Source organism: Scyliorhinus torazame, unplaced genomic scaffold (genome assembly GCF_047496885.1).
Source record: "Scyliorhinus torazame isolate Kashiwa2021f unplaced genomic scaffold, sScyTor2.1 scaffold_1265, whole genome shotgun sequence".
NCBI lineage: Eukaryota > Metazoa > Chordata > Chondrichthyes > Carcharhiniformes > Scyliorhinidae > Scyliorhinus > Scyliorhinus torazame.
The window spans coordinates 1-57,805 of record NW_027308992.1 but is presented as its reverse complement, the minus strand read 5'-3'; the positions used below and the strand labels follow the sequence as shown (position 1 = coordinate 57,805).

General features: G+C 60.4%; 1 protein-coding gene across 1 annotated transcript; it reads left to right on the top strand.

The window, feature by feature from the left end:
* Positions 1-6,688: 6,688 nt before the first annotated feature.
* On the top strand, positions 6,689-56,098 carry LOC140407168 (protein C1orf43 homolog; the record flags this gene model as incomplete). The annotated part of the gene is made up of 5 exons (XM_072494850.1): positions 6,689-6,874; positions 7,986-8,087; positions 15,676-15,793; positions 22,813-22,866; positions 55,932-56,098. Coding segments are annotated over exons 1-5 (498 nt in total), but the record flags the coding sequence as incomplete, so codon positions are not given.
* Between the last annotated feature and the right edge of the window lie 1,707 nt (positions 56,099-57,805).

The following is a 57,805-nucleotide window of genomic DNA, read 5'->3' as shown; positions in this document are numbered from 1 at the left end:
TCTCCCCTCCTCCCCCTCACAAATCTCTCTCCTCTCCTCACCCTCACAAAACACTCTCCCCTCCTCCCCCTCACACAAAACACACTCCCCTCCTCAACCCTCACAAATCACTCCTCCCCACCTCACCCTCACAAATCACTCTCCCCTCCTCACCCTCACAAAACACTCTCCCCTCCTCACCCTCCCTCAAAACACTCCCCCTCCTCACCCTCACAAAACACTCTCCCCCTCCTCCCCCTCACACAAAACACACTCCCCTCCTCCACCCTCACAAAACACTCACCCCCTCCCTCCCCTTCCACAAACACTCTCCCCTCCTCACCCACCCCTCAACAACACTCCCCTCCTCACCCTCACAAAACACTCCCCTCCTCACCCTCACAAAACACTCTCCCCTCCTCCCCTTCACAAAACACTCTCCCCTCCTCACCCTCACAAAACACACTCCCCTCCTCACCCTCACAAAACACACTCCCCTCACCCTCACAAAACACACTCCCCCTCCTCACCCTCACAAAACACACTCCCCTCCTCACCCTCACAAAACACTCTCCCCTCCTCACCCTCACAAAACACTCTCCCCTCCTCACCCTCCCTCAAAACACTCCCCTCCTCACCCCTCACAAAACACTCTCCCTCCTCCCCCTCACACAAAACACACTCCCCTCCTCCCCTTCACAAAACACTCTCCCCTCCTCACCCTCCCTCAAAACACGTCCCCTCCTCACCCTCACAAAACACTCCCCTCCTCACCCTCACAAAACACTCTCCCCTCCTCCCCTTCACAAAACACTCTCCCCTCCTCCCCTTCACAAAACACTCTCCCCTGCTCACCCTCCCTCAAAACACTCCCCTCCTCACCCTCACAAAACACTCTCCCCTCCTCACCCTCACAAATCACTCTCCCCTCCTCCACCTCACAAAACACTCCCCTCCTCCCCTTCACAAAACACTCTCCCCTCCTCCCCCTCACAAAACACTCTCCCCTCCTCCCCCTCACACAAAACACACTCCCCTCCTCCCCTTCACAAAACACTCTCCCCTCCTCCCCTTCACAAAACACTCTCCCCACCTCACCCTCCCTCAAAACACTCCCCTCCTCACCCTCACAAAACACTCTCCCCTCCTCACCCTCACAAAACACTCTCCCCCTCCTCCCACTCACAAACCACTCTCCCCTCCTCCCACTCACAAAACACTCTCCCCTCCTCCCACTCACAAAACACTCTCCCCCCTCCCACTCACAATCACTCTCCCCTCCTCACCCTCACAAAACACTCCCCTCCTCACCCTCACAAAACACTCTCCCCTCCTCACCCTCACAAAACACTCTCCCCTCCTCCCCCCTCACAAATCACTCTCCCCTCCTCACCCTCACAAAACACTCTCCCCTCCTCCCCCCTCACACAAAACACACTCCCCTCCTCACCCTCACAAATCACTCTCCCCCTCCTCACCCTCACAAATCACTCTCCCCCTCCACCAACTGAGCTCCAGGCTCTGGAGCCTGGCAGCTAGGCCGCAGACTGCCCTCCCACATACTGTCCCCCCCCCCATCCCCTCCTAGCCATTGAGTGGGGGGTGAGGGAGAGCTCTGTGTCTATGGGGGAGGGAGCTCTGTGTCTATGGGGGGGGGGGGTGAAGTATTTACCTGGGGGGGGGGGGGGTGAGGGAGAGCTCTGTGTCTATGAGGGTGGGGGAGCTCTGTGTCTATGGGGGTGGGGGGAGCTCTGTGTCTATGGGGGTGGGGGAGCTCTGTGTCTATGGGGGTGGGGGAGCTCTGTGTCTATGGGGGTGGGGGAGCTCTGTGTCTATGGGGGGTGGGGGAGCTCTGTGTCTATGGGGGGTGGGGGAGCTCTGTGTCTATGGGGGTGGGGGAGCTCTGTGTCTATGGGGGTGGGGGGAGCTCTGTGTCTATGGGGGTGGGGGAGCTCTGTGTCTATGGGGGTGGGGGAGCTCTGTGTCTATGGGGGTGGGGGAGCTCTGTGTCTATGGGGGTGGGGGAGCTCTGTGTCTATGGGGGGTGGGGGAGCTCTGTGTCTATGGGGGTGGGGGAGCTCTGTGTCTATGGGGGTGGGGGAGCTCTGTGTCTATGGGGGGTGGGGGGAGCTCTGTGTCTATGGGGGTGGGGGAGCTCTGTGTCTATGGGGGGTGGGGGAGCTCTGTGTCTATGGGGGTGGGGGGAGCTCTGTGTCTATGGGGGTGGGGGAGCTCTGTGTCTATGGGGGTGGGGGAGCTCTGTGTCTATGGGGGTGGGGGGAGCTCTGTGTCTATGGGGGTGGGGGAGCTCTGTGTCTATGGGGGTGGGGGAGCTCTGTGTCTATGGGGGTGGGGGAGCTCTGTCTATATGGGGGTGGGGAGCTCTGTGTCTATGGGGGTGGGGGAGCTCTGTGTCTATATGGGGGGTGGGGAGCTCTGTGTCTATGGGGGTGGGGGGAGCTCTGTGTCTATGGGGGTGGGGGAGCTCTGTGTCTATGGGGGTGGGGGAGCTCTGTGTCTATGGGGGTGGGGGGAGCTCTGTGTCTATGGGGGTGGGGGGGAGCTCTGTGTCTATGGGGGGGGAGCTGTGTCTATGGGGGGGGAGCTCTGTGTCTATGGGGGGGTGAAGTATTTACCTGGGGGGGGGGTGAGGGAGAGCTCTGTGTCTATGGGGGGGGGGAGCTCTGTGTCTATGGGGGGGGGGGGAGCTCTGTGTCTATGGGGGGGGGGGAGCTCTGTGTCTATGGGGGGGGGGGAGCTCTGTGTCTATGGGGGGGGGGAGCTCTGTGTCTATGGGGGGGGGAGCTCTGTGTCTATGGGGGGGGGAGCTCTGTGTCTATGGGGGGGAGCTCTGTGTCTATGGGGGGGGGGTGAAGTATTTACCTGGGGGGGGGGGGTGAGGGAGAGCTCTGTGTCAATGGGGGGGGGGAGCTCTGTGTCAATGGGGGGGGAGCTCTGTGTCTATGGGGGGGGGGAGCTCTGTGTCTATGGAGGGGGGAGCTCTGTGTCTATGGAGGGGGGGGAGCTCTGTGTCTATGGAGGGGGAGCTCTGTGTCTATGGAGGGGGGAGCTCTGTGTCTATGGGGGGGGGTGGGGGGAGCTCTGTGTCTATTGGGGGTGGGAGCTCTGTGTCTATGGGGGGGGGAGCTCTGTGTCTATGGGGGGTGTGAAGTATTTACCTGGGGGGGGGGTGAGGGAGAGCTCTGTGTCTATGGGGGGTGGGGAGCTCTGTGTCTATGGGGGGGGGGGGAGCTCTGTGTCTATGGGGGGGGGGGGAGCTCTGTGTCTATGAGGGGGGGGGGAGCTCTGTGTCTATGGGGGGGGGGGGGAGCTCTGTGTCTATTGGGGGGGGGGGGGGGGGGGGAGTATTTACCCTGGGGGGGGGGGGGGGGGGAGAAGAGACACTTTACTCTCTCCCCCCCCCCCACCAACTTTGACCTCCCCAACTTTGACCCCCAAACAAAGCCAATAGCCCCCTCCCCTGCATCAGAATACAACAACAACCCGGCCCGGCCCCAGGGTTGTTGTTTGTATTTTCTGTGTGTGTTGGGGGGGGGGGGGGTGAATAAGTGATAATAACCCACTCTGATTGGGGGGGGGGGGGGTTAGTGAATCCCCGCCCCCCCCCCCCCCCGGGCCCTGCTCCCCCCCTCCCACTCCCACCCCCCACCCCGGGTTTACCTCTCGGGCCGCTCTCTCCACACCGCGGGCGCCTCAAACACGCAACACAAACACTCCCCCTCCCCCCCCTTTTTTTTCGTCCACCGGCACGTGACCGGCACTTCCGCCCCGCACCCAGCCTCACTTCCCCCCTCCACGCAACCCCAAGCTCCGCGCCTCGCAACGCCCACTTCCGCCCCGCGCCTCTCCTCACTTCCGCCCGACTTCTCCCAGCGCCTCACTCGCGCGACACCGGGCCGCCGCGTCAACTTCCGCCCCGCACCCAGCCTCACTTCCCCCTTCCACGCAACCCCAAGCTCCGCGCCTCGCCACGCCTACTTCCGCCCCGCGCCCCTCCTCACTTCCGCCCGACGCAACCGCCGACCCCAGCGCCTCACCCCCGCGACACCGGCCGCCGCGTCACCTTGCCTCACTTCCGCTACACCCACCTCCGCTCCTCGCACAGCAAACTTCCATCTCCTTCCTCCCTCTCTCGCGTGCCGCACCGTCAACTTCCGCCCCTCGCAACGCCAACATCCGCCGCACCGTCAGCTTCCGCCCCGCACAGCAACCTCGTTCGGGAAAGGATAATAAAAATATTTTCCAGCCCCCCGAGCTCAATACTCACCCCTCCCTCTTTACCTCAGGGCGCCCCTCGTTATTATTATTATCGCTTCCATCTGCCACTCTGATTGGGACCCGTCACGTGACCCCGACCGTTACCGCTTAAAAAAAACATTCTTCCCGTCCACTCTTTTTTTTCTCTCTCTCTTCTTCTCCGCCACTTTTTTATTTTATTTTTCACTTCCCTTCATCCGCTTTTTCTTTTTAAAACTAAAAAGGATTTTTTAAAAGAACAACTCCTGACTGGAGCACGTGACGACTCCTTCCTGGGCCCCGCCCCCCTTCCTGGGCCCCGCCCCCTTCCAGGACCAGTCTACCTTTACCTTCTATCAGGTGTATCTCCATAGAACATACAGTGCAGAAGATGGCCATTTGGCCCATCGAGTCTGCACCGACCCACTTAAGCCCTCACTGCCACCCTATCCCAGTAACCCCATCTAACCTTTTTTGGACACTAAGGGCAATTTAGCACGGCCAATCCACCTAACCTGCACGTCTTTGGACTGTGGGGAGGAAACCCACGTGGACATGGGGAGAACGTGCAGACTCTGCACAGACAGTGACCCAGCGGGGAATCTAACCTGGGAACCTGGCACTGTGATGATGCTCGGTGTGTAAACTAAGCAAAAAGAACGCAAAGTAACTGATGGATAAAACAAAAGGGGGGAGGGGGGGGGTGGCTCCAAAAACAACGAGCGCAGCTCAGCCCAAAAAGAACGAGAAGGGAAACAAAAGCTTAACCAAACCCGTCAAATCAAAGTGCGGGAATCGGGGTCTATAAGGCAAACCAACCCCCCTGCGGCGCCCACCGAGACACGGAAGGTCTCGAGTGTGCCTGTGGACACCGCATGCTCCCGCTCCAGGGACACCCGGCCGCGGATGAGGCCCTGGAAGATTGGCAGACAGTCGGGCCGGACGACCCCCTCGGTCGCCTGCTGCCAATAAATGGCAAGTTTGGCCAGGCCCAGGAGCAGGTTCACGAGGAGGTCCTCCACCTTCTCCGCCCCCCCCCTCCGCACCGGGTGTCTGTAGATCAGGAGCGTGGGGCTGAAGTGCAACGAAAACCTCAACAACAACGTTGTCAAGAAACCCAAAAAGGGAGGCAGCCGCAGCGCGAGGACAAACAACATCAATGTGCTCCATGGTCTCCACCAGGCTGCAAAAGTGGCAGGTCTCTGGCCAGGCCGTGATGCAATCTACGGTTAGAAGGCTGTTATGTGCAGCACCCTCCAACCAGGTTCCCAAGTTTTATGGGGAGCACACCTCCGTAGAGAGGCTGTTTAGCAACAGGGCTGAATCGCTGGCTTTGAAAGCAGACCAAGGCAGGCCAGCAGCACGGTTCGATTCCCGTACCAGCCTCCCCGAACAGGCGCCGGAATGTGGCGACTAGGGCTTTTCACAGTAACTTCATTTTGAAGCCTACTTGTGACAATAAGCGAGTTTCATTCATTTTCAGCGAGTACCTCCGCCGCCGGACGGCTACGAGGTACGCCAAGGCGGGTCCGGGCGGCGGGCGAGTGCAAGGAGGTGGAAGATGTGCAATAGTGCAATAGCATACCGGCCGACGTTTATCCCTTTATTTATTTTTTTAACTGCAAGTTTTCCTGTGGGGCGCAATATTTAATTTCTCTGGAGCCTGATTTCAATGTATTATTCTTATTGTTTTGTTAAATCTGTTTGCTCCCTTGCCAACCGCCGCTTCCGGTCTCTCAGTCCCGCCTCTTCCGGCCGCCATTTTGCCTCAATGTCCCGGGGGGGGGGCGGACACGAATCGCCTCCCTCGACTCTGTTTTCATTCCCGCTCCGTTTTGTTTTCGGAGACGATATTCCTCCTCTATCCCCTTCCCCTATCACCAGATTTGTTTTGTTTTTCAAAATAGCCTCCTTTTTTTTGTTGTTGCTTTGACGTCTTGTCACGTGACTCCCAGGGTTTCAGACGCTCGGCTTGGGGGCGACGCCGAGCTCTGGGCCGGGAATAGCCGAGTGCTGACGTAGGGACGCCGAGCTCTGGGCCGGGAATAGCCGAGTGCTGACGTAGCGACGCCGAGCTCTGGGTCGGGAATAGCCGAGTGTGACGTATCGACGCCGAGCTCTGGGCCGGGAATAGCTGAATGCTGACGTAACGACGCCGAGCTCTGGGCCGGGAATAGCCGAGTGGTGACGTAGCGACGCCGAAGTCTGGGCCGGGAATAGCCGAGTGGTGACGTAGCGACGCCGAGCTCTGGGCCGGGAATAGCCGAGTGGTGAGGTAGCGACGCCGAGCTCTGACGCAGCCACGCCGATCGCTGGGCCGGGAGTAGCCGAGTGGTGACGTACGCGCGCCGTGCAGGGCCGGAAGTGGCCGAGTGGTGACGGAGCCAGGCCGCTCTGTGCCGGAAATAGCCGAGCGGTGTCGCGGGGGACGGCCGGAAATGCCCGAGCGATGCCGGGAACGCCCGAGTCCCGCAGCCGACCGGAAGTGGCCGAGGCCCAGTTCGGGTCCAAGGATGTAAATTGTGTTTAAAGCGGGTCCGGGGCTGGGGACAGCCGCGAGTGGACGGGCCGAAGGGCCGTCATGGCCAAGAGTCTGTCTGGGGTCAATGTGGTGCTGGTCATGGCCTATGGCAGCCTGGTGAGTGTCCAATACCTCCCTGCTAGTTAGCACTAGTTATCTCTGGTCACTAGGTTAACAGTGGTCAGGGGGGCTCGCATTACTATTAACCCAGCTAGTTAGGTCAGTATGGAAGCTCCAGGTCATCCCTTTGGCCCTTAAAACATTCTGCTGGTTATCACTAGTTAACCACTAGTTAATCTCTGGTCACTAGGTTAACAGCGGTGCAACATCCAAAGCGGGGCCCATTTATCTTAATCTCAGCTAGTTATGATGGTGTGGCAGGTCCAGGTCTTCATTTTGGCCCTTAAAACATTCTGCTAGTTAATCACTAGTTAATCTCTAGTTATTAGGTCAGCAGAGGTGGGACAGCCAAGGGGGGCTCACTTTATCTTAAACTCAGCTAGTTAGGGCAGCATGGATGGTCCAGCTCTTCCTTTTGGCCCTTAAAACATTCTGCTGGTTAATCGCTAGTTAACCTCTAGTTACTAGGTCAGCAGAGGTGGGACAGCCAAAGGGGGAGCTCGCTTTACCTTAAACTCAGCTAGTTAGGGCAGCGTGGCAGGTCCAGCTCTTCCTTTTGGCCCTTAAAACAATTCTGCTAGTTAATGTCTGGTCACTGGGTTAACCCAGGCGGGACGGCCAAAGGGAACTTGTTCGTTTTCAACTCTGAAAATCGCGCAGTGGGGGGGGGCGTGACGTTTTTTTTTGACGAACCGGGAGATGAGATTGTCCGGCTGGTAATCTCCGGTTAATTCCTGGTCACCGGGTTGAAACGAGCGCGGGGCGTCCGAAGGGAGCGCTCTGCTTGGCTCGAAAATAACTTGGGTGGGGGGCCTGGGGTCTTTGCATTCCCAGACGGGTTTGTTCTGCTAGTTAACCCTAGTTGATCAGTGAGGCGGCACGGTGAGTTAGTGCCCGCTGCCTCCGAGATGTGGGGGGAGTGAGAATTTCGGCCGATGCGTTGCCACAAACTAACATGGCTGCGCGCGAGTTAACTTCCAACGGTGGGGGTGGGGGTGGCGACAGCAGTGCGACAAATTGGGGCTCCCGAGCGAGCGAGCGCCGGGCGCTGCCAGGAGAAACGGGGGTGCCTGATTTTTATTCTTGCTTTCTCCCTCCCTCCCTCCAGATCTTTGTGCTCCTCTTCATTTTTGTCAAGCGGCAAATCATGAGGTTCGCCATGAAATCGAGGCGGGGGCCGCACGTCCCCATTGGCCACAACGCGCCCAAGGTTTGTATCTGCGCCTGCCGCTTCCCTGGGACTCTAGCCCCTCCCGACCCATGCTGGCCCTCTGTCAAGCGACGCAGTCATCATCCCTTGACCCCCAACTCCACCCCCACATCCCTGTACATAGAACATAGAAAATACAGCACAGAACAGGCCCTTCGGCCCACGATGCTGTGCCGAACCTTTGTCCTAGATTAATCATAGATTATCATTGAATTCACAGTGCAGAAGGAGGCCATTCGGCCCTTTGACTCTGCACCGGTTCCTGGAAAGAGCACCATACCCAAACTCAACACCTCCACCTAACACCAAGGGCAATTTATCATTGGCCAATCCACCTAACCTGCACATCTTTGGACTGTGGGAGGAAACCGGAGCACCCGGAGGAAACCCACGCAGACACGGGGAGGACGTGCAGACTCCGCACAGACAGTGACCCAAGCCGGAATCGAACCTGGGACCCTGGAGCTGTGAAGCAATTGTGCTATCCACAATGCTACCATGCTGCCCTTAAGAACAAATAAATCTACACTATATCATTTTACCGTAATCCATGTACCTATCCAACAGCTGCTTGAAGGTCCCTAATGTTTCCGACTCAACTACTTCCACAGGCAGTGCATTCCATGCCCCCACTACTCTCTGGGTAAAGAACCTACCTCTGATATCCCTCATATCTTCCACCTTTCACCTTAAATTTATGTCCCCTTGTAATGGTTTGTTCCACCCGTGGAAAAAGTCTCTGACTGTCTACTCTATCTATTCCCCTGATCATCTTATAAACCTCTATCAAGTCGCCCCTCATCCTTCTCCGCTCTAATGAGAAAAGGCCTAGCACCCTCAACCTTTCCTCGTAAGACCTACTCTCCGTTCCAGGTAACATCCTGGTAAATCTTCTTTGCACCTTTTCCAAAGCTTCCACATCCTTCCTAAAATGAGGCGACCAGAACTGTACACAGTACTCCAAATGTGGCCTGACCAAAGTTTTTTGTTCTGTAGCTTCAACCCCCCCCCCCCCCCCCCTTGAATGCACATCCGATTTCCTACTGCGGTTTTAAGCATGCAGGTAATAATAGGAATCGTTAGTGTCGCAAGTTGGCTTCCATTGACGCTGCAATGGAGTTCCTGTGAAAAGCCCCTAGTCGCCACACTCCGGCGCCTGTTCGGGTACACAGAGGGAGAATTCAGAATGTCCGATTCACCTAACGGCACGTCTTGCGGGACTCGTGGGAGGAAACCGGAGCCCCCGGAGGAAACCCACGCAGGCACGGGGAGACCGTGCAGACTCCACACGCAGACAGTCACCCCGAGGCGGGAATCGGACCCGGGTCCCTGGTGCTGTGGAGCAACTGTGCTAACCACTGTGCTGCCGTGCCACCCAAGCAACAGGCAGTAAAGAAGGCAAACGTTAAGCCGGCCTTCATAGCAAGAATATTCGAGTGCAGGAGCAAGGCTGTGTTGCTGCAGTTATGCAGGGCCTTGGTGAGACCACACCTAGAATATTGTGTGCAGTGCTACGAGGAAGGATGTTCCTGCTCCAGAGGGGGTGCAGCGAAGATTTACCAGACTGATTACTGGGATGGGAAGGATTGACGTACGAGGAGGGATTGACTAGGTTAGGTTTGTATTCGCTGGGGGCAGCACGGTGGCGCAGTGGTTAGCACTGCTGCCTCAAGGCGCCGAGGTCCCAGGTTCGATCCCGGCTCTGGGTCACTGTCCGTGTGGAGTTTGCACATTCTCCCCGTGTCTGCGTGGGTTTCGCCCCCACAACCCAAAGATGTGCAGGCTATATCATAGATATCATAGAATCTACAGTGCAGAAGGAGGCCATTCGGCCCATCGAGTCTGCACCGGCTCTTGGAAAGAGCACCCTACCCAAGGTCAACACCTCCACCCTATCCCTATAACCCAGTAACCCCACCCTAAGGGCAATTGTGGACACTTAAGGGCAATTTATCATGGCCAATCCACCTAACCTGCACATCTTTGGACTGTGGGAGGAAACCGGAGCACCCGGAGGAAACCCACGCAGACACGGGGAGGATGTGCAGACTCCGCACAGACAGTGACCCAAGCCGGGAACCGAACCTGGGACCCTGGAGCTGTGAAGCAATTGTGCTATCCACAATGCTACCGTGCTGCCCCCTAGGTGGATTGGCCACGCTAAATTGTCCCTTAATTGGAAAAAATGAATTGGGTACGCTAAATTTATTTTTTAAAAAGGTTATAGAGACACTGGGGAGGGTGCGGAGATCGACAGAGATGACACTGGGGAGGGTGCGGAGATCGACAGAGATGACACTGGAGAGGGTGCGGAGATCGACAGAGATGACACTGGAGAGGGTGCGGGGATCTACAGAGATTCCGCACCCTCTGGTGCGGTACGGAGGGCGCTAGCTATGAAGAGAGGTTGAGTAGATTAGGATTATTTTCATTAGAAAGAAGGAGGTTGAAGGGGGGACCTCATTGAGGTCTACAAAATCATGAGAGGTATGGACAGGGTAGATAGCAGGAAGCTTATTCCCAGAGTGGGGGACTCAATTACTAGGGGTCACGAGTTCAAGGTGAGAGGGGAAAGGTTTACGGGAGATGTGCGTGGAAAGTTCTTTACGCAGAGGGTGGTGGGTGTCTGGAACGCTTTGCCAGCGGGGGTGGGAGAGGCGGGCACAATAGCGTCATTGAAGATGCATCTAGACAGATATGTGAACAGGCGGGGAACAGAGGGATACAGATCCTTAGAAAATAGGCGACAGTTTTAGAGAGAGGATCTGGACCGGCGCAGGCTGGGAGGGCCGAAGGGCCTGTTCCTGTCCCGTAATCTTTGTTCTCTTCGCTCTATGACACTGGGGAGGGTGCGGAGCTCGACAGAGATGACACCAGAAATGTGTGGGGCTCCCCTTCGGGAGAGAACCTGGAGAGGGTGAGCTGATCCAAGGTCTTAATGGACGGTTTTGGTCGAGTGGGCGCAGAGAGACCGTCGCCTCTCGTGGGAGGGACCAGAACATTTAGTCGCCGTGGATTTCAGGAAGGCTTTTGAGAAGGTGCCACACGGGAGACTGACCGAGAAGTTATGAGCCCGTGGGGTCCAGGGAAACTTGGCCAGTCGGATCCAAGATTGACGATGTGGCAGAGGATGATGGTGGAAGGTGGTTTTAGTGACCGGAAGCTTGAGTCTCGTGGTGTACCGCAGGGAGCGATGCTGGGTCCCTTGTGTACGTTAATGATCGGGACGTGAATGTGGGGTGGGAGATGATGAGTGGGTTTGCAATTTAGGTGAAAATTGTGTGGTAAATAGCGAGGATGACAGGACGCTAGAGACGGGCTGGTCAAGTGGGCAGAACAGTGGCAAATTTAAGCCGGTAAACTGCGATGCGGTGCATTCTGGGAGGACTGACAAGCCACGGGAATACACGATGGAGGGTAGGACGCTAGGAAGGGCAGAGGGACCTTGGGGTGCCGGTCCATCGATCCCTGAGGACAGGCGGATAAGGTGGTTACGGAGGCCTAGGGGACGCTTGCCTTTATTAGCCGAGGCTGGGAATCTAAGCGCTGGTTAGGCCGCAGCTAGAGGACCGTGTGCCGTCCTCGTCGCCACTCGATAGGAAGGATGTGACTGCGCTGGAGCGGGTGCGGGGGGAGATTCACCAGGATGCTGCCTGGGCCGGAGCGTTTCAGCTGTGGAGAGGGGCTGGTTAGGCCGGGGATTGTTTTCCTTGGAGCAGAGAAGACTGAGGGGGCGGGGGGGACCTGATCGAGGGGGACAGAATGATGAGGGACACAGATAGGGAGGAACCTTTCCCCTCAGCGGAGAGGCCAATAACCAGGGGGCACAGATTTACGGTCGGGGGCGGGAGATTGAGAGGGAATACAAAAAGCAGAGAAAAGTACAGCACAGGAACAGTCCCTTCGGCCCTCCAAGCCCGTGCCGACCATGCTGCCCGACTAAACTACAATCTTCTACACTCCCTGGGTCCGTATCCCTCTATTCCCATCCTATTCATGTATTTGTCAAGATTCCCCTTAAATGTCCCTATCGTCCCTGCTTCCACCACCCTCCGGCAGCGAGTTCCAGGCACCCACTACCCTCGGTGTAAAAATACTTGCCTCGTACATCTACTCGAAACCTTGCCCCTTGCACCTTAAACCTATGCCCCCTAGTAATTGACCCCTCTACCCTGGGGAAAAGCCTCTGACTATCCACTCTGTCTATGCCCCTCATAATTTTGTAGACCTCTATCGGGTCGCCCCTCAACCTCCGTCGTTCCAGTGAGAACAAACCGAGTTTATTCAACCTCTCCTCATAGCTTATGCCCTCCATACCAGGCAACATCCTGGTAAATCTCTCCTGCACCCTCTCTAAAGCCTCCACATCCTTCTGGTAGTGTGGCGACCAGAATTGAACACTATACTCCAAGTGTGGCCTAACTACGGTTCTATACAGCTGCAACATGACTTGCCAATTCTTATACTCAATGACCCGGCCAATAAAGGCAAGCATGACGTATGCCTTCTTGACTACCTTCTCCACCTGTGTTGCCCCTTTGACCTGTGGACCTGTACACCTAGATCTCTCTGACTGTCAATACTCTTGAGGGTTCTACCATTCACTGTATATTCCCTACCTGCATTAGACCTTCCAAAATGCATTACCTCACATTTGTCCGGATTAAACTCCATCTGCCATCTCTCCGCCCAAGTCCCCAAACAATCTAAATCCTGCTGTATCCTCTGACAGTCCTCATCGCTATCCGCAATTCCACCAACCTTTGTGTCGTCCGCAAACTTAGTAATCAGACCAGTTACATTTTCCTCCAAATCATTTATATATACTACAAACAGCAAAGGTCCCAGCACTGAATTTGAGGAGATGAGGAGAATGTGGGGCTCGCTCCCACGGGGAGTGGGGGAGAATGTGGGACTCACTCCCACAGGGAGTGGGGGAGAATGTGGGACTCGCTCCCACGGTGAGTGAGGGAGAATGTGGGACTCGCTTCCCGGGGAGTGGGGGAGAATGTGGGACTCGCTCCCCGGGGAGTGGGGGAGAATGTGGGACTCGCTCCCCGGCGAGTGGGGGAGAATGTGGGACTCGCTCCCACGGGGAGTGGGGGAGAATGTGGGACTCGCTCCCCGGGGAGTGGGGTGAATGTGGGACTCGCTCCCACGGGGAGTGGGGGAGAATGTGGGACTCGCTCCCCGGGGAGTGGGGAGAATGTGGGACTCGCTCCCACGGCGAGTGAGGGAGAATGTGGGACTCGCTCCCACGGCGAGTGAGGGAGAATGTGGGACTCGCTCCCCGGGGAGTGGGGGAGAATGTGGGACTCGCTCCCAGGGGAGTGGGGGAGAATGTGGGACTCGCTCCCACGGGGAGTGGGGGAGAATGTGGGACTCGATCCCACAGGGGAGTGGGGGAGAATGTGGGACTCGCTCCCACGGGGAGTGGGGAGAATGTGGGACTCGCTCCCCGGGGAGTGGGGAGAATGTGGGACTCGCTCCCACGGGGAGTGGGGGAGAATGTGGGATTCGCTCCCCGTGGAGTGGGGGAGAATGTGGGACTCGCTCCCCGGGGAGTGGGGAGAATGTGGGACTCACTCCCCGGAGAGTGGGGAGAATGTGGGACTCGCTCCCACGGGGAGTGGGGGAGAATGTGGGACTCGCTCCCCGGGGAGTGGGGGAGAATGTGGGACTCGCTCCCCGGGGAGTGGGGGAGAATGTGGGACTCGCTCCCCGGGGAGTGGGGGAGAATGTGGGACTCCCTCCCCGGGGAGTGCTCGAGGTGAATGCCAGAGATTCATTGATGGGGGTCGAGAAGTTAGATAAACAGATAAAGGAGCGAGGAGTAGACGGATATTGCGATGGGTGTAAGTTGAAGGGGGTGTGGTGGAGACCTGTGTGGAGCACCAGCATGGGATAGAGGGGCTCAATGGCCTGTTTCTGCTCTGCAATCCCCAGGTTGTCCTTTGAGGGTTCCTCTTACCTGCGTAATGGACTGAGTTCCACCATGGATAGAGGATTGGCTGACTGGCAGAAGGCAGAGAGCGGGGATAAAGGGGTCTTTTTCTGAATGGCAGCCGGTGACTAGTGGTGTGCCTCAGGGGTCGGTGCTGGGACCACAACTTTTCACAATGTACATTAATGATCTGGAAGGAGGAACTGAAGACACTGTTGCTAAGTTTGCAGATGATACAAAGATCTGTAGAGGGACAGGTAGTATTGAGGAAGCAAGGGGGCTGCAGAAGGACTGGGACAGGCCAGGAGAGTGGGCAATGAAGGGGCAGATGGAATACAATGTGGAAAAGTGTGAGGTTGTGCACTTTGGAAGGAGGAATTTAGGCATAGACAATTTTCTAAATGGGGAGATGCTTCGGAAATCAGAAGCACAAAGGGACTTGGGAGTCCTTGTTCTCGATTCTCTTCAGGTTAACGTGCAGGTTCAGTCGGCAGTTAGGAAGGCAAATGCAATGTTAGAGTTCATGTCGAGAGGGCTAGAATACAAGACCAGGGATGTACTTCTGAGGCTGTATAAGGCTCTGGTCAGACCCCATTTGGAGTATTGTGAGCAGTTTTGGGCCCCGTGTCTAAGGAAGGATGTGCTGGCCTTGGAAAGGGTCCAGAGGAGGTTTTATCATAGAACTTACAGTGCAGAAGGAGGCCATTCGGCCCATCGAGTCTGCACCGGCTCTTGGAAGGAGCACCCTACCCAAGCCCACACCTCCACCCTATCCCCATAACCCAGTAACCCCACCCAACACTAAGGACAATTTTGGACACTAAGGGCAATTTATCACGGCCAATCCACCTAACCCGCACATCTTTGGACTGTGGGAGGAAACCGGAGCACCCGGAGGAAACCCACGCACACACTGGGAGGATGTGCAGACTCCGCACAGACAGTGACCCAAGCCGGGAATCGAACCTGGGACCCTGGAGCTGTGAAGCAATTGTGCTATCCACAATGCTACCGTGCTGCCCCAAGGTTCACAAGAATGATCCCGGGAATGAGGAGCTTGTCGGATGAGGAACAGTACGAAGTATGAGGAACTTTTGAGGACTCTGTGTCTGTCCTCGTTGGAGTTTAGAAGGATGAGGGGGGATCTTATTGAAACTTACAGGATACTGCGAGGCCTGGATAGAGTGGACGTGGAGAGGATGTTTCCACTTGTAGGAGAGACTAGAAGCAGAGGGGACACCATCTCAGACTGAAGGGACGATCCATTAAAACAGAGATGAGGAGGAATTTCTCCAGCCGGAGGGAGGTGAACCTGTGGAAGTCTTTGCCGCAGAAGGCTGTGGAGGCCAAATCACTGAGTGTCTTCAAGACAGAGATAGATAGGTTCCTGATTAATAAGGGGATCAGGGGTTATGGGGAGAAGGCAGGAGAATGGGGATGAGAAAATATCAGCCATGATTGAATGGCGGAGCAGACTCGATGGGCCGAATGGCCTAATTCTGCTCCAAACATTTCATGGTCTCGAGACTGGCCTCGTTGAGTCGACTTTTATCTGTGAGATGTCTCCTGTGCTCGTCAGCTTAACTCTTGCCCTCATTTTTTTTCTTTTTTCTCGGGGGGGGGGGTGGGCCTGTGCCTGACCAGGATCTGAGGGAGGAGATCGACAAGAGCCTCCTAAAAGTCCAGGATATTGACTACGAGCCGCAACTTCTGGGTGAGGGAGACGTGCGCTTGTTGCAGCTGCAGGAATCCGGAAACCAAGGTAAATCGAACCGTTGCCGCCATTCGAGTCGACGCCTTAACTTGTACAATGTTTAAACCCCCGCCCCCGAGGCTCGTCACAGGGAACAGAATGCCAGTCAGAGAAAGAGATATTGGGTGCGCCCGCCTCCCCCACCCGGCTGTGAGCCAGTTCGCCCCCCCCCCCCACCAAGCCAGCGCGCAGTCAATTCCAGCCCCACTGACCCCGGAGCCCCGACGCGGTTGGAACTCACTTTTTTGTTTAAAAATACCCGAGGTGTCCGGCAACCCAATAGCTACAATCACCAGGTTTGTAACCTTAAACACAATTAACTTCATTATCAGTAGCTATCATTAAATAGGCATAAATACAGCTGGTTAACTATTATCTAATCCCTAACCCCCCCCCCTTAACTTGTCCCACCCTTTATATATTGTTATGTCCAGGGTTTAGAGAACCCCAAATTATGTTCAGTTTTGGTCTCCTTACCTGAGAAAGGACACATTGGCACTGGAGGGAGTGCAGAGGAGATTCACTAGGTTGATCCCAGAGTTGAGGGGATTAGATTATGACGAGAGGTTGAGTAGACTGGGACTGTACTCATTGGAGTTTAGAAGGATGCGGGGGGATCTTATTGAGACATATAAAATTATTAAGGGAATAGATAGGATAGATGCGGGCAGGTTGTTTCCACTGGTCGGGGAAAGCAGAACTAGGGGGCATAGTCTCAAAATAAGGGGAGGTAGATTTAGGACGGAGTGTAGGAGGAACTTCTTCACCCAAAGGGTTGTGAATCTCTGGAATTCCTTGCCCAGTGAAACAGTTGAGGCTCCTTCTTTAAACGTTTTTAAGAAAAAGATAGATGCCTTTCTAAAGAATAAAGGGATTCGGGGATATGGTGTACGGGCCGGAAAGTGGAGCTGAGTCCACAAAAGATCAGCCATGATCTCATTAAATGGCGGAGCAGGCTCGAGGGGCCAGATGGCCTACTCCTGCTCCTAGTTCTTATGTTCTTATGTATCATGGAGGTCACCTGACCCACAACTTTTACTAGATTGTGGTATGGGGAGCACACGGCCCACTCTCCAGGCGTGGGACAGCAGAAATGGACAAGTATTTTTTAAAGCAAAACGATGTTTATTCCATGAACTCAAGTTAACCTTTTTAAAACATACAGCGAACATCTTAGCATCCATTAATTCAAATACAACCCCCAAAGAATACAGCACTTTAAGCTTTCCTTTTAACATCCATACGACTTAAAAGAAAACCTTTTATCAGAAGCACATCAGGTTAAAGTCACTACTGAAAACATTTCTAACTCTGAATTCACCAAATGATCAAGAGATAGTCTTTTGATGGCAGAGAGAACAGCAGTACAGCTGCTCTGTCTGGCTTCAGCTCCAACACTGAAAACGAAACTAAAACACCCCCTGCAGCCTGCTCAAAAACGAAAGTAAAAAGCTGACAGACAGCCCAGCTCCGCCCACTCTCTGACATCACTGCCGTAATCAACACCCATTTCTTAAAGGTACTCTCACGACAGATATTTATGTACACACCCATTTACAAACGCCCATTTCGTAAAGGTACACTCACATGACAATATTACACAGGCAGACAAACACAAGAGGAAAAAGAGGGGTGTAAATTAATGATGGAAGTAATAATATTTCTTTCAGATCGACACATTCCAGTTAGATTCTTTTGTCAGGCTAGATTCAGCTGGACGTTATCCCACTTTTCAGCTTGCCATGGTGTTCACTCAGAAATATCAGGCAGCAGTGTTTTAGAGAGGGAGAGAGCAGGAGAGAGACGGGAGAGAGAAGACAGTAGAGAGCAGAGAGAGAGAAAGAGAAACTGCTTCTTTCAGGGTCTAGAAGCTTCCGCCTTCGGTCAGTACCTGTGGTTGTCCCCTTCTCGAACCCTTTGGATGCTGTCGGGGGGAATAGCCTATCAGGGGAAAACAGCAGCAGCCAGAGCAGTGGCACCACGGCTGGCTCTGATGTTCAGAAGGGAGGGTCAAAGCGCAGAAGAGCAATAGTCATAGGGGACTCTATAGTCAGGGGCACAGATAGGCGCTTCTGTGGACGTGAAAGAGACGCCAGGGTGGTATGTTGCCTCCCTGGTGCCAGGGTCCAGGATGTCTCCGAACGGGTAGCGGGCATCCTGAAGGGGGAGGGCAAACGGGCAGAGGTCGTGGTAGATTTTGGTACGAAGGACATAGGCAGGAAGGGGGATGAGGTCCTGCAGCAGGAGTTCAGGGAGCTGGGCAGAAAGTTAAAAGACAGGACCTCGAGGGTTGTAATCTCGGGATTACTCCCTGTGCCACGTGCCAGTGAGGCTAGAAATAGGACAACCGTGCAACCTCAAACAAACCATTGTTTGCAGCAAACTACCCAGCCTTCAGAACAGTGACCACGACACCACACAACCCTGTCATGGCAATCTCTGCAAGACGTGCCAGATCATCGACATGGGTACCACCATTACACGTACGTGGTACATACTCGTGCGACTCGGCCAACGTTGTCTACCTCATACGCTGCAGGAAAGGATGTCCCGAAGCGTGGTACATTGGCGAGACCATGCAGACGCTGCGACAACAGATGAACGGACAACGCGCGACAATCACCAGGCAGGAATGTTCCTTTCCAGTCGGGGAACACTTCAGCAGTCAAGGGCATTCAACCTCTGATTTCCGGCTAAGCATTCTCCAAGGCGGCCTTCAGGACGCGCGACAACGTAGAATCGCCGAGCAGAAACTTATAGCCAAGTTCCGCACACATGAGTGCGGCCTCAACCGGGACCTGGGATTCATGTCGCATTACATTCATCCCCCACCATCTGGCCTGCGAAATCCTACCAACTGTCCTGGTTTGAGACAATTCATACCTCTTTAACCTGGGGTTACCCCATCTCTGGATCTGTAAAGATTTAATCACCTGCTAATGGTCGCATTCAAAGTATTGTCTGGCATCTTTGAATCTGTCTATATATATATGTTTCTGGAACCTACCTCTTCATTCACCTGAGGAAGGAGCAGCGCTCCGAAAGCTAGTGATTCGAAACAAACCTGTTGGACTTTAACCTCGTGTTGTAAGACTTCGTACTGTGCTCACCCCAGTCCAACGCCGGCATCATAGAAACAGGAAGATAGAGCAGCTAAACACGTGGCTAAACAGCTGGTGTAGGAGGGAGGGTTTCATTATCTGGACCACTGGGAGCTCTTCCGGGGCAGGTGTGACCTGTATGAGAAGGACGGATTGCATCTAAACTGGAGAGGCATAAATATCCTGGCCGCGTGGTTTGCTAATGTCACACGGGAGGGTTTAAACTAGTATGGCAGGGGGGTGGGCACGGGAGCAATAGGTCAGAAGGTGAAAGCACTGCGGGAGAACTAGGGAATAGGGACAGTGTGGCTCTGAGGCAGAGCAGACAGGGAGAAGTTGCTGAACACAGCGGGTCTGGTGGCCTGAAGTGCATATGTTTTAATGCAACAAGTATAACAGGTAAGGCAGATGAACTTAGAGCTTGGATTAGTACTTGGAACTATGATGTTGTTGCCATTACAGAAACCTGGTTGAGGGAAGGACGGGATTGGCAGCTAAACATTCCAGGATGTAGAAGTTTCAGGTGGGATAGAGGGGGATGTAAAAGGGGTGGTGGAGTTGCGCTACTGGTTAGGGAGAATATTACAGCTGTACTACGGGAGGACACCTCAGAGGGCAGCGAGGCTATATGGGTAGAGATCAGGAATAAGAAGGGTGCAGTCACAATGTTGAGGGTTTACTACAGGCCTCCCAACAGCCAGCGGGAGATAGAGGAGCAGATAGTTAGACAGATTTTTGAAAGGAGTAAAAGCAACAGGGTTGATGTGATGGGAGACTTTAACTTCCCCAATATTGACTGGGACTCAGAGTTTGTAAGGAGCATCCAGGAGGGCTTCTTAAAACAATATGTAGACAGTCCAACTAGGGAAGGGGCTGTACTGGACCTGGTATTTGGGAATGAGCCCGGCCAGGTAGTAGAAGTTTCAGTAGGGGAGCATTTCGGGAACAGTGACCACAATTCAGTAAGCTTTGAAGTGCTGGTGGACAAGGATAAGAGTGGGGTGAATGTGCTAAATTGGGGGAAGGCTAATTATAACAATATTGGGCGGTAACTGAAGCACCTAGATTGGGGGCGGATGTTTGAGGGTAAATCAACATCTGACATGTGGGAGGCTTTCAAGTGTCAGTTGAAAGGAATACAGGACAGGCATGTTCCTGTGAGGAAGAAGGATAAATACGGCAAATTTCTGGATCCTTGGATAACGAGAGATATTGTAGGCCTCGTCAAAAAGAAAAAGAAGGCATTTGTCAGGGCTAAAAGGCTGGGAACAGACGAAGCCTGCGTGGAATATAAGGAAAGTAGGAAGGAACTTAAGCAAGGAGTCAGGAGGGCTAAAAGGGGTCACAAAATGTCATTGGCAAATAGGGTTAAGGAAAATCCCAAGGCTTTTTGCACGTACCTAAAAAGCAAGAGGGTAGCCAGGGAAAGGGTTGGCCCACTGAAGGATAGGCAAGGGAATCTATGTGTGGAGCCAGAGGAAATGGGCGAGGTACTAAATGAATACTTTGCCTCAGTATTCACCAAAGAGAAGGAATTGGTAGATGTTGAGTTTGGAGAAGGGTGTGTAGATAGCCTGGGTCACATTGAGATCCAAAAAGACGAGGTGTTGGGCGTCTTGAAAAATATTAAGGTAGATAAGTCCCCAGGGCCTGATGGGATCCACCCCAGAATACTGAAGGAGGCAAGAGAGGAAATTGCTGAGGCCTTGACAGAAATCTTTGGATCCTCACTGTCTTCAGGTGATGTCCCGGAGGACTGGAGAATAGCCAATGTTATTCCTCTGTTTAAGAAGGGTAGCAAGGATAATCCAGGGAACTACAGGCCGGTGAGCCTTACATCAGTGGTAGGGAAATTACTGGAGAAAATTCTTCCAGACAGGATCTACTCCCATTTGGAAGCAAATGGACATATTAGTGAGGCAGCATGGTTTTGTGAAGGGGAGGTCGTGTCTCACTAACTTGATAGAGTTTTTTGAGGAGGTCACTAAGATGATTGATGCAGGTAGGGCAGTGGATGTTGTCTATATGGACTTCAGTAAGGCCTTTGACAAGGTCCCTCATGGTAGACTAGTACAAAAGGTGAAGTCACACGGGATCAGGGGTGAGCTGGCAAGGTGGATACAGAACTGGCTAGGTCATAGAAGGCAGAGAGTAGCAATGGAAGGATGCTTTTCTAATTGGAGGCCTGTGACCAGTGGTGTTCCGCAGGGATCAGTGCTGGGACCTTTGCTGTTTGTAGTATATATAAATGATTTGGAGGAAAATGTAACTGGTCTGATTAGTAAGTTTGCAGACGACACAATGGTTGGTGGAATTGCGGATAGCGATGAGGACTGTCAGAGGATACAGCAGGATTTAGATTGTTTGGAGACTTGGGCGGAGAGATGGCAGATGGAGTTTAATCCGGACAAATGTGAGGTAATGCATTTTGGAAGGTCTAATACAGGTAGGGAATATACAGTGAATGGTAGAACCCTCGAGTATTGACAGTCAGAGAGATCTTGGTGTACAGGTCCACAGGTCACTGAAAGGGGCAACACAGGTGGAGAAGGTAGTCAAGAAGGCATACGGCATGCTTGCCTTCATTGGCCGGGGCATTGAGTATAAGAATTGGCAAGTCATGTTGCAGCTGTGTAGAACCTTAGTTAGGCCACACTTGGAGTCTAGTGTTCAATTCTGGACGCCACACTACCAGAAGGATGTGGAGGCTTTAGAGAGGGTGCAGAAGAGATTTACCAGGATGTTGCCTGGTATGGAGGGCATTAGCTATGAGGAGCGGTTGAATAAATTCGGTTTGTTCTCACTGGAACGACGGAGGTTGAGGGGCGACCTGATAGAGGTTTACACAATTGAGGGGCATAGACAGAGTGGATAGTCAGAGGCTTTTCCCCGGGGTAGAGGGGTCAATTACTAGGGGGCATAGGTTTAAGGTGAGAGGGGCAAGGTTTAGAGTAGATGTACGAGGCAAGTACTTTACACCGAGGGTAGTGGGTGCCTGGAACTCGCTACCGGAGGAGGTGGTGGAAGCAGGGACGATAGGGACATTTAAGGGGCATCTTGACAAATACATGAATAGGATGGGAATAGAGGGATACGGACCCAGGAAGTGTAGAAAATTGTAGTTTAGTCGGGCAGCATGGTCGGCACGGGCTTGGAGGGCCGAAGGGCCTGTTCCTTTGCTGTGCTTTGCTTTGTTCTTTGTTCTTTGAAAGTCCTTTCACAATGAGCGGAGATCCCGGGATCAGCAAACTCTTTGGGCGGGATTCTCCGAAACGGCGGCTAAGTGTTCAATTCGATCGCTCCTTGAGCCAGCGAGCGATTAACTTCCCTGAAGGGGGCCGGGCAGGGCGGCGGAGTGCTCTGCGTAACTCCAGGCTGCCGATGTGGGGCCCTTCACTTCGGGCCGGGGGGGGGGGGGCGGCGCGCACGGCGGCCCCCCGCAGCACGGCGGACCCACACCGCGGGCTGGACCCGACGATATCGGCCCCGACCCGGACCGCGCGCCCGCCTGATCGGCGGCCCCCGTTCGCGAGCCTGGCTGTCCTGGGAGGCCCACCGTGCGAAGGACCCCTCGCCGCCCCCCCCCCAAACCATGGCCGGCCGCGAACCCCGCCCGCAGCCGCCAGTCCCGAGTACCCGCCGGGTACGACCACGGCGGCGGCCAGTTGCCGGCAGAGAATCACCGCGGGGGCCTCTTTCAATGGCCCCTGACCTGCGCCGCGTCGACCGCACGCGCGACAGGAGGCCGGAGAACCACGGGAGCGGCGTCGCGCTGGACTTGGCCGTCTCCGCCCCCACGCCGATCGCGACCTCCGCGCGGAGAATCCCGCCCTTTATTTCTAGAAGAGGGCGCAAATGTTTTGAGGTTTATTGCGTTGATCCCACTGACGGGAGAGAGTGACCTTTCTCCCATGTTAATCTCCGCAGGTCGATACAACTACCTGTACCGGATGAAGGCTCTGGATACCATCCACAACGTGGGTGAGTGACTGCCTGTGACCGGGGGGGGGGCGGCGGGGGGGGGGGGGGTGCGCCTTCAGGGTTATGTTACAATGAGGTGCGTGTGGCACAGCAAGATCCCGCGCACACCGCCACGGTATTTCCCGTTGACGTGGGGTTATGGTACACCGGTTAATATTCGTGAAACCAGACAAGCGCCCCAACATTGCGGACCCACACCAGGAGCGGTTCCGTGAAGCGTCCCAACATTGCGGACCCACACCAGGAGCGATCCCGTGAAGCGCCCCAACATTGCGGACCCCCACCAGGAGCGATTCGCGATCCCGTGAAGCGCCCCAACATTGCGGACCCACACCAGGAGCGATTCGCGATCCCGTGAAGCGCCCCAACATTGCGGACCCACACCAGGAGCGGTCCTGTGAAGCGCCCCAACATTGCGGACCCACACCAGGAGCGATTCGCGGTCCCGGGAAGCGCCCCAAAATTGCGGACCCACACCAGGAGCGGTCCTGTGAAGCGCCCCAACATTGCGGACCCACACCAGGAGCGATTCGCGATCCTGTGAAGCGCCCCAACATTGCGGACCCACACCAGGAGCGATTCGCGATCCCATGAAGCGCCCCAACATTGCGGACCCCCACCAGGAGCGATTCGTGATCCCGGGAAGGGGCCCAACATTGCGGACCCACACCAGGAGCGATTCGCGATCCCGTGAAGCGCCCCAACATTGCGGACCCACACCAGGAGCGATTTGCGATCCCGTGAAGCGCCCCCACATTGCGGACCCTCACCAGGAGCGGTTCCGTGAAGCGCCCCAACATTGCGGATCCACACCAGGAGCGATTCGCGATCCCGTGAAGCACCCCAACATTGCGGACCCACACCAGGGGCGATTCGCGATCCCGTGAAGCGCCCCAACATTGCGGACCCACACCAGGAGCGATTCGCGATCCCGTGAAGCGCTCCAACAGGGCGGACTCACACCAGGAGCGATCCCGTGAAGCGCCCCAACATTGCGGACCCACACCAGGAGCGATTCGCGATCCCGTGAAGCGCCCCGACATTGCAGACCCACACCAGGAGCGATTCGCGATTCCGTGAAGCGCCCCAACATGGCGGACCCACACCAGGAGCGATCCCGTGAAGCGCCCCAACATTGCGGATCCTCACCAGGAGCGATTTGCGATCCCGTGAAGCGTCCCAACATTGCGGAGCCACACCAGGAGCGATCCCGTGAAGCGCCCCGACATGGCGGACCCACACCAGGAGCGATTCGCGATCCCGTGAAGCACCCAAACATTGCGGACCCACACCAGGAGCGATCCCGTGAAGCGCCCCAACATGGCGGACCCACACCAGGAGCGATTCGCGATCCCGTGAAGCACCCCAACATTGCGGACCCACACCAGGAGCGGTTCGCGATCCCGGGAAGCGCCCCAACATTGCGGACCCACACCAGGAGCGATCCCGTGAAGCGCCCCAACATTGCGGATCCTCACCAGGAGCGATTCGCGATCCCGTGAAACGCCCCAACATTGCGGACCCACACCAGGAGCGATTTGCGATCCCGTGAAGCGCCCCAACATTGCGGACCCACACCAGGAGCGGTTCCGTGAAGCGTCCCAACATTGCGGACCCACACCAGGAGCGGTTCCGTGAAGCGTCCCAACATTGCGGACCCACACCAGGAGCGATCCCGTGAAGCGCCCCAACATTGCGGACCCACACCAGGAGCGGTTCGCGATCCCGTGAAGCGCCCCAACATTGCGGACCCACACCAGAAGCGGTTCCGGGAAGCGCCCCAACATTGCGGACCCACACCAGGAGCGATTCGCGGTCCCGGGAAGCGCCCCAACATTGCGGACCCACACCAGGAGCGGTCCTGTGAAGCGCCCCAACATTGCGGACCCACACCAGGAGCGATTCGCGATCCCGTGAAGCGCCCCAACATTGCGGACCCACACCAGGAGCGATTTGCGATCCCGTGAAGCGCCCCCACATTGCGGACCCTCACCAGGAGCGGTTCCGTGAAGCGCCCCAACATTGCGGATCCACACCAGGAGCGATTCGCGATCCCGTGAAGCACCCCAACATTGCGGACCCACACCAGGGGCGATTCGCGATCCCGTGAAGCGCCCCAACATTGCGGACCCACACCAGGAGCGATTCGCGATCCCGTGAAGCGCTCCAACAGGGCGGACTCACACCAGGAGCGATCCCGTGAAGCGCCCCAACATTGCGGACCCACACCAGGAGCGATTCGCGATCCCGTGAAGCGCCCCGACATGGCGGACCCACACCAGGAGCGATTCGCGATCCCGTGAAGCACCCAAACATTGCGGACCCACACCAGGAGCGATCCCGTGAAGCGCCCCAACATGGCGGACCCACACCAGGAGCGATTCGCGATCCCGTGAAGCACCCCAACATTGCGGACCCACACCAGGAGCGGTTCGCGATCCCGGGAAGCGCCCCAACATTGCGGACCCACACCAGGAGCGATCCCGTGAAGCGCCCCAACATTGCGGATCCTCACCAGGAGCGATTCGCGATCCCGTGAAGCGCCCCGACATTGCGGACCCACACCAGGAGCGATTCGCGATCCCGTGAAACGCCCCAACATTGCGGACCCACACCAGGAGCGATTTGCGATCCCGTGAAGCGCCCCAACATTGCGGACCCACACCAGGAGCGGTTCCGTGAAGCGTCCCAACATTGCGGACCCACACCAGGAGCGGTTCCGTGAAGCGTCCCAACATTGCGGACCCACACCAGGAGCGATCCCGTGAAGCGCCCCAACATTGCGGACCCACACCAGGAGCGGTTCGCGATCCCGTGAAGCGCCCCAACATTGCGGACCCACACCAGGAGCGGTTCCGGGAAGCGCCCCAACATTGCGGACCCACACCAGGAGCGATTCGCGGTCCCGGGAAGCGCCCCAACATTGCGGACCCACACCAGGAGCGGTCCTGTGAAGCGCCCCAACATTGCGGACCCACACCAGGAGCGATTCGCGATCCTGTGAAGCGCCCCAACATTGCGGACCCACACCAGGAGCGATTCGCGATCCCATGAAGCGCCCCAACATTGCGGACCCACACCAGGAGCGATTCGCGATCCCGGGAAGCGCCCCAACATTGCGGACCCCCACCAGGAGCGATTCGTGATCCCGGGAAGCGCCCCAACATTGCGGACCCACACCAGGAGCGATTCGCGATCCAGTGAAGCGCCCCAACATTGCGGACCCACACCAGGAGCGGTTCCGTGAAGCGCCCCAACATTGCGGACCCACACCAGGAGCGATTTGCGATCCCGTGAAGCGCCCCCACATTTTGGACCCTCACCAGGAGCGGTTCCGTGAAGCGCCCCAACATTGCGGATCCACACCAGGAGCGATTCGCGATCCCGTGAAGCACCCCAACAATGCGGACCCACACCAGGGGCGATTCGCGATCCCGTGAAGCGTCCCAACATTGCGGACCCACACCAGGAACGGTTCGCGATACCGTGAAGCGCCCCAACAGGGCGGACTCACACCAGGAGCGATCCCGTGAAGCGCCCCAACATTGCGGACCCACACCAGGAGCGATTCGCGATCCCGTGAAGCGCCCCGACATTGCAGACCCACACCAGGAGCGATTCGCGATTCCGTGAAGCGCAACAACATGGCGGACCCACACCAGGAGCGATCCCGTGAAGCGCCCCAACATTGCGGATCCTCACCAGGAGCGATTTGCGATCCCGTGAAGCGTCCCAACATTGCGGACCAACACCAGGAGCGATCCCGTGAAGCGCCCCAACATGGCGGACCCACACCAGGAGCGATTCGCGATCCCGTGAAGCACCCCAACATTGCGGACCCACACCAGGAGCGATCCCGTGAAGCGCCCCAACATTGCGGACCCACACCAGGAGCGATCCCGTGAAGCGCCCCAACATGGCGGACCCACACCAGGAGCGATTCGCGATCCCGTGAAGCACCCCAACATTGCGGACCCACAACAGGAGCGATTCGCGATTCCGTGACGCGCCCCAACATTGCGGATCCACACCAGGAGCGGTTCGCGATCCCGGGAAGCGCCCCAACATTGCGGACCCACACCAGGAGCGATCCCGTGAAGCGCCCCAACATTGCGGATCCTCACCAGGAGCGATTCGCGATCCCGTGAAACGCCCCAACATTGCGGACCCACACCAGGAGCGATTCGCGATCCCGTGAAGCGCCCCAACATTGCGGATCCACACCAGGAGCGGTTCCGTGAAGCGTCCCAACATTGCGGACCCACACCAGGAGCGGTTCCGTGAAGCGTCCCAACATTGCTGACCCACACCAGGAGCGATCCCGTGAAGCGCCCCAACATTGCGGACCCACACCAGGAGCGGTTCGCGATCCCGTGAAGCGCCCCAACATTGCGGACCCACACCAGGAGCGGTTCCGGGAAGCGCCCCGACATTGCGGACCCACACCAGGAGCCGTTCCGTGAAGCGCCCCAACATTGCGGACCCACACCAGGAGCCGTTCCGTGAAGCGCCCCAACATTGCGGACCCACACCAGGAGCGGATCCGTGAAGCGCCCCAACATTGCGGACCCACACCAGGAGCGATTCCGTGAAGCGCCCCAACATTGCGGACCCACACCAGGAGCGGTTCCGTGAAGCGCCCCAACATTGCGGACCCACACCAGGAGCGATTCGCGATCCCATGAAGCGCCCCAACATTGCGGACCCACACCAGGAGCGATTCGCGATCCCGGGAAGCGCCCCAACATTGCGGACCCCCACCAGGAGCGATTCGTGATCCCGGGAAGCGCCCCAACATTGCGGACCCACACCAGGAGCGATTCGCGATCCAGTGAAGCGCCCCAACATTGCGGACCCACACCAGGAGCGGTTCCGTGAAGCGCCCCAACATTGCGGACCCACACCAGGAGCGATTTGCGATCCCGTGAATCGCCCCCACATTTTGGACCCTCACCAGGAGCGGTTCCGTGAAGCGCCCCAACATTGCGGACCCACACCAGGAGCGATTCGCGATCCCGTGAAGCACCCCAACAATGCGGACCCACACCAGGGGCGATTCGCGATCCCGTGAAGCGTCCCAACATTGCGGACCCACACCAGGAACGGTTCGCGATACCGTGAAGCGCCCCAACAGGGCGGACTCACACCAGGAGCGATCCCGTGAAGCGCCCCAACATTGCGGACCCACACCAGGAGCGATTCGCGATCCCGTGAAGCGCCCCGACATTGCAGACCCACACCAGGAGCGATTCGCGATTCCGTGAAGCGCAACAACATGGCGGACCCACACCAGGAGCGATCCCGTGAAGCGCCCCAACATTGCGGATCCTCACCAGGAGCGATTTGCGATCCCGTGAAGCGTCCCAACATTGCGGACCAACACCAGGAGCGATCCCGTGAAGCGCCCCAACATGGCGGACCCACACCAGGAGCGATTCGCGATCCCGTGAAGCACCCCAACATTGCGGACCCACACCAGGAGCGATCCCGTGAAGCGCCCCAACATTGCGGACCCACACCAGGAGCGATCCCGTGAAGCGCCCCAACATGGCGGACCCACACCAGGAGCGATTCGCGATCCCGTGAAGCACCCCAACATTGCGGACCCACAACAGGAGCGATTCGCGATTCCGTGACGCGCCCCAACATTGCGGATCCACACCAGGAGCGGTTCGCGATCCCGGGAAGCGCCCCAACATTGCGGACCCACACCAGGAGCGATCCCGTGAAGCGCCCCAACATTGCGGATCCTCACCAGGAGCGATTCGCGATCCCGTGAAACGCCCCAACATTGCGGACCCACACCAGGAGCGATTCGCGATCCCGTGAAGCGCCCCAACATTGCGGATCCACACCAGGAGCGGTTCCGTGAAGCGTCCCAACATTGCGGACCCACACCAGGAGCGGTTCCGTGAAGCGTCCCAACATTGCTGACCCACACCAGGAGCGATCCCGTGAAGCGCCCCAACATTGCGGACCCACACCAGGAGCGGTTCGCGATCCCGTGAAGCGCCCCAACATTGCGGACCCACACCAGGAGCGGTTCCGTGAAGCGTCCCAACATTGCGGACCCACACCAGGAGCGGTTCCGTGAAGCGTCCCAACATTGCGGACCCACACCAGGAGCGATCCCGTGAAGCGCCCCAACATTGCGGACCCACACCAGGAGCGGTTCGCGATCCCGTGAAGCGCCCCAACATTGCGGACCCACACCAGGAGCGGTTCCGGGAAGCGCCCCAACATTGCGGACCCACACCAGGAGCGATTCGCGGTCCCGGGAAGCGCCCCAACATTGCGGACCCACACCAGGAGCGGTCCTGTGAAGCGCCCCAACATTGCGGACCCACACCAGGAGCGATTCGCGATCCTGTGAAGCGCCCCAACATTGCGGACCCACACCAGGAGCGATTCGCGATCCCATGAAGCGCCCCAACATTGCGGACCCACACCAGGAGCGATTCGCGATCCCGGGAAGCGCCCCAACATTGCGGACCCCCACCAGGAGCGATTCGTGATCCCGGGAAGCGCCCCAACATTGCGGACCCACACCAGGAGCGATTCGCGATCCAGTGAAGCGCCCCAACATTGCGGACCCACACCAGGAGCGGTTCCGTGAAGCGCCCCAACATTGCGGACCCACACCAGGAGCGATTTGCGATCCCGTGAAGCGCCCCCACATTTTGGACCCTCACCAGGAGCGGTTCCGTGAAGCGCCCCAACATTGCGGATCCACACCAGGAGCGATTCGCGATCCCGTGAAGCACCCCAACAATGCGGACCCACACCAGGGGCGATTCGCGATCCCGTGAAGCGTCCCAACATTGCGGACCCACACCAGGAACGGTTCGCGATACCGTGAAGCGCCCCAACAGGGCGGACTCACACCAGGAGCGATCCCGTAAAGCGCCCCAACATTGCGGACCCACACCAGGAGCGATTCGCGATCCCGTGAAGCGCCCCGACATTGCAGACCCACACCAGGAGCGATTCGCGATTCCGTGAAGCGCAACAACATGGCGGACCCACACCAGGAGCGATCCCGTGAAGCGCCCCAACATTGCGGATCCTCACCAGGAGCGATTTGCGATCCCGTGAAGCGTCCCAACATTGCGGACCAACACCAGGAGCGATCCCGTGAAGCGCCCCAACATGGCGGACCCACACCAGGAGCGATTCGCGATCCCGTGAAGCACCCCAACATTGCGGACCCACACCAGGAGCGATCCCGTGAAGCGCCCCAACATTGCGGACCCACACCAGGAGCGATCCCGTGAAGCGCCCCAACATGGCGGACCCACACCAGGAGCGATTCGCGATCCCGTGAAGCACCCCAACATTGCGGACCCACAACAGGAGCGATTCGCGATTCCGTGACGCGCCCCAACATTGCGGATCCACACCAGGAGCGGTTCGCGATCCCGGGAAGCGCCCCAACATTGCGGACCCACACCAGGAGCGATCCCGTGAAGCGCCCCAACATTGCGGATCCTCACCAGGAGCGATTCGCGATCCCGTGAAACGCCCCAACATTGCGGACCCACACCAGGAGCGATTCGCGATCCCGTGAAGCGCCCCAACATTGCGGATCCACACCAGGAGCGGTTCCGTGAAGCGTCCCAACATTGCGGACCCACACCAGGAGCGGTTCCGTGAAGCGTCCCAACATTGCTGACCCACACCAGGAGCGATCCCGTGAAGCGCCCCAACATTGCGGACCCACACCAGGAGCGGTTCGCGATCCCGTGAAGCGCCCCAACATTGCGGACCCACACCAGGAGCGGTTCCGGGAAGCGCCCCGACATTGCGGACCCACACCAGGAGCCGTTCCGTGAAGCGCCCCAACATTGCGGACCCACACCAGGAGCCGTTCCGTGAAGCGCCCCAACATTGCGGACCCACACCAGGAGCGGATCCGTGAAGCGCCCCAACATTGCGGACCCACACCAGGAGCGATTCCGTGAAGCGCCCCAACATTGCGGACCCACACCAGGAGCGGTTCCGTGAAGCGCCCCAACATTGCGGACCCACACCAGGAGCGGTTCGCGATCCCGTGAAGCGCCCCGACATTGCGGACCCACACCAGGAGCGATTCGCGATCCCGTGAAACGCCCCAACATTGCGGACCCACACCAGGAGCGATTTGCGATCCCGTGAAGCGCCCCAACATTGCGGACCCACACCAGGAGCGGTTCCGTGAAGCGCCCCAACATTGCGGACCCACACCAGGAGCGGTTCGCGATCCCGTGAAGCGCCCCGACATTGCGGACCCACACCAGGAGCGATTCGCGATCCCGTGAAGCGCCCCAACATTGCGGACCCACACCAGGAGCGATTCGCGATCCCGTGAAACGCCCCAACATTGCGGACCCACACCAGGAGCGATTTGCGATCCCGTGAAGCGCCCCAACATTGCGGACCCACACCAGGAGCGATCCCGTGAAGCGCCCCAACATTGCGGACCCACACCAGGAGCAATCCCGTGAAACGCCCCAACATTGCGGACCCAGACCAGGAGCGGTTCGCGATCCCGTGAAGCGCCCCAACATTGCGGACCCACACCAGGAGCGGTTCCGGGAAGCGCCCCGACATTGCGGACCCACACCAGGAGCCGTTCCGTGAAGCGCCCCAACATTGCGGACCCACACCAGGAGCCGTTCCGTGAAGCGCCCCGACATTGCGGACCCACACCAGGAGCGGTTCCGTGAAGCGCCCCAACATTGCGGACCCACACCAGGAGCGATTCGTGATCCCGGGAAGCACCCCAACATTGCGGACCCACACCAGGAGCGATCCCGTGAAGCGCCCCAACATTGCGGACCCACACCAGGAGCGATTCCGTGAAGCGCCCCAACATTGCGGACCCACACCAGGAGCGATCCCGTGAAGCGCCCCAACATTGCGGACCCACACCAGGAGCGGTTCCGTGAAGCGCCCCAACATTGCGGACCCACACCAGGAGCGAATCGCGATCCCGGGAAGCGCCCCAACATTGCGGACCCTCACCAGGAGCGAATCGCGATCCTGGGAAGCGCCCCAACATTGCGGACCCACACCAGGAGCGAATCGCGATCCTGGGAAGCGCCCCAACATTGCGGACCCACACCAGGAGCGATCCCGTGAAGCGCCCCAACATTGCGGACCCACACCAGGAGCGATCCCGTGAAGCGCCCCAACATTGCGGACCCACACCAGGAGCGGTTCGCGATCCCGTGAAGCGCCCCAACATTGCGGACCCACACCAGGAGCCGTTCCGTGAAGCGCCCCGACATTGCGGACCCACACCAGGAGCGGTTCCGTGAAGCGCCCCAACATTGCGGACCCACACCAGGAGCGATTCGTGATCCCGGGAAGCACCCCAACATTGCGGACCCACACCAGGAGCGATCCCGTGAAGCGCCCCAACATTGCGGACCCACACCAGGAGCGATTCCGTGAAGCGCCCCAACATTGCGGACCCACACCAGGAGCGATTCGCGATCCCGTGAAACGCCCCGACATTGCGGACCCACACCAGGAGCGGTTCCGTGAAGCGCCCCAACATTGCGGACCCATACCAGGAGCGGTTCCGTGAAGCGCCCCAACATTGCGGACCCACACCAGGAGCGAATCGCGATCCCGGGAAGCGCCCCAACATTGCGGACCCTCACCAGGAGCGATTCGCGGTCCCGGGAAGCGCCCCAACATTGCGGACCCACACCCGGAGCGATTCGCGATCCCGGGAAGCGCCCCAACATTGCGGACCCACACCAGGAGCGATTAGCGGTCCCGGGAAGCGCCCCAACATTGCGGACCCACACCAGGAGCGATTCGCGATCCCGTGAAGCGCCCCAACATTGCGGACCCACACCAGGAGCGGTTCGCGATCCCGTGAAGCGCCCCAACATTGCGGACCCACACCAGGAGCGATTCGCGATCCCGTGAAGCGCCCCGACATTGCAGACCCACACCAGGAGCGATTCGCGATTCCGTGAAGCGCAACAACATGGCGGACCCACACCAGGAGCGATCCCGTGAAGCGCCCCAACATTGCGGATCCTCACCAGGAGCGATTTGCGATCCCGTGAAGCGTCCCAACATTGCGGACCAACACCAGGAGCGATCCCGTGAAGCGCCCCAACATGGCGGACCCACACCAGGAGCGATTCGTGATCCCAGGAAGCACCCCAACATTGCGGACCCACACCAGGAGCGATCCCGTGAAGCGCCCCAACATGGCGGACCCACACCAGGAGCGATTCGCGATCCCGTGAAGCACCCCAACATTGCGGACCCACAACAGGAGCGATTCCGTGACGCGCCCCAACATTGCGGATCCACACCAGGAGCGGTTCGCGATCCCGGGAAGCGCCCCAACATTGCGGACCCACACCAGGAGCGATCCCGTGAAGCGCCCCAACATTGCGGATCCTCACCAGGAGCGATTCGCGATCCCGTGAAACGCCCCAACATTGCGGACCCACACCAGGAGCGATTCGCGATCCCGTGAAGCGCCCCAACATTGCGGATCCACACCAGGAGCGGTTCCGTGAAGCGTCCCAACATTGCGGATCCACACCAGGAGCGGTTCCGTGAAGCGTCCCAACATTGCTGACCCACACCAGGAGCGATCCCGTGAAGCGCCCCAACATTGCGGACCCACACCAGGAGCGGTTCGCGATCCCGTGAAGCGCCCCAACATTGCGGACCCACACCAGGAGCGGTTCCGGGAAGCGCCCCAACATTGCGGACCCACACCAGGAGCGGATCCGTGAAGCGCCCCAACATTGCGGACCCACACCAGGAGCGATTCCGTGAAGCGCCCCAACATTGCGGACCCACACCAGGAGCGGTTCCGTGAAGCGCCCCAACATTGCGGACCCACACCAGGAGCGGTTCGCGATCCCGTGAAGCGCCCCGACATTGCGGACCCACACCAGGAGCGATTCGCGATCCCGTGAAACGCCCCAACATTGCGTACCCACACCAGGAGCGATTTGCGATCCCGTGAAGCGCCCCAACATTGCGGACCCACACCAGGAGCGGTTCCGTGAAGCGCCCCAACATTGCGGACCCACACCAGGAGCGGTTCGCGATCCCGTGAAGCGCCCCGACATTGCGGACCCACACCAGGAGCGATTCGCGATCCCGTGAAGCGCCCCAACATTGCGGACCCACACCAGGAGCGATTCGCGATCCCGTGAAACGCCCCAACATTGCGGACCCACACCAGGAGCGATTTGCGATCCCGTGAAGCGCCCCAACATTGCGGACCCACACCAGGAGCGATCCCGTGAAGCGCCCCAACATTGCGGACCCACACCAGGAGCAATCCCGTGAAACGCCCCAACATTGCGGACCCAGACCAGGAGCGGTTCGCGATCCCGTGAAGCGCCCCAACATTGCGGACCCACACCAGGAGCGGTTCCGGGAAGCGCCCCGACATTGCGGACCCACACCAGGAGCCGTTCCGTGAAGCGCCCCAACATTGCGGACCCACACCAGGAGCCGTTCCGTGAAGCGCCCCGACATTGCGGACCCACACCAGGAGCGGTTCCGTGAAGCGCCCCAACATTGCGGACCCACACCAGGAGCGATTCGTGATCCCGGGAAGCACCCCAACATTGCGGACCCACACCAGGAGCGATCCCGTGAAGCGCCCCAACATTGCGGACCCCCACCAGGAGCGATTCGCGATCCCGTGAAGCGCCCCAACATTGCGGACCCACACCAGGAGCGATTCGCGATCCCGTGAAGCGCCCCAACATTGCGGACCCACACCAGGAGCGATTCGCGATCCCGTGAAGCGCCCCAACATTGCGGACCCACACCAGGAGCGATTCGCGATCCCGTGAAGCGCCCCAACATTGCGGACCCACACCAGGAGCGATTCGCGATCCCGTGAAGCGTCCCAACATTGCGGACCCACACCAGGAGCGATTCGCGATCCCGTGAAGCGCCCCAACATTGCGGACCCACACCAGGAGCGATTCGCGATCCCGTGAAGCGTCCCAACATTGCGGACCTACACCAGGAGCGATTCGCGATCCCGTGAAGCGCCCCAACATTGCGGGCCCACACCAGGAGCGATTCGCAATCCCGTGAAGCGCCCCAACATTGCGGACCCACACCAGGAGCGATTCGCGATCCCGTGAAGCGCCCCAACATTGCGGACCCACACCAGGAGCGATTCGAGATCCCGTGAAGCGCCCCAACATTGCGGACCCACACCTGGAGCGGTCCCGTGAAGCGCCCCGACATTGCCGACCCACACCAGGAGCGGTTCCGTGAAGCGCCCCAACATTGCGGACCCACACCAGGAGCGATTCGCGATCCCGTGAAGCGTCCCAACATTGCGGACCCACACCAGGAGCGATTCGCGATCCCGTGAAGCGCCCCAACATTGCGGACCCACACCAGGAGCGGTCCTGTGAAGCGCCCCAACATTGCGGACCCACACCAGGAGCGATTCGCGGTCCCGGGAAGCGCCCCAAAATTGCGGACCCACACCAGGAGCGGTCCTGTGAAGCGCCCCAACATTGCGGACCCACACCAGGAGCGATTCGCGATCCTGTGAAGCGCCCCAACATTGCGGACCCACACCAGGAGCGATTCGCGATCCCATGAAGCGCCCCAACATTGCGGACCCCCACCAGGAGCGATTCGTGATCCCGGGAAGGGGCCCAACATTGCGGACCCACACCAGGAGCGATTCGCGATCCCGTGAAGCGCCCCAACATTGCGGACCCACACCAGGAGCGATTTGCGATCCCGTGAAGCGCCCCCACATTGCGGACCCTCACCAGGAGCGGTTCCGTGAAGCGCCCCAACATTGCGGATCCACACCAGGAGCGATTCGCGATCCCGTGAAGCACCCCAACATTGCGGACCCACACCAGGGGCGATTCGCGATCCCGTGAAGCGCCCCAACATTGCGGACCCACACCAGGAGCGATTCGCGATCCCGTGAAGCGCTCCAACAGGGCGGACTCACACCAGGAGCGATCCCGTGAAGCGCCCCAACATTGCGGACCCACACCAGGAGCGATTCGCGATCCCGTGAAGCGCCCCGACATTGCAGACCCACACCAGGAGCGATTCGCGATTCCGTGAAGCGCCCCAACATGGCGGACCCACACCAGGAGCGATCCCGTGAAGCGCCCCAACATTGCGGATCCTCACCAGGAGCGATTTGCGATCCCGTGAAGCGTCCCAACATTGCGGAGCCACACCAGGAGCGATCCCGTGAAGCGCCCCGACATGGCGGACCCACACCAGGAGCGATTCGCGATCCCGTGAAGCACCCAAACATTGCGGACCCACACCAGGAGCGATCCCGTGAAGCGCCCCAACATGGCGGACCCACACCAGGAGCGATTCGCGATCCCGTGAAGCACCCCAACATTGCGGACCCACACCAGGAGCGGTTCGCGATCCCGGGAAGCGCCCCAACATTGCGGACCCACACCAGGAGCGATCCCGTGAAGCGCCCCAACATTGCGGATCCTCACCAGGAGCGATTCGCGATCCCGTGAAACGCCCCAACATTGCGGACCCACACCAGGAGCGATTTGCGATCCCGTGAAGCGCCCCAACATTGCGGACCCACACCAGGAGCGGTTCCGTGAAGCGTCCCAACATTGCGGACCCACACCAGGAGCGGTTCCGTGAAGCGTCCCAACATTGCGGACCCACACCAGGAGCGATCCCGTGAAGCGCCCCAACATTGCGGACCCACACCAGGAGCGGTTCGCGATCCCGTGAAGCGCCCCAACATTGCGGACCCACACCAGAAGCGGTTCCGGGAAGCGCCCCAACATTGCGGACCCACACCAGGAGCGATTCGCGGTCCCGGGAAGCGCCCCAACATTGCGGACCCACACCAGGAGCGGTCCTGTGAAGCGCCCCAACATTGCGGACCCACACCAGGAGCGATTCGCGATCCCGTGAAGCGCCCCAACATTGCGGACCCACACCAGGAGCGATTTGCGATCCCGTGAAGCGCCCCCACATTGCGGACCCTCACCAGGAGCGGTTCCGTGAAGCGCCCCAACATTGCGGATCCACACCAGGAGCGATTCGCGATCCCGTGAAGCACCCCAACATTGCGGACCCACACCAGGGGCGATTCGCGATCCCGTGAAGCGCCCCAACATTGCGGACCCACACCAGGAGCGATTCGCGATCCCGTGAAGCGCTCCAACAGGGCGGACTCACACCAGGAGCGATCCCGTGAAGCGCCCCAACATTGCGGACCCACACCAGGAGCGATTCGCGATCCCGTGAAGCGCCCCGACATGGCGGACCCACACCAGGAGCGATTCGCGATCCCGTGAAGCACCCAAACATTGCGGACCCACACCAGGAGCGATCCCGTGAAGCGCCCCAACATGGCGGACCCACACCAGGAGCGATTCGCGATCCCGTGAAGCACCCCAACATTGCGGACCCACACCAGGAGCGGTTCGCGATCCCGGGAAGCGCCCCAACATTGCGGACCCACACCAGGAGCGATCCCGTGAAGCGCCCCAACATTGCGGATCCTCACCAGGAGCGATTCGCGATCCCGTGAAGCGCCCCGACATTGCGGACCCACACCAGGAGCGATTCGCGATCCCGTGAAACGCCCCAACATTGCGGACCCACACCAGGAGCGATTTGCGATCCCGTGAAGCGCCCCAACATTGCGGACCCACACCAGGAGCGGTTCCGTGAAGCGTCCCAACATTGCGGACCCACACCAGGAGCGGTTCCGTGAAGCGTCCCAACATTGCGGACCCACACCAGGAGCGATCCCGTGAAGCGCCCCAACATTGCGGACCCACACCAGGAGCGGTTCGCGATCCCGTGAAGCGCCCCAACATTGCGGACCCACACCAGGAGCGGTTCCGGGAAGCGCCCCAACATTGCGGACCCACACCAGGAGCGATTCGCGGTCCCGGGAAGCGCCCCAACATTGCGGACCCACACCAGGAGCGGTCCTGTGAAGCGCCCCAACATTGCGGACCCACACCAGGAGCGATTCGCGATCCTGTGAAGCGCCCCAACATTGCGGACCCACACCAGGAGCGATTCGCGATCCCATGAAGCGCCCCAACATTGCGGACCCACACCAGGAGCGATTCGCGATCCCGGGAAGCGCCCCAACATTGCGGACCCCCACCAGGAGCGATTCGTGATCCCGGGAAGCGCCCCAACATTGCGGACCCACACCAGGAGCGATTCGCGATCCAGTGAAGCGCCCCAACATTGCGGACCCACACCAGGAGCGGTTCCGTGAAGCGCCCCAACATTGCGGACCCACACCAGGAGCGATTTGCGATCCCGTGAAGCGCCCCCACATTTTGGACCCTCACCAGGAGCGGTTCCGTGAAGCGCCCCAACATTGCGGATCCACACCAGGAGCGATTCGCGATCCCGTGAAGCACCCCAACAATGCGGACCCACACCAGGGGCGATTCGCGATCCCGTGAAGCGTCCCAACATTGCGGACCCACACCAGGAACGGTTCGCGATACCGTGAAGCGCCCCAACAGGGCGGACTCACACCAGGAGCGATCCCGTGAAGCGCCCCAACATTGCGGACCCACACCAGGAGCGATTCGCGATCCCGTGAAGCGCCCCGACATTGCAGACCCACACCAGGAGCGATTCGCGATTCCGTGAAGCGCAACAACATGGCGGACCCACACCAGGAGCGATCCCGTGAAGCGCCCCAACATTGCGGATCCTCACCAGGAGCGATTTGCGATCCCGTGAAGCGTCCCAACATTGCGGACCAACACCAGGAGCGATCCCGTGAAGCGCCCCAACATGGCGGACCCACACCAGGAGCGATTCGCGATCCCGTGAAGCACCCCAACATTGCGGACCCACACCAGGAGCGATCCCGTGAAGCGCCCCAACATTGCGGACCCACACCAGGAGCGATCCCGTGAAGCGCCCCAACATGGCGGACCCACACCAGGAGCGATTCGCGATCCCGTGAAGCACCCCAACATTGCGGACCCACAACAGGAGCGATTCGCGATTCCGTGACGCGCCCCAACATTGCGGATCCACACCAGGAGCGGTTCGCGATCCCGGGAAGCGCCCCAACATTGCGGACCCACACCAGGAGCGATCCCGTGAAGCGCCCCAACATTGCGGATCCTCACCAGGAGCGATTCGCGATCCCGTGAAACGCCCCAACATTGCGGACCCACACCAGGAGCGATTCGCGATCCCGTGAAGCGCCCCAACATTGCGGATCCACACCAGGAGCGGTTCCGTGAAGCGTCCCAACATTGCGGACCCACACCAGGAGCGGTTCCGTGAAGCGTCCCAACATTGCTGACCCACACCAGGAGCGATCCCGTGAAGCGCCCCAACATTGCGGACCCACACCAGGAGCGGTTCGCGATCCCGTGAAGCGCCCCAACATTGCGGACCCACACCAGGAGCGGTTCCGGGAAGCGCCCCGACATTGCGGACCCACACCAGGAGCCGTTCCGTGAAGCGCCCCAACATTGCGGACCCACACCAGGAGCCGTTCCGTGAAGCGCCCCAACATTGCGGACCCACACCAGGAGCGGATCCGTGAAGCGCCCCAACATTGCGGACCCACACCAGGAGCGATTCCGTGAAGCGCCCCAACATTGCGGACCCACACCAGGAGCGGTTCCGTGAAGCGCCCCAACATTGCGGACCCACACCAGGAGCGATTCGCGATCCCATGAAGCGCCCCAACATTGCGGACCCACACCAGGAGCGATTCGCGATCCCGGGAAGCGCCCCAACATTGCGGACCCCCACCAGGAGCGATTCGTGATCCCGGGAAGCGCCCCAACATTGCGGACCCACACCAGGAGCGATTCGCGATCCAGTGAAGCGCCCCAACATTGCGGACCCACACCAGGAGCGGTTCCGTGAAGCGCCCCAACATTGCGGACCCACACCAGGAGCGATTTGCGATCCCGTGAATCGCCCCCACATTTTGGACCCTCACCAGGAGCGGTTCCGTGAAGCGCCCCAACATTGCGGATCCACACCAGGAGCGATTCGCGATCCCGTGAAGCACCCCAACAATGCGGACCCACACCAGGGGCGATTCGCGATCCCGTGAAGCGTCCCAACATTGCGGACCCACACCAGGAACGGTTCGCGATACCGTGAAGCGCCCCAACAGGGCGGACTCACACCAGGAGCGATCCCGTGAAGCGCCCCAACATTGCGGACCCACACCAGGAGCGATTCGCGATCCCGTGAAGCGCCCCGACATTGCAGACCCACACCAGGAGCGATTCGCGATTCCGTGAAGCGCAACAACATGGCGGACCCACACCAGGAGCGATCCCGTGAAGCGCCCCAACATTGCGGATCCTCACCAGGAGCGATTTGCGATCCCGTGAAGCGTCCCAACATTGCGGACCAACACCAGGAGCGATCCCGTGAAGCGCCCCAACATGGCGGACCCACACCAGGAGCGATTCGCGATCCCGTGAAGCACCCCAACATTGCGGACCCACACCAGGAGCGATCCCGTGAAGCGCCCCAACATTGCGGACCCACACCAGGAGCGATCCCGTGAAGCGCCCCAACATGGCGGACCCACACCAGGAGCGATTCGCGATCCCGTGAAGCACCCCAACATTGCGGACCCACAACAGGAGCGATTCGCGATTCCGTGACGCGCCCCAACATTGCGGATCCACACCAGGAGCGGTTCGCGATCCCGGGAAGCGCCCCAACATTGCGGACCCACACCAGGAGCGATCCCGTGAAGCGCCCCAACATTGCGGATCCTCACCAGGAGCGATTCGCGATCCCGTGAAACGCCCCAACATTGCGGACCCACACCAGGAGCGATTCGCGATCCCGTGAAGCGCCCCAACATTGCGGATCCACACCAGGAGCGGTTCCGTGAAGCGTCCCAACATTGCGGACCCACACCAGGAGCGGTTCCGTGAAGCGTCCCAACATTGCTGACCCACACCAGGAGCGATCCCGTGAAGCGCCCCAACATTGCGGACCCACACCAGGAGCGGTTCGCGATCCCGTGAAGCGCCCCAACATTGCGGACCCACACCAGGAGCGGTTCCGTGAAGCGTCCCAACATTGCGGACCCACACCAGGAGCGGTTCCGTGAAGCGTCCCAACATTGCGGACCCACACCAGGAGCGATCCCGTGAAGCGCCCCAACATTGCGGACCCACACCAGGAGCGGTTCGCGATCCCGTGAAGCGCCCCAACATTGCGGACCCACACCAGGAGCGGTTCCGGGAAGCGCCCCAACATTGCGGACCCACACCAGGAGCGATTCGCGGTCCCGGGAAGCGCCCCAACATTGCGGACCCACACCAGGAGCGGTCCTGTGAAGCGCCCCAACATTGCGGACCCACACCAGGAGCGATTCGCGATCCTGTGAAGCGCCCCAACATTGCGGACCCACACCAGGAGCGATTCGCGATCCCATGAAGCGCCCCAACATTGCGGACCCACACCAGGAGCGATTCGCGATCCCGGGAAGCGCCCCAACATTGCGGACCCCCACCAGGAGCGATTCGTGATCCCGGGAAGCGCCCCAACATTGCGGACCCACACCAGGAGCGATTCGCGATCCAGTGAAGCGCCCCAACATTGCGGACCCACACCAGGAGCGGTTCCGTGAAGCGCCCCAACATTGCGGACCCACACCAGGAGCGATTTGCGATCCCGTGAAGCGCCCCCACATTTTGGACCCTCACCAGGAGCGGTTCCGTGAAGCGCCCCAACATTGCGGATCCACACCAGGAGCGATTCGCGATCCCGTGAAGCACCCCAACAATGCGGACCCACACCAGGGGCGATTCGCGATCCCGTGAAGCGTCCCAACATTGCGGACCCACACCAGGAACGGTTCGCGATACCGTGAAGCGCCCCAACAGGGCGGACTCACACCAGGAGCGATCCCGTGAAGCGCCCCAACATTGCGGACCCACACCAGGAGCGATTCGCGATCCCGTGAAGCGCCCCGACATTGCAGACCCACACCAGGAGCGATTCGCGATTCCGTGAAGCGCAACAACATGGCGGACCCACACCAGGAGCGATCCCGTGAAGCGCCCCAACATTGCGGATCCTCACCAGGAGCGATTTGCGATCCCGTGAAGCGTCCCAACATTGCGGACCAACACCAGGAGCGATCCCGTGAAGCGCCCCAACATGGCGGACCCACACCAGGAGCGATTCGCGATCCCGTGAAGCACCCCAACATTGCGGACCCACACCAGGAGCGATCCCGTGAAGCGCCCCAACATTGCGGACCCACACCAGGAGCGATCCCGTGAAGCGCCCCAACATGGCGGACCCACACCAGGAGCGATTCGCGATCCCGTGAAGCACCCCAACATTGCGGACCCACAACAGGAGCGATTCGCGATTCCGTGACGCGCCCCAACATTGCGGATCCACACCAGGAGCGGTTCGCGATCCCGGGAAGCGCCCCAACATTGCGGACCCACACCAGGAGCGATCCCGTGAAGCGCCCCAACATTGCGGATCCTCACCAGGAGCGATTCGCGATCCCGTGAAACGCCCCAACATTGCGGACCCACACCAGGAGCGATTCGCGATCCCGTGAAGCGCCCCAACATTGCGGATCCACACCAGGAGCGGTTCCGTGAAGCGTCCCAACATTGCGGACCCACACCAGGAGCGGTTCCGTGAAGCGTCCCAACATTGCTGACCCACACCAGGAGCGATCCCGTGAAGCGCCCCAACATTGCGGACCCACACCAGGAGCGGTTCGCGATCCCGTGAAGCGCCCCAACATTGCGGACCCACACCAGGAGCGGTTCCGGGAAGCGCCCCGACATTGCGGACCCACACCAGGAGCCGTTCCGTGAAGCGCCCCAACATTGCGGACCCACACCAGGAGCCGTTCCGTGAAGCGCCCCAACATTGCGGACCCACACCAGGAGCGGATCCGTGAAGCGCCCCAACATTGCGGACCCACACCAGGAGCGATTCCGTGAAGCGCCCCAACATTGCGGACCCACACCAGGAGCGGTTCCGTGAAGCGCCCCAACATTGCGGACCCACACCAGGAGCGGTTCGCGATCCCGTGAAGCGCCCCGACATTGCGGACCCACACCAGGAGCGATTCGCGATCCCGTGAAACGCCCCAACATTGCGGACCCACACCAGGAGCGATTTGCGATCCCGTGAAGCGCCCCAACATTGCGGACCCACACCAGGAGCGGTTCCGTGAAGCGCCCCAACATTGCGGACCCACACCAGGAGCGGTTCGCGATCCCGTGAAGCGCCCCGACATTGCGGACCCACACCAGGAGCGATTCGCGATCCCGTGAAGCGCCCCAACATTGCGGACCCACACCAGGAGCGATTCGCGATCCCGTGAAACGCCCCAACATTGCGGACCCACACCAGGAGCGATTTGCGATCCCGTGAAGCGCCCCAACATTGCGGACCCACACCAGGAGCGATCCCGTGAAGCGCCCCAACATTGCGGACCCACACCAGGAGCAATCCCGTGAAACGCCCCAACATTGCGGACCCAGACCAGGAGCGGTTCGCGATCCCGTGAAGCGCCCCAACATTGCGGACCCACACCAGGAGCGGTTCCGGGAAGCGCCCCGACATTGCGGACCCACACCAGGAGCCGTTCCGTGAAGCGCCCCAACATTGCGGACCCACACCAGGAGCCGTTCCGTGAAGCGCCCCGACATTGCGGACCCACACCAGGAGCGGTTCCGTGAAGCGCCCCAACATTGCGGACCCACACCAGGAGCGATTCGTGATCCCGGGAAGCACCCCAACATTGCGGACCCACACCAGGAGCGATCCCGTGAAGCGCCCCAACATTGCGGACCCACACCAGGAGCGATTCCGTGAAGCGCCCCAACATTGCGGACCCACACCAGGAGCGATCCCGTGAAGCGCCCCAACATTGCGGACCCACACCAGGAGCGGTTCCGTGAAGCGCCCCAACATTGCGGACCCACACCAGGAGCGAATCGCGATCCCGGGAAGCGCCCCAACATTGCGGACCCTCACCAGGAGCGAATCGCGATCCTGGGAAGCGCCCCAACATTGCGGACCCACACCAGGAGCGAATCGCGATCCTGGGAAGCGCCCCAACATTGCGGACCCACACCAGGAGCGATCCCGTGAAGCGCCCCAACATTGCGGACCCACACCAGGAGCGATCCCGTGAAGCGCCCCAACATTGCGGACCCACACCAGGAGCGGTTCGCGATCCCGTGAAGCGCCCCAACATTGCGGACCCACACCAGGAGCCGTTCCGTGAAGCGCCCCGACATTGCGGACCCACACCAGGAGCGGTTCCGTGAAGCGCCCCAACATTGCGGACCCACACCAGGAGCGATTCGTGATCCCGGGAAGCACCCCAACATTGCGGACCCACACCAGGAGCGATCCCGTGAAGCGCCCCAACATTGCGGACCCACACCAGGAGCGATTCCGTGAAGCGCCCCAACATTGCGGACCCACACCAGGAGCGATTCGCGATCCCGTGAAACGCCCCGACATTGCGGACCCACACCAGGAGCGGTTCCGTGAAGCGCCCCAACATTGCGGACCCATACCAGGAGCGGTTCCGTGAAGCGCCCCAACATTGCGGACCCACACCAGGAGCGAATCGCGATCCCGGGAAGCGCCCCAACATTGCGGACCCTCACCAGGAGCGATTCGCGGTCCCGGGAAGCGCCCCAACATTGCGGACCCACACCCGGAGCGATTCGCGATCCCGGGAAGCGCCCCAACATTGCGGACCCACACCAGGAGCGATTAGCGGTCCCGGGAAGCGCCCCAACATTGCGGACCCACACCAGGAGCGATTCGCGATCCCGTGAAGCGCCCCAACATTGCGGACCCACACCAGGAGCGGTTCGCGATCCCGTGAAGCGCCCCAACATTGCGGACCCACACCAGGAGCGATTCGCGATCCCGTGAAGCGCCCCGACATTGCAGACCCACACCAGGAGCGATTCGCGATTCCGTGAAGCGCAACAACATGGCGGACCCACACCAGGAGCGATCCCGTGAAGCGCCCCAACATTGCGGATCCTCACCAGGAGCGATTTGCGATCCCGTGAAGCGTCCCAACATTGCGGACCAACACCAGGAGCGATCCCGTGAAGCGCCCCAACATGGCGGACCCACACCAGGAGCGATTCGTGATCCCAGGAAGCACCCCAACATTGCGGACCCACACCAGGAGCGATCCCGTGAAGCGCCCCAACATGGCGGACCCACACCAGGAGCGATTCGCGATCCCGTGAAGCACCCCAACATTGCGGACCCACAACAGGAGCGATTCCGTGACGCGCCCCAACATTGCGGATCCACACCAGGAGCGGTTCGCGATCCCGGGAAGCGCCCCAACATTGCGGACCCACACCAGGAGCGATCCCGTGAAGCGCCCCAACATTGCGGATCCTCACCAGGAGCGATTCGCGATCCCGTGAAACGCCCCAACATTGCGGACCCACACCAGGAGCGATTCGCGATCCCGTGAAGCGCCCCAACATTGCGGATCCACACCAGGAGCGGTTCCGTGAAGCGTCCCAACATTGCGGATCCACACCAGGAGCGGTTCCGTGAAGCGTCCCAACATTGCTGACCCACACCAGGAGCGATCCCGTGAAGCGCCCCAACATTGCGGACCCACACCAGGAGCGGTTCGCGATCCCGTGAAGCGCCCCAACATTGCGGACCCACACCAGGAGCGGTTCCGGGAAGCGCCCCAACATTGCGGACCCACACCAGGAGCGGATCCGTGAAGCGCCCCAACATTGCGGACCCACACCAGGAGCGATTCCGTGAAGCGCCCCAACATTGCGGACCCACACCAGGAGCGGTTCCGTGAAGCGCCCCAACATTGCGGACCCACACCAGGAGCGGTTCGCGATCCCGTGAAGCGCCCCGACATTGCGGACCCACACCAGGAGCGATTCGCGATCCCGTGAAACGCCCCAACATTGCGTACCCACACCAGGAGCGATTTGCGATCCCGTGAAGCGCCCCAACATTGCGGACCCACACCAGGAGCGGTTCCGTGAAGCGCCCCAACATTGCGGACCCACACCAGGAGCGGTTCGCGATCCCGTGAAGCGCCCCGACATTGCGGACCCACACCAGGAGCGATTCGCGATCCCGTGAAGCGCCCCAACATTGCGGACCCACACCAGGAGCGATTCGCGATCCCGTGAAACGCCCCAACATTGCGGACCCACACCAGGAGCGATTTGCGATCCCGTGAAGCGCCCCAACATTGCGGACCCACACCAGGAGCGATCCCGTGAAGCGCCCCAACATTGCGGACCCACACCAGGAGCAATCCCGTGAAACGCCCCAACATTGCGGACCCAGACCAGGAGCGGTTCGCGATCCCGTGAAGCGCCCCAACATTGCGGACCCACACCAGGAGCGGTTCCGGGAAGCGCCCCGACATTGCGGACCCACACCAGGAGCCGTTCCGTGAAGCGCCCCAACATTGCGGACCCACACCAGGAGCCGTTCCGTGAAGCGCCCCGACATTGCGGACCCACACCAGGAGCGGTTCCGTGAAGCGCCCCAACATTGCGGACCCACACCAGGAGCGATTCGTGATCCCGGGAAGCACCCCAACATTGCGGACCCACACCAGGAGCGATCCCGTGAAGCGCCCCAACATTGCGGACCCACACCAGGAGCGATTCCGTGAAGCGCCCCAACATTGCGGACCCACACCAGGAGCGATCCCGTGAAGCGCCCCAACATTGCGGACCCACACCAGGAGCGGTTCCGTGAAGCGCCCCAACATTGCGGACCCACACCAGGAGCGAATCGCGAATCCGGGAAGCGCCCCAACATTGCGGACCCTCACCAGGAGCGAATCGCGATCCTGGGAAGCGCCCCAACATTGCGGACCCACACCAGGAGCGAATCGCGATCCTGGGAAGCGCCCCAACATTGCGGACCCACACCAGGAGCGATCCCGTGAAGCGCCCCAACATTGCGGACCCACACCAGGAGCGATCCCGTGAAGCGCCCCAACATTGCGGACCCACACCAGGAGCGGTTCGCGATCCCGTGAAGCGCCCCAACATTGCGGACCCACACCAGGAGCCGTTCCGTGAAGCGCCCCGACATTGCGGACCCACACCAGGAGCGGTTCCGTGAAGCGCCCCAACATTGCGGACCCACACCAGGAGCGATTCGTGATCCCGGGAAGCACCCCAACATTGCGGACCCACACCAGGAGCGATCCCGTGAAGCGCCCCAACATTGCGGACCCACACCAGGAGCGATTCCGTGAAGCGCCCCAACATTGCGGACCCACACCAGGAGCGATTCGCGATCCCGTGAAACGCCCCGACATTGCGGACCCACACCAGGAGCGGTTCCGTGAAGCGCCCCAACATTGCGGACCCATACCAGGAGCGGTTCCGTGAAGCGCCCCAACATTGCGGACCCACACCAGGAGCGAATCGCGATCCCGGGAAGCGCCCCAACATTGCGGACCCTCACCAGGAGCGATTCGCGGTCCCGGGAAGCGCCCCAACATTGCGGACCCACACCCGGAGCGATTCGCGATCCCGGGAAGCGCCCCAACATTGCGGACCCACACCAGGAGCGATTAGCGGTCCCGGGAAGCGCCCCAACATTGCGGACCCACACCAGGAGCGATTCGCGATCCCGTGAAGCGCCCCAACATTGCGGACCCACACCAGGAGCGGTTTGCGATCCCGTGAAGCGCCCCAACATTGCGGACCCACACCAGGAGCGGTTCCGGGAAGCGCCCCGACATTGCGGACCCACACCAGGAGCGATTCGTGATCCCAGGAAGCACCCCAACATTGCGGACCCACACCAGGAGCGATCCCGTGAAGCGCCCCAACATTGCGGACCCACACCAGGAGCGGTTCCGTGAAGCGTCCCAACATTGCGGACCCACACCAGGAGCGATCCCGTGAAGCGCCCCAACATTGCGGACCCACACCAGGAGCGGTTCGCGATCCCGTGAAGCGCCCCAACATTGCGGACCCACACCAGGAGCAGTTCCGGGAAGCGCCCCAACATTGCGGACCCACACCAGGAGCGGTTCGCGATCCCGTGAAGCGCCCCAACATTGCGGACCCACACCAGGAGCGGTTCCGGGAAGCGCCCCAACATTGCGGACCCACACCAGGAGCCGTTCCGTGAAGCGGCCCGACATTGCGGACCCACACCAGGAGCCGTTCCGTGAAGCGCCCCAACATTGCGGACCCACACCAGGAGCGATTCGCGATCCCGTGAAGCGCCCCAACATTGCGGACCCACACCAGGAGCGGTTCGCGATCCCGTGAAGCGCCCCAACATTGCGGACCCACACCAGGAGCGGTTCCGGGAAGCGCCCCGACATTGCAGACCCACACCATGAGCGGTTCCGTGAAGCGCCCCGACATTGCGGACCCACACCAGGAGCGGTTCCGTGAAGTGCCCCAACATTGCGGACCCACACCAGGAGCGATTCGTGATCCCGGGAAGCACCCCAACATTGCGGACCCACACCTGGAGCGGTCCCGTGAAGCGTCCCAACATTGCGGACCCACACCAGGAGCGATTCCGTGAAGCGCCCCAACATTGCGGACCCACACCAGGAGCGGTTCCGTGAAGCGCCCCAACATTGCAGACCCACACCAGGAGCGATTCGCGATCCCGTGAAACGCCCCAACATTGCGGACCCACACCAGGAGCGATTCGCGATCCCGTGAAGCGCCCCGACATTGCGGACCCACACCAGGAGCGATTCCGTGAAGCGTCCCAACATTGCGGACCCACACCAGGAGCGATTCGCGATCACGTGAAGCGCCCCAACATTGCGGACCCACACCAGGAGCGATTCGCGATCCCGTGAAGCGCCCCGACATTGCGGACCCACACCAGGAGCGATCCCGTGAAGCGCCCCAACATTGCGGACCCACACCAGGAGCGATTCGCGATCCCGTGAAGCGCCCCAACATTGCGGACCCACACCAGGAGCGATTCGCGATCCCTTGAAGCGCCCCAACATTGCGGACCCACACCAGGAGCGATTCGCGATCCCGGGAAGCGCCCCTACATTGCGACCCTCACCAGGACCGGTTCGCGATCCCGTGAAGCGCCCCAACATTGCGGACCCACACCAGGAGCGATCCCGTGAAGCGTCCCAACATTGCGGACCCACACCAGGAGCGGTTCGCGATCCCGTGAAGCGTCCCAACATTGCGGACCCACACCAGGAGCGGTTCGCGATCCCGTGAAGCGTCCCAACTTTGCGGACCCACACCAGGAGCGATTCGCGATCCCGTGAAGCGTCCCAACATTGCGGATCCACACCAGGAGCGGTCCCGTGAAGCGCCCCAACATTGCGGACCCACACCAGGAGCGATTCGCGATCCCGTGAAGCGTCCCAACATTGCGGATCCACACCAGGAGCGGTTCGCGATCCCGGGAAGCGCCCCAACATTGCGGACCCACACCAGGAGCGGTTCGCGATCCCGTGTAGCGTCCCAACATTGCGGACCCACACCAGGAGCGATTCGCGATCCCGGGAAGCGTCCCAACATTGCGGACCCACACCAGGAGCGGTTCGCGATCCCGGGAAGCGCCCCAACATTGCGGACCCACACCAGGAGCGATTCGCGATCCCGTGAAGCGCCCCAACATTGCGGACCCACACCAGGAGCGATCCCGTGAAGCGCCCCAACATTGCGGACCCACACCAGGAGCGATTCGCGATCCCGGGAAGCGCCCCAACATTGCGGACCCTCACCAGGAGCGGTTCGCGATCCCGTGAAGTGCCCCAACATTGCGGACCCACACCAGGAGCGATCCCGTGAGGCGCCCCAACATTGCGGACCCACACCAGGAGCAGTTTGCGATCCCGTGAAGCGTCCCAACATTGCGGACCCACACCAGGAGCGGTTCGCGATCCCGTGAAGCGCCCCAACATTGCGGACCCACACCAGGAGCGATTCGCGATCCCGTGAAGCGCCCCAACATTGCGAACCCACACCAGGAGCGATTCGCGATCCCGTGAAGCGCCCCAACATTGCGGACCCACACCAGGAGCGATTCGCGATCCCGTGAAGCGTCCCAACATTGCGGACCCACACCAGGAGCGGTTCGTGATCCCGGGAAGCACCCCAACATTGCGGACCCACACCAGGAGCGATTCGCGATCCCGTGAAGCACCCCAACATTGCGGATCCACACCAGGAGCGGTCCCGTGAAGCGCCCCAACATTGCGGACCCACACCAGGAGCGATTCGCGATACCGTGCAGCGTCCCGACATTGCGGATCCACACCAGGAGCGGTTCGCGATCCCGTGAAGCGTCCCAACATTGCGGACCCACACCAGGAGCGATTCGCGATCCCGGGAAGCGTCCCAACATTGCGGACCCACACCAGGAGCGGTTCGCGATCCCGGGAAGCGCCCCAACATTGCGGACCCACACCAGGAGCGATTCGCGATCCCGGGAAGCGTCCCAACATTGCGGACCCACACCAGGAGCGGTTCGCGATCCCGGGAAGCGCCCCAACATTGCGGACCCACACCAGGAGCGGTCCCGTGAAGCGCCCCAACATTGCGGACCCACACCAGGAGCGATTCCCGATCCCGTGAAGCGCCCCAACATTGCGGACCCACACCAGAAGCGATTCGCGATCCCGTGAAGCACCCCAACATTGCGGACCCACACCAGGAGCGATTCGCGATCCCGTGAAGCGTCCCAACAGGGCGGACCCACACCAGGAGCGATCCCGGGAAGCGTCCCAACAGGGCGGACCCACACCAGGAGCGATTCCGTGAAGCGCCCCGACATTGCGGACCCACACCAGGACCGATTCCGTGAAGCGCCCCGACATTGCGGACCCACACCAGGAGCGATCCCGGGAAGCGTCCCAACAGGGCGGACCCACACCAGGATAGACTGGGACTTTTTTCCCTGGAGCGTAGGAGGCTTAGGGGTGATCTTATAGAGGTCTATAAAATAATGAGGGGCATAGATAAGGTAGATAGTCAACATCTTTTCCCAAAGGTAGGGGAGTCTAAAACTAGAGGGCATAGGTTTAAGGTGAGAGGGGAGAGATTCAGAAGGGCCCAGAGGGGCAATTTCTTCACTCAGAGGGTAGTGAGTGTCTGGAATGGGCTGCCAGAGGTAGTAGTAGAGGCGGGTACAATTGTGTCTTTTAAAAAGCATTTAGATAGTTACATGGGTAAGATGGGTATAGAGGGTTATGGGCCAAGTGCGGGCAACTGGGACTAGCTTAATGGTAAAAACTGGGCGGCATGGACTGGTTGGGCCGAAGGGCCTGTTTCCATGCTGTAAACTTCTATGATTCTATGAGGAGCGGTTCCGTGAAGCGCCCCAACATTGCGGACCCACACCAGCAGCGATTCGCAATCCCGGGAAGCGCCCCAACATTGCGGACCCACACCAGCAGCGATTCGCAATCCCGGGAAGCGTCCCAACATTGCGGACCCCCACCAGGAGCGATTCCCGATCCCGGGAAGCGTCCCAACATTGCGGACCCCCACCAGGAGCGATCCCGTGAAGCGCCCCAACATTGCGGACCCACACCAGGAGCGATTCGCGATCCCGTGAAGCGCCCCTACATTGCGGACACACACCAGGAGCGATTCGCGATCCCGTGAAGCTCCCCGACATTGCGGACCCACACCAGGAGCGATCCCGGGAAGCGCCCCAACATTGCGGACCCACACCAGGAGCGATTCCGTGAAGCGCCCCAACATTGCGGATCCACACCAGGAGCGATTCCGTGAAGCGTCCCAACATTGCGGACCCACACCAGGAGCGATTCGCGATCCCGGGAAGCGCCCCGACATTGCGGACCAACACCAGGAGCGATTCGCGATCCCGGGAAGCGCCCCAACATTGCGGACCCACGCCAGGAGCGAGTCGCGATCCCGGGAAGCGCCCCAACATTGCGGACCCACACCAGGAGCGAATCGCGATCCCGGGAAGCGCCCCAACATTGCGGACCCACACCCGGAGCGATTCGCGATCCCGGGAAGCGCCCCAACATTGCGGACCCACACCAGGAGCGATTCGCGATCCCGTGAAGCGCCCCAACATTGCGGACCCACACCAGGAGCGATTCCCGATCCCGGGAAGCGTCCCAACATTGCGGACCCACACCAGGAGCGATTTGCGATCCCGTGAAGCGCCCCGACATTGCGGACCCACACCAGGAGCGATTCGCGATCCCGTGAAGCGCCCCGACATTGCGGACCCACACCAGGAGCGATTCGCGATCCCGTGAAGCGCCCCAACATTGCGGACCCACACCAGGAGCGATTCGCGATCCCGGGAAGCGCCCCAACATTGCGGACCCACACCAGGAGCGATTCGCGATCCCGTGAAGCGCCCCGACATTGCGGACCCACACCAGGAGCGATCCCGTGAAGCGCCCCAACATTGCGGACCCACACCAGGAGCGATTCGCGATCCCGTGAAGCGCCCCACCATTGCGGACCCACACCAGGAGCGATCCCGTGAAGCGCCCCAACATTGCGGACCCACACCAGGAGCGATTCGCGATCCCGGGAAGCGCCCCAACATTGCGGACCCTCACCAGGAGCGGTTCGCGATCCCGTGAAGCGCCCCAACATTGCGGACCCACACCAGGAGCGATCCCGTGAGGCGCCCCAACATTGCGGACCCACACCAGGAGCAGTTTGCGATCCCGTGAAGCGTCCCAACATTGCGGACCCACACCAGGAGCGGTTCGCGATCCCGTGAAGCGCCCCAACATTGCGGACCCACACCAGGAGCGATTCGCGATCCCGTGAAGCGCCCCAACATTGCGGACCCACACCAGGAGCGATTCGCGATCCCGTGAAGCGCCCCAACATTGCGGACCCACACCAGGAGCGATTCGCGATCCCGTGAAGCGTCCCAACATTGCGGACCCACACCAGGAGCGGTTCGTGATCCCGGGAAGCACCCCAACATTGCGGACCCACACCAGGAGCGATTCGCGATCCCGTGAAGCACCCCAACATTGCGGATCCACACCAGGAGCGGTCCCGTGAAGCGCCCCAACATTGCGGACCCACACCAGGAGCGATTCGCGATCCCGTGCAGCGTCCCGACATTGCGGATCCACACCAGGAGCGGTTCGCGATCCCGTGAAGCGTCCCAACATTGCGGACCCACACCAGGAGCGATTCGCGATCCCGGGAAGCGTCCCAACATTGCGGACCCACACCAGGAGCGGTTCGCGATCCCGGGAAGCGCCCCAACATTGCGGACCCACAGCAGGAGCGATTCGCGATCCCGGGAAGCGTCCCAACATTGCGGACCCACACCAGGAGCGGTTCGCGATCCCGGGAAGCGCCCCAACATTGCGGACCCACACCAGGAGCGGTTCGCGATCCCGTGAAGCGTCCCAACATTGCGGACCCACACCAGGAGCGATTCGCGATCCCGAGAAGCGCCCCAACATTGCGGACCCACACCAGGAGCGGTTCGCGATCCCGTGAAGCGTCCCAACATTGCGGACCCACACCAGGAGCGGTCCCGTGAAGCGCCCCAACATTGCGGACCCACACCAGGAGCGATTCCCGATCCCGTGAAGCGCCCCAACATTGCGGACCCACACCAGAAGCGATTCGCGATCCCGTGAAGCACCCCAACATTGCGGACCCACACCAGGAGCGATTCGCGATCCCGTGAAGCGTCCCAACAGGGCGGACCCACACCAGGAGCGATCCCGGGAAGCGTCCCAACAGGGCGGACCCACACCAGGAGCGATTCCGTGAAGCGCCCCGACATTGCGGACCCACACCAGGACCGATTCCGTGAAGCGCCCCGACATTGCGGACCCACACCAGGAGCGATCCCGGGAAGCGTCCCAACAGGGCGGACCCACACCAGGATAGACTGGGACTTTTTTCCCTGGAGCGTAGGAGGCTTAGGGGTGAACTTATAGAGGTCTATAAAATAATGAGGGGCATAGATAAGGTAGATAGTCAACATCTTTTCCCAAAGGTAGGGGAGTCTAAAACTAGAGGGCATAGGTTTAAGGTGAGAGGGGAGAGATTCAGAAGGGCCCAGAGGGGCAATTTCTTCACTCAGAGGGTAGTGAGTGTCTGGAATGGGCTGCCAGAGGTAGTAGTAGAGGCGGGTACAATTGTGTCTTTTAAAAAGCATTTAGATAGTTACATGGGTAAGATGGGTATAGAGGGTTATGGGCCAAGTGCGGGCAACTGGGACTAGCTTAATGGTAAAAACTGGGCGGCATGGACTGGTTGGGCCGAAGGGCCTGTTTCCATGCTGTAAACTTCTATGATTCTATGAGGAGCGGTTCCGTGAAGCGCCCCAACATTGCGGACCCACACCAGCAGCGATTCGCAATCCCGGGAAGCGTCCCAACATTGCGGACCCCCACCAGGAGCGATTCCCGATCCCGGGAAGCGTCCCAACATTGCGGACCCCCACCAGGAGCGATCCCGTGAAGCGCCCCAACATTGCGGACCCACACCAGGAGCGATTCGCGATCCCGTGAAGCGCCCCTACATTGCGGACCCACACCAGGAGCGATTCGCGATCCCGTGAAGCTCCCCGACATTGCGGACCCACACCAGGAGCGATCCCGGGAAGCGCCCCAACATTGCGGACCCACACCAGGAGCGATCCCGGGAAGCACCCCAACATTGCAGACCCACACCAGGAGCGATCCCGGGAAGCGCCCCAACATTGCGGACCCACACCAGGAGCGATTCCGTGAAGCGCCCCAACATTGCGGATCCACACCAGGAGCGATTCCGTGAAGCGTCCCAACATTGCGGACCCACACCAGGAGCGATTCGCGATCCCGGGAAGCGCCCCGACATTGCGGACCAACACCAGGAGCGATTCGCGATCCCGGGAAGCGCCCCAACATTGCGGACCCACGCCAGGAGCGAGTCGCGATCCCGGGAAGCGCCCCAACATTGCGGACCCACACCAGGAGCGAATCGCGATCCCGGGAAGCGCCCCAACATTGCGGACCCACACCCGGAGCGATTCGCGATCCCGGGAAGCGCCCCAACATTGCGGACCCACACCAGGAGCGATTCGCGATCCCGTGAAGCGCCCCAACATTGCGGACCCACACCAGGAGCGATTCCCGATCCCGGGAAGCGTCCCAACATTGCGGACCCACACCAGGAGCGATTTGCGATCCCGTGAAGCGCCCCGACATTGCGGACCCACACCAGGAGCGATTCGCGATCCCGTGAAGCGCCCCGACATTGCGGACCCACACCAGGAGCGATTCGCGATCCCGTGAAGCGCCCCAACATTGCGGACCCACACCAGGAGCGATTCGCGATCCCGGGAAGCGCCCCAACATTGCGGACCCACACCAGGAGCGATTCGCGATCCCGTGAAGCGCCCCGACATTGCGGACCCACACCAGGAGCGATCCCGTGAAGCGCCCCAACATTGCGGACCCACACCAGGAGCGGTCCCGTGAAGCGCCCCAACATTGCGGACCCACACCAGGAGCGATCCCGTGAAGCGTCCCAACATTGCGGACCCACACCAGGAGCGATCCCGTGAAGCGTCCCAACATTGCGGACCCACACCAGGAGCGATCCCGTGAAGCGTCCCCAACATTGCGGACCCACACCAGGAGCGATCCCGTGAAGCGCCCCAACAGGGCGGACCCACACCAGGAGCGGTCCCGTGAAGCGCCCCCAACAGGGCGGACCCACACCAGGAGCGGCCCCGTGAAGCGCCCCAACATTGCGGACCCACACCAGGAGCGATTCGCGATCCCGTGAAACGCCCCAACATTGCGGACCCACACCAGGAGCGATCCCGTGAAGCGCCCCAACAGGGCGGACCCACACCAGGAGCGGTCCCGTGAAGCGCCCCAACAGGGCGGACCCACACCAGGAGCGGTCCCGTGAAGCGCCCCAACATTGCGGACCCACACCAGGAGCGATTCGCGATTCGGCAGACAAAAGGGGATCTTTTATTTGAAAATAAATGTAGGCCTCCCGCTGCTCGGTGAGATTTTCTGCTGAGACTCCCCCTGGGTGTGTTTTACCCCCGCCCGCCCCCTGCAGATCTCCCCGTCGGCGAAGGCGCTGACTACGCAAAGCACCTGACTGGGAGGAGCTTTCGGACGTTCCTCATGGAGCTGAGGGAGGGGAACACGCCCTACCGCGGGGTGCGCAAGAACCTCATCGACAAGCTGATAAACGGATATGAAGCGGCGCGACACGGCACGGCGGTAAGTGCGTCGGGGGGGGCACCGTGAGCCGCGAGATCGGGCACGGCGGTAAGTGTGTCGGGGGGGGCACCGTGAGGCGGCGGAGATCGGGCACGGCGGTAAGTGCGTCGGGGGGGGGCACCGTGAGCCGGCGGAGATCAGGCACGGCGGTAAGTGTGTCGGGGGGTGGCACCGTGAGCCGGCGGAGATCGGGCACGGCGGTAAGTGTGTCGGGGGGTGGCACCGTGAGCCGGCGGAGATCGAGCACGGCGGTAAGTGGTCGTCGGGGGGCACCGTGAGCCGGCGGAGATTGGGCACGGCGGTAAGTGCGTCGGGGGGGGCACCGTGAGCCGGCGGAGATCGGGCACGGCGGTAAGTGCGTCGGGGGGTGGCACCGTGAGCCGGCGGAGATCGGGCACGGCGGTAAGTGTGTCGGGGGGGGGCACCGTGAGCCGGCGGAGATCGGGCACGGCGGTAAGTGTGTCGGGGGGGCACCGTGAGCCGGCGGAGATCGGGCACGGCGGTAAGTGCGTCGGGGGGGGGGCACCGTGAGCCGGCGGAGATCGGGCACGGCGGTAAGTGTGTCGGGGGGGGCACCGTGAGCCGGCGGAGATCGGGCACGGCGGTAAGTGTGTCGGGGGGGCACCGTGAGCCGGCGGTGATCGGGCACGGCGGTAAGTGTGTCGGGGGGGGGCACCGTGAGCCGGCGGTGATCGGGCACGGCGGTAAGTGTGTCGGGGGGGGGCACCGTGAGCCGGCGGAGATCGGGCACGGCGGTAAGTGCGTCGGGGGGGGGGCACCGTGAGCCGGCGGAGATCGGGCACGGCGGTAAGTGTGTCGGGGGGGCACCGTGAGCCGGGGGAGATCGGGCACGGCGGTGAGTGTGTCGGGGGGGGGGCACCGTGAGCCGGCGGAGATCGGGCACGGCGGTGAGTGTGTCGGGGGGGGGGCACCGTGAGCCGGCGGAGATCGGGCACGGCGGTAAGTGTGTCGGGGGGGGGGCACCGTGAGCCGGCGGAGATCGGGCACGGCGGTGAGTGTGTCGGGGGGGGGGGCACCGTGAGCCGGCGGAGATCGGGCACGGCGGTGAGTGTGTCGGGGTGGCACCGTGAGCCGGCGGAGATCGGGCACGGCGGTAAGTGTCTCGGGGGGGGGGCACCGTGAGCCGGCGGAGATCGGGCACGGCGGTGAGTGTGTCGGGGTGGCACCGTGAGCCGGCGGAGATTGGGCACGGCGGTAAGTGTGTCGGGGGGGGGGGCACCGTGAGCCGCGGAGATCGGGCACGGCGGTAAGTGTGTCGGGGGGGGGCACCGTGAGCCGGCGGAGATCGGGCACGGCGGTGAGTGTGTCGGGGGGGGGGGGCACCGTGAGCCGGCGGAGATCGGGCAAGGCGGTAAGTGTGTCGGGGGGGGGGGGGCACCGTGAGCCGGCGGAGATCGGGCACGGCGGTAAGTGTGTCGCGGGGGCACCGTGAGCCGGCGGAGATCGGGCACGGCGGTAAGTGTGTCGGGGGGGGGGGGCACCGTGAGCCGGCGGAGATCGGGCACGGCGGTAAGTGTGTCGGGGGGGGGGGGCACCGTGAGCCGGCGGTGATTCGGGCACGGCGGTGAGTGTGTCGGGGGGGGGGGGCACCGTGAGCCGGCGGAGATCGGGCCACGGCGGTAAGTGTGTCGCGGGGGCACCGTGAGCCGGCGGTGATCGGGCACGGCGGTGAGTGTGTCGAGGGGG